The sequence below is a fragment of the Amblyomma mixtum genome, chromosome 1, assembly GCF_055824585.1.
Source record: "Amblyomma mixtum isolate Tamu chromosome 1, ASM5582458v1, whole genome shotgun sequence".
NCBI classification, from domain to species: domain Eukaryota; kingdom Metazoa; phylum Arthropoda; class Arachnida; order Ixodida; family Ixodidae; genus Amblyomma; species Amblyomma mixtum.
The window spans coordinates 47,070,385-47,133,978 of NC_143012.1; the positions used below are offsets into that span (position 1 = coordinate 47,070,385).

Sequence of the window (63,594 nt, forward strand, 5' to 3'; positions counted from 1 at the left end):
ACAATGGCGCATTATTTGGCTACTTGCATTCTAGACATCCGACAATATTTCTTAAAAGCAGGTGACTGCATTGTGCATTGACAGTACTAATCGATTGAGCAGTTTGTTTTTGTGCCAAGCTTGGGCAAACCCGCTAACTTTGAGACTAACTTTTTTCTTTTTCAATGAGGTTCATTTTCCAGACTGCTGTGATGTTTGGCTGGTGGAATACACACACTGCTATGCTCCTTGACCACGTGTCACAGTCACTAGCAACTCTGTGCCTAGTGTACGTGAAGTGTGTTAAGTGTAGTGATTACGTTGTGCAAAAGGAAGTCACACTCTTGCATGGTGGGCTCTTTTATTATGAACAAGTTGTCTGTTACAAACAGGTTGTAAATCTCACGTTGTGCACACCACTTGGCGAGCGTACAAGCACACTGGTTCCTGTAGCTTGAACCTGCAATGTCAAACAGCTGCATACTCCGTTTCATACATAGCAGGCAATGCTGCCAAAGCTAGCATGCCTCTTCACGCAGGCTGCCTGCACCCAAAAAGTAGTTCGCCCTACAACCAAAGTGAACACAAGCATATTTCGTTGCGACAGATCTTAAGCGCCATGAATGGCAATCTTCTGGAATTCGTCTGACCTCTTGCTACATTTTCGTTCTCCAACTCGTCGGCACTTCCGAGAAGTAAGAATGACTTTGGTGGTCTGATATGTGGCTGTAAGGGCGAATCGTCCCAACTCCATCCGCGCGTAAAGAGTAGTTCACACTCGGTGAAAATTATAGCCAGAGGGTCCGAGTACTGAGCGTCTCACAGCTTCGCCCGTAGTTTTCAGTGCTACCGCTTCGCTTTATACCGCTCTTTGTTTGCATCCAAACTCTCATCGAGGCTTCAATATGAACGAATGATACGTGGCGTAGTAATATCGTTTCGCGGATGCACTACTTCCGCGGCCTTCACAGCGTTGCCTGCAATGTACGAAACGGAGTAAAGATAAGTTAATGACTAACCAGATGCACAGAGCACAACCGAAGATGAGAAGCAATGAAAAAGGGAAATTCGCTTAGAGCAGCCCTGAACAAACTAGAAGATCACACTGGAGTCAGTTTCTTGAAAGTTGATGGATTTCATAAACTGCGTTACAGTCTGGTTCACACCTGGGCTTTATCCAAGTGGTCCAAAAAAAAAAAGTTCAGTAGGTTCTTCATGTGTAATCGAAGATTTTTGTAATCTACAGTCAACAATAGCTGGAAAGAGTACATCTTGAAAGAAACAAAAGGGCAGGCAGAGTATCTGGCATGACCTCGTAATGCCTTCACCATTCTGCGATTTTCAGGATGCTAGACGGCACTTTCTGTTGCTATTTGGGAGCTAGAAGTCTTATGATTGTTTCGATTTAAAATTCCCTGCCCAGCTGCAAGCCAGGTTGTGCGCAGCACATTCAGCTCCTGTCTGGCAATTATTTCATACTGTCATGTGTAAAGTGCAAACTGAAGTTGACTTCAGGCAGGGCGTTTTAAGCGGGCGAATAGTAGTTACCAGGTTCTTGCCAGTTATAAGTGGATCGCCAACATTATGGTTACTTTTGGAAACACCTATTTGTGAATGTTGTACCCTCTCTGAACAGCTATTCACTTGTCAGCCAGGTAAGAGGCCCCATAAATGAAGAGATGAAAAAGGACACACAGCACTTTCACTTCCCCAAAGGTTTCACTTCAAAACATGCAAACAATGCAGCACAATCTGCATGAACATATACAATAGTGTAGAAAAGCAGCCTTTTCGGAATAAAAGTTAATGCAATGGCAGAGTTGACAAAATGTGCATCTTGCCCGTGAAGCAACACGAAATGAAGTGTGCACAGCACAGTATGACTCAAGCAACATCGAATGCACTACTTTGCCTGTGCTGTGCAACACCATACCCTGCTTATATAGAAATAAAGTAGTGTGGGCAGATAAAAAGAAAAAGCATTGCCCAGCCCACACTGCTTATATAGACACAGATTATAATGGGAGAAAAAAAAAAAAAAGTGCCCCAGCCCGCACCACTATGCTTGTATAGACAGTATTCATTGATGTCACATTGGCTACCATTTGGGCGTACATGAAGCACGGTGAAATGTTGCCACGTGTGTCGATTTTGTCGCCACCTGCTCCAGCGACGCGCTGTACAACAAAGTCGCATGAATACCTCCTATTTATAATTACAAAGCTGGTCTTAGCACTGCATAACCAAGCTACTTGAAACATCATTTGTGCCTGCATTACACAGTTTTGCTGCCAGACTAAATACCTGTATTTTCACTAATCCCCTTGCACCAAGGTAAAAATCGCATTGTCACAGGCACCCCCAGTACCACTTTCAGCCACTGTATTTAGATCACCATAACATGAATAAGCCACGGAGGAAAACAAAATAATCGGGCTATTACTCGCATCAGGGCTTTAGCTCACCGTTCCTCAAGACGTGAAATGAGCATGAGCAGATAGCACCGTCACTCGCACTACATGCTTGGGCGGAAATAGTATCGTTATCACCAGCATTCTTGCAGAGACTTTCAACTCGCCTTACCAGCTGCTGCGATTTGTCGCCTCAACAGGAAACTGAACAATGTAGAGTGCTATAACCAGTACGGCATTATCTTTCGTGTTCCGAATGAGAGTTACAGCTCACCTGCGATTCGCTCGCGCATGCGCACTCAGCGCTTTGCGGAAGCGAGTGGAAGATAACACAGTTAGCTAATACTCAATCGCGTCAAAGACACAGCTGGGACATGGCTGAATACACTGAGAAGGGGAAAGGAACATCGATGAAAGTTGGAACCGGACGGAGTCACCGCTGCGAGGCAGCCTTGACCTGGGAGCCGGCGACGTCCAACAGGCGGCTGGCGTCAGCCGCGACGTCGCCGACCTGGTCGAAGTCGAGCAGCGCCTTGCTAGCGTGCTTCTCGAGGTACAGTTCTTCCTCGGGAAGCAGGCTGGCCTTGAGCTTCTTGAGGGCGGCCAGGATCTCGAGCTTCTGTGGCGCCAGTTCATCCTCGCTGAGCCGGCCAATCTTGGCGTCACGCTGCAGCTGCGACAGCCGCTCGCGCAGCTGGTCTGGCTGCTTCTTGGCGAACATGCGGATCACCTCGGGCGTGCGGAATGCGTCGCTGATGGCCGCCTGGCCGAAGGGGAGGAGGAGGAGACAAAGAGGTGAGTGTGGAGTAAGGGAAAGAGAGAATCATCATCATCATCATTTATCGTACCCTTAAAGGTCCCGTCTGGGACATTACTTAAGGGGGGAAAAGACGGCGTGAAGCGATCATACAATCGACAAACATTCTCAGAACAGATGCAATCTTTGCACTCCAGTGGACTCTCTGTTAGCCTCTAAGCTAACTTTCACGGCCCCACACTCCAACCATCACTTCTGCTTACTGTCCCTCATCCTACCTACACCTTCCCCTCTGAGCCATGTTCCTTCTTGGAAAACAGGAACAGCGTCTTTCCTCCTACGCTTTACAACCACTTCAATGAGCAGCTAACCATCTTACTGCAGCTGTCCTGTCTTCTAATGTGGACGTCACCCAACCAGACACAGCTAGGTGCTGGCATTGCAGGACTGATGACCAGTAACTGTCTTTGTGCACTGAACTTGATACAATTCAGTATATTCTTCAAACCAGCTGTCCCACTAAACAAAGAACTATGGTAAAGGAAGTGGTGACTGATGTATGAATAATCTTACAGATGATTGTAACAGACATGATTGTAACACTACAAACCTTTAGAACAGGCGGAGAGGGAGAACACCAATAGGCAATCACTTAGTTTCTTGATGCGTGCAGCAGGATCCATATACGTCACTGTGACTATTCATCTTAGCTCCAGGAGGGAAACTACCATATGTGCACGCATGCATGCAAGCACCGCTTTATGACTTTCTGTGTGCACACACTGAAGAAATTGGTGCACATCAACGTCTTCACTAGTGGCGCAGCTCATTTATCAAAACTACGCTTTCTCTGTGTGCTGAGCAAATTTTCTAGGAAGGAACGTTGGAACAAGAGTACTTAATAAGCACGTGTTGTGCCACTGAGATTTCTTGGGTGTTTTTCCTGCGAACAGCCCTTGCCTCCAAGCCGCAGAATATGTGCACATGCTCACTGGTACAAAGCGAGGTTCGAAGAGAAGAATCTGTATCAAGGAATTACAATGCCCAGAACAAAAAGATGTTTGCGAGCTTAATTTGTGATTTCAACAAGTGAGCAACTATTGGGCTCTCTCATGTACTATCTCATGGGCGGTGAGCTTCACATCTGTGTTGTGTTAAATTGGGTTTTATAGCATATAAGTGGCTAAGGCTATCATGTGCAAAACAGTGTGTTAAGATGCCTGTTTGTGATGTTAAAATAATTAAATGTTTTCAGAAAATTACAGTTTGTTTAAAACATTTCCTTCTATTTGTAGCATAAACACACACGACGAACCTACAACTGCCTTTTCTCTTAAGAGCATGAAAGCTAAGGGAGAAAGGAACGTGTTCATTGTAAAATTGAGTGCGATGATTTTTTTTTTTCTTCGCTTCTCAAGTTTCGTGCATAAAAATGGAATGTGGTTTACTGTGGCCAAATTTCGCTTTGAAGAAATGACATTCTATTTTGAAAATGCCAGGACAAAAAAAAGTTACCAAGCATGCTTTGTGACAGTAGCATTTAGATCACAAAATTTAAATCATGTTTGATGAGAGTCCACACGTGTGCTGGCTGGCTCGTTGCCAATTAATGCATCCATGCACATCAGTCCGTCTAATTGCTATGTAATAAATCCGGCGATAGGCAAATCAGCTGACCTCCAACCTCGACAAGCCACGTTTGTCAGTCGCTCAAACATTATGCCAAAAATACTGCCCGCTGAACAGAAGCCTTTGTTAACAAGGTAAACATCTCGCCCTTGATGATCGAAGCAGTACGAAGTTGCCAAAACTGTGTTCTTAGCACATATACGCGCTGATTGCGTTTGTTATGTACCCTTCGCGACCTTGTTAGTGTTTGCTCAGCTATCCATATGCGATAATGACGACAGTCCTCGTAACGACGTAATCCCCACATAGATAACAAATAGCCTTTGCTTGTTCCGTCAGTGGCATGTACAGTCGGGGACAAAAGTCTCCGGACCACGTGTTGCTCAAATGAAGCTTATAGCTCTACAATCAGACAGCGGCTGGAGACCGCACTTGTGGAGATGAAAGAACAAAAATTTAACTTTCATCTCCACAAGTGTGGTCTCCAGCCGCCGACTAATAGCAGAAACGGCTTCGTTAGAGGAACACGTGTCCGGAGACTTTTGTCCCCGACTGTACCACCAGCGGTAAAATGAAACGCGAACACAACCAAAAACAATCGCGGCTGCACAGAAAATACTGGCGCGGCCGATTAAAACTTTTAAACAGCGGTCTTCATGCCTTCGATGCGAAAATCAACAGGTCTAGTATTCTGCCCCGTATTATAATATGTTCTAGTTCTGCAGTTTGCGTTTTAATTCTCTTGTTCACGTTTCATTTGGCGCTGACAGTACGTTTAGTTTCTCAACAGGTTTTTCTTTGTGAAAATAGGTTTCTTGGAAAACATGTTTTCTTGTTTGTGTGTCCGATGCGAATTAAGGAGACATAAAATCAACCGCCTGCGCTCACCTGGATCGCGAGTTGCATGCCGCTCAGCTGATCCACGAGAGTCATGTCTCCGGAAACGATCTTGGCGAGCGACTGCTGGAACTCCCGGAGTTGCTCCAGCGTTTCCGCCTTGGTCTCCTCGTACTCGTCCTGGTCGAGCTCGGCGCGACACTCTTCGAGGTCGCTCAGCTGGGCGACGAGTCGATCGAGCTGCTCTTCAAGCCGCTCCTTGAGCTTACCCGTTTCGGTTTGGCCCCGCGACGCCATCGCCGGGTTTGTTGTTTCTCGGACACCGGTCGTGCCGGAGAGCGTCGATCGAACGGAACCGGGGGCCGTTAACCCTACGGGCTCTCCTTTACCCAGCGCTGGCTCAAAGAGGAAGGATGCGAGCGGAGTGGGATGGAGTGGGCGTGGTAAGGGGGTTAGTCAAATGCTCAAGTTATCGACGCCGACAACGAGGCCGGCGACGATGAGCTGTCGGCGGGGGCAAAGAACTTTGGCTGGATTCGGTTTTGTTTCAGACTGGATAGTTTTTTGGCTGGCTTTGTACCGTTTCAGCCGTTCACAGACAAAACGAAAGTTGCGTACGTTGGTGTAGAAAAAAATAATATGCTTCACAAATATATCAAACAATAATAGTAACATTTTAGTAATACTAAATACAAACAATTCCAAAAAGAGAAGAGGTGCAGAAGCAGAGGCAATCTCTTGCAGCTGCTTACGCAGCTTGCACCATGGCTTGATCGTTTGCATGGTAACTGGTTTAAAATTGCAGCGGGAAGATTAGGAGGCGTCCAGTCAGATCAGAAATTCCCAGACAAAACTTTATTACCGTATAGGACCGCTTAGCCACCCACCCTGCTTGCATTCGAATGTAGCTAGGGAAACCAAAGGAGTGCGTTCCTGTGACACTGATATTCCAAGCGGCTGCTGGTGCTACCGTGTACAGCTTACTGCTTTGGACGTTTGTCGCAGTGAATACGGTCGCTGAGAAAGGATGCAAGCAGCTCGAGAACCGATTTCTTAATCCGACATATTTCGCTCTGGCGGTCGTGATTTCTTTCACTCGATCTTAAGAAGCGTGTTCCTTGACATTTTTTTCGCGCCCACAAAAAATACCACCAACCCCTGACTTATGCTCGATCGGTGCTTCCGCTGTAGACAGACTAACTGGTCTTATCTTGATTACCACGCCTAAACGTGATCTGTAGAGTCGCAGTTGAACAATGGGGAAATCAGCCTTCCTCAATGGTAAAGCTCACCAAGCCCTGGTAGTAAGCTGTATTAAGTATCAGCTACCACTAATTTTTCCATCGGTGTCATAATATAAACATGTAGAAGTTTTATGCAGAAAAAGCCTAATGAGAGCCATCAGTGTCCTGCAAGCCGCTGCTAACGATCGAGTCGTACATGAGTCGCTATCGCCACCTCTACGCCTTGTGGCTTCCCAAAGATTAATCAGAATCAAAGACCTCAAATGACAGTGGCAGTCTTGTGTTTGCTTGCGTACTTGACTAGGTCACAGGACTGTTCCACAATGTCCTGCCTTTAATTGTTTAATGCGGCGTTACGGCGGCGCAATGCCGGCAGATTTAACGCAAGGCTAATCCCGCCCGTAGCGAACAACGGCGTCATCGCAATCTGCCCACCATGGAAGGTGGCAGTTAAATTGATGATTGATCGCTCCGGAAGAGCAGCCTGGGCAGCACAAGGCCCACCGCTGGGAGCACCTGCCATCGCAGGGCAGAGGCGCATCGCTTTTCTGCCGCACCTCTGCGCCAGTAGGGGTACGAGGGCTCACAAGGATCTATCAATCTAAAGTAGAGAATGACCTTCCGCATATACAGGAATTAACCCATTACAATGCCGCGTCATACACTTAAGGCAGAGTCGAAGTGTCCCCTACAATTTTGAAAGAACGCGAGCATGCCAGCAGTATTTCTGTGCCTCGTCGCTATTCTTACAGCTGTCTCTGCAGTCTCTGCACAGTGTAGTGGCGTTTCATTGGCGCTTTAGTAGTGCTCCTGGCGGTTAAAACAACAGTCTAAGCGCCCATAAGCGTCACACCAATAAGTGCACCAAGCGGGCAGGAACTGCATGCTTTACCCGCAAGCAGAGTCACTCTGCCCCCCCCCCCCCCCCTTTTTTTTTGAGAGACTACCTTATGTATGCCAAAAAACGAATTTCCCTACACACTTTACTTATACCGCGCATGTTCGAGAAAAACCAGACTGAATGGTTATGAGAACGCGAATGTCTGGGCGCTTCTGGTGTGCACGATGCACTTTTCTATGCCAGCACAAAGGACTGTATACTCTCCTAAAAAATCTTTCCCAGCCCAAATGGTTTATGGAACAATTTCCAGTTGGTTCCAGCTGGAACCAGCTGGGTTCCTGTTGGTTCCAACTGGAACCGGCTGGAAATTGTTCCATAAACCAGTTGAGCTGGGAAAGATTTTCACCTCAACTAAATCCGAGCAACTAAGTTAATGGTACTTTTCTCTACGCATTATTGCCTGTGCTTCTGTTATGGAAAGCATGGACAGAAAAAAAAAAGTCGGTGACTTTTGCGCGGCACTCTCCGAAGAATGCATAGCGAAAGCTAAGGACAGCCCTGGCCTTAACAAAACAGTGGACTCTGTAAAATGCCTATAGACTTCTTACAGATTATCTGCTCATTATCTAAAACGTTGACGGAGCTCAGTTAAGGCGGCTGCCTGATAGAAGTCAAACTGAACAGTCTAGTCGTATGAACTGGCAGACAGGGCAGCGTCAATCGGCTGAAGAGAAACCGATTGTCATTGGCAAGAATTTCGTGACACAAAACGATGACTCCTCAGAGCAAACTGACAATGCACACAGATCAAAAGTCATCAGTGATTGGTAGCAAACTGCTCGCGCTTAACAGCATTGCGGCGTACACGGTGACTGATACCCATGGAGGAAAAAAAACTGAGGAGGGAGCGGCCGGCGACAACCTTGAAGCCTAGTCTTAACAAGTAAAGATATAGTAAAAAAAAAAAGAGAGTGTGCCCCCCCCCCCCCGGTGATCACACCACGTGATAGCGTGCGGTAAAATCTAGCCCCGCTGCGCGCGCGCATGCGCAGATTAGCGCGGCAGACTGACTGTAGATCAACCTCCTTGCTGTAGACGCCCGCGCCGCGGGTCGCACATACGCGCGCACTAAAACCTACCAGAATCAAAACATAAAGGACAGACTCTGAGAGCGAAAAACTGAGGGAGAAAACGACTTCGGAAACACTCGGCTTGCGAACGCTGGCCGTGTGGCGTCACGCTCCCTCCTTAGTTTTTTGCCTCCATGCTGATACCAACGGCTTCCGTGATAAAGGTTTGAGAGTAAATACCTTTTAAAGAATTCTCGCGGTCTTCCGTACAGATCATGCGGTTGCTCTTCTTCAAAGCAAACCTGCATTTTTGTCTGCTTCATTCGTGCTCAGTTTGTCCTTTATTTTGTGCACGAAGCTTCGTTAGTGTGCGCCGGCTACAAACCGTGACTTCGGTCGATTAGCAATGTTTTTGAGCCTAGCGCATGGACAAGCTTCAAACGCCGGAGCCATATGAGGACCAGAGCAAAAAAAGTGGCAGATGTTTACACCCAAAGGTCGAGCGATAGCATTACAATTCCTCTTCCGATACGTTGCTGGGTTCTGGTTCACTCTGCAAAGTTGACTGCACTCTTTTCAGACTGTCACCGATGGTTATATTGCAAAATAAACGTCTTTCAAATATGATGATTTCTGTCTGTTTCTGCTGCCAGTCGCACTTTCCTTCTGGAGGTTCATGGTATGACGCTAGCTCACATCAAACTCGTTCCACCAACTACAGAGTAGGTACTGTGGTATACATCGCTTCAGCTTTGTGCTGCCGATGAAACTTTGATGGGCCATAAGTGGTCGGCGAAATGAACGAAGTATAGATCTTCGGCCACTTAATTAATAGCAAGCTTAAGATTTCACAAGCAGACTTAAGTTTCAGATGTGGCGAGTTCATCATTGATCAACAGGCATAATTAACATTCGAGCAGTTTTAGCAGTGAAAAAATGAACAATTACTAAAATGACGGCCGTGTTACTGTTGACTGACGCAAAATAAAAATAAAATGAGAATCGTAAAAACTGCCAGAAAGATGAGGAAGCCTCGTCTTATAAATCCCCCCCCCAAAGTGGGTCGGCAAGTATGACACACTGATTAGGACATGGGGATAACAGAGTGGTGTGCACTGTCTTCTATTCTCGGTCACATTAGCGCCTCGAAATCTGCAAAGTGATAAAACTCCTCTATATATTCACACTAAACCCACTCTCAAACTGGAGGAATGGGACACTGTGGAAGATCGTCTAACTTTTGTAAATGTGAAAATACTAACGAGGACCAAACTATACGAAACGATGGCGTTACTATAGGCAGCACGAGTGAGGCGCGAACAATGGCGGAGTCCTAGACGGTGCACAAACTGTTGGGACGCATGTCCGAGCCTCGCGGGCAGTCGAAGGCCTCGGCGAACTCTTCGAGGTTCCTCAGGGGCCCGTTCACGGAGAACGGGGCCGGCGAGCGCATTCCGTGGTGCATCCTCTGGTGCAGGTACCCGTCGTCGTACGCCTCACAGCGGCTTCGCGCGAACTCGTAGAAGAACAGCCTGTCCGTAGCGTCCTTGTCGGAGAGGGCATCTCCGACCAAAGAGGAGCTGCCGGAAAAGATATACAGGGTGTTCCACTTTATTCGATCTAGTTAGAACGGAACAATTATAAATCTACTTAAGTAGAGTATATACACGCTCAGTTAAGTCTTCAGGCTGCCTGGTTAGTTTTGAAGCATATAGTGCGGAGCTATATGGCGACGCTGAAACAGCCATAGATTTTGGCATTTTTCGGAACTGTATGGAATCCAAAGTAGACCTCGCAAGCAAACCATCTAGCTAGAAGACTTTTGACGGGTGCATAAATAACGTCACGTGGTGGTGACAGCGCCGCGAACAGCAGACCCTAGATACTAACTCTTCCTCGGGTTGATTTAAATCGGACAGCTCGACGGTCGTCGTTGGAGAATCCACTGATCTCGGTAGCTCTCAGTTTAATGGTGAATAACTTTTTAGATAGCGCACGACAATCAACCACTGCAATCTCGGACAACGTAGAAGCGCGCGGCTGCAATCATTTCAGATAAATCTGGTTACATCTTGGGTTACAGAGCGATAAAGCCACGTGCTGGCGGATGTGAGCATAAACGAACATTACAACATTACAGGGCCCCGCGCCACTAAGTTCGACAGATGTGTCCGCCTATCTACATGGCCTAACCTCACAAGCGCTGCTCTGCAGCTATTATAAAATTTTTATAACAAATTGGTATTTATTATTATGACGCGACCTGTAGCTTGACCGTGTTATTCGCTGTGCAGAGGCTGTCTTCCTTTTAAACAGATACGATATTGTGTGCCATGGCAGGGGTTTGATGATCCGAAGATGTACAGCCGGCCAAATCTTTAGCTGGCGTGCGCGACGGCCGCTTTTTCTGTGCTCCTGCGCTTTGGGTTGAAGCAAACTTGCGCAAAACTCAATATAAAGCACGGGCTTAGTGAGCCTGTGCTTAACTTTGATATTTTCGCAAGTTTGCTCCATCATAAGCTACAGGACCACGGAAAACGCGGCCGTCGCGCACGCCAGCTAAAGATTTGGCCGGCTGTACCTGGTCTATTAAGGGCACCGTCGCCATAGGGGAGGGATCTGAATTAATTTATGCATGGACACCAATGTTACAAAAAATCATCCATGTAGTGTACAACGGTAGTTGAAGGAAACCAGCCAGATAGCGAGGCAGAGCACTAGCAAACACAGATTCCCGCACAGAACGCCTGAGCATGGGCGTAATTCAACGCTAAGGGCCTGCGCCTTGCCAGTGTTGTTGTTGAACAGAGTATACCGCAGAAGGAACAGGGACAAAGGAGGAATACAGGAACAGAGAACCAGAATCGCCTGTTCTGTATGCCGGTGCCTGTTCGACCAGACCAACCAAACAATTACTGCCTGTAGTGTGGGACACTGCATGAAAACAGGGGAAGGAGTTGGACTAAACGGAGCTAAACTTGAAGTTCACTGGTGAACTTTGAAGCAGGAAAAAGCATCTGAATTCCTTGACCACCATGCGCCTGTTCCTTTTGCGATGGTACACTTTTCTATTATGAGCCAACGAGCGGAACCAAAGCATTCCTCCTCTCAGTCCCAGGAAAAGTACCGCTAGACTAAACCTGACTAAACTATACAGCTTCAGCTACACCCGTTGGAGCATAACAAGGCCTCGCACTTGTGTTGCGCCTGAGTCGGTGCCCTCTTCCGGAAGGCGCGCAGAACCGCGGGCAGGGAGAGCACGTCGATGACGTCATTGTGCACGGCCACCTCGCTGCAAGGACGGCCACGGTAGAACTGTCTCCGGAGGCAGTCCCCCAGAAGCTCCAGCTTCAAATGGACCGTGGGGTACCTGCGGGCGTGATCATACAGCACTCACTTAGTTGGACGAGCAGCATAGACGCACACAGTGTGTCCTTGGAGCAAAACTAGCTAGTTTTCAATGCCGAGAGCTCGCGCGTTAAATGTCTCGCAGCTTGAACGTGATCTAAGCAAGTGCTCGTATGATTTAAGGTGCTCGTAGTGCTCGTGATAGTGCTCGTATTATGTAAACGAAATGATGGAGGAAACAATTACTTCACACGGCCACGACTTTGGGCATCTGGGTGTTGATACGGTTGTTTAATAATATCGTCACAGTAATCGTACAAAAATATTTGAAAATTGAAAATTTGTATGATACTGTTATGGAAATATAGAATGTAATGGTCCATTTTTCTGATATGCAGCAATGTTTCTTTTAAAAGTGTTTGCTTCGATTGCATTGAACAGTTAAGACTCCCATAGAAAAGCAATGGAGAACGCTTTTGAAGAAGGCAATAACGTTAACAGAAAAAAAATACAAGACTGCCGTCGGGGGATCCGCGGATATATTGATTGTTATGGTGAAATCTTACATTATATGAAAAAATGAGTTCATAAACGGTTTCTCGCTCAAAAATGCTTTTGTCCAGAAATGTTGGGTATGAACGGGCGAAACGCCCCTATCCTACTTGGACTTAACTAACGGCAGAAAGTGAACAGGGAAGATGAAAGTCTTGACAGCACAAACTGAACACGGTGTAGGACGGAAGCCTTAGTCCACTAGCCAACATTTCAACCAGAGGACCTGTCTTCGTTAGACAGAGATGAATACAAGTCATCTGGTGAAAATGTTGGCTAGAGGACTAAGGGCCCTTTTTTCATTTTGTGTCGCCTTGGACCAAGTGTACTATCTCCGGGCTCCCTCCTGTCCTCACTTGCGTTTGAGACGGAAAGCCATCTGCAGGAAGTGTCCCACTACGGCCCTGGCCAAGTCGAGCCCGATCCTGGGCAGATGGTGGACGGAGAAGGCACGCTCTGTGAAGATCCTCTTGACCGCCGCGGGTGGCACGGTCAGGTACCCTTCGTCCTCGTCCAGCCACGGCTCGAAACCCAGCGCAGGTCCGTGCCAGAAGGTCTCGAAGCCGCGGTCCACCAGCTTACGGAGCGAGTTTCGCCGTAGCGCGCGCAGGGCGCCGTTCCACGTCACCATGGGGGACGCCTCGGCGTCGCTGAAGACGAACTTGCTGAACTTCATGCGCAGGCTCGGCGTCCTCATCCACTCGGGAACCATTAACTGAAAACGGGTAAATGGTGGGACAATTAAGGTATCATCAAGGCGACAGCTAAGCTGTACAGCTCAACGAACACACCAGCGCGTATTTGCATTCTCATATTCACGGTACAACTGAGCCTGACGTGTGCCCACAGCTTGACCAATGGCTTGACTCCTGTAAACACCCTGACACCATCTTTAGGTTTTACCAATTTTTTCTCTATCAGTACTGAGGTTATTTTTTTTTTTAATGAAACCATGCGGTCTACCCTCCTGGGACAGCGCCTAATGCATACTCAACTCTTGAATGCCCTGTATACTTCAAGTGTTGGCATTAAACTTTTAAATGAATTCATCATTACGGATCTTAAAGACCTGTGGTGATTAACAATCTTGTTCATGCTTTCTTTGGCTACAATTACCCTTGCGGAAAAAAAGAACCGTCAGTATCAAAACCATCGAAGCAAAAAATAATTGACACGCACAAGCACACACACACACACACACGTACACACACACGCACGCACGCACACGCACACACGCACACGCACACGCACACACGCACACGCACACGCACACACGCACACACACACACACGCACACACGCACACACACACACACGCACACACGCACAGAGCACAGAGCACACCGCATGTGCCGTCTTTGCACATGCCATCTTTATGCCCGTGCACTTTTTCGCTAAGTGGTTTTACCGTTGAAGTCCGCCTGTCCAAATTGCTCAAACGTTCATGCTTGTGTGCTGCACAGAGGAAACAATTACAGGGTTGTGCGGGGTTCTTTGGGATACGTGCACAAAAGAAAGCCAACAGTAACTGAAACCAAGGAATGCAATGAAAAGTCGCAATTGTTTCAGTCTTGGCGCTATAGGAAGCATCACAGGGCTTCCACTCGGCTGCATTTTTCCCGGTGGACAGCAACGTAAGACGAATCTTGCCAAGCTACTATGTTTCGTCGTCATCTTGATTTTTTACTTTTCGCGTGAATATCACACCCGACGAAGCAGTTGCTCTTCAGGAGCGTAACTGACGGTGTAGTTATTTTCGCATACTTCAAATTGCGATATTGCGCAAGAACAGATATGAAGACAAGAACAGATAGGGCAGCGAAATTGTTGCTTTTGGCGTCTGTTTTGTCTTCGTACTTGTCTTGGTGCGCTTCGTCAAACCACTGACTTCGCCAACTACCACCACTTACCTGGTTCTTAAGGCCGAAAACGACGTCCCTGAGGAGGCCTGTCAGTCGAGGTGTCATATTCAGTGCCCTCACGCGGCTAACTGCCTCGTCGACCACGTGTTCGGTCATGGCACCAAGCGCTTCCTCAAGGTGGTGCAGATTCCTGCAGCGTGATGATAGGCGTAGCCACAGCGTTCTTACGCTCAGTGAAGGTACTTTCTGAAGAATCTTTGGCTACAGGTAGAAAATTTCAAATTCACGCTTTAAAACAAAACTCGCAAATCAGCCTAGCCACGTGGGGTGCAATGACAGTCATAGGGCTCCACGGACCAGTAGCACAAAAAGGGACAGGTCAGCACAGATCTGTTGCCAGCTGTGATAACCAGTTTTCGCTGCATCGAACGTAGCAAATGTCGAATGGCGCTCAAAGCCAGCGATAGGTTCAAGGTAGGATACTCATACGCCTTTAACTTCCATGCAAATAATCTCCTACCGCTGAATTACAAGCAATAATTAGTTAACAAGCAGATGACGTGAAACCACGGACAGCGATAAGGAAATTCAGCTAGGAGGAAGAAGACACCATGACATTAATGGCGTGGTGCTTTCGCAACAAACTCTGGAAACTTTGTGGCCAGTGGGTCGCGTGTTTGAGGCCCGTACTTAGGGCAGTGACTCTGTGTGCCCATTAGCCATTTAGGCATGTTTATGACAAGTTCCTGTCGTTAATGTGTGGAACGAAAATTACCTGAGTATTCAAGAGGCAAAAAAATTACTAACGCTCGAATGCATGATATGGTTTTGCCCGCACAATAAGCACATCCCTCCTTCGCCACATAGGACGAGTGCCTTGCCGGCGCATCACGGGTACTCCTGCGGTCTCTGGTCTGGCAGATGCTCCAGATAGTCGCCACCTTTGAATACTGAACTGAGGAATTCGCCGAGTAGCGCCTAACTCTATTCGATCAATAGATTTTCTTGCTTTTCGTAGTCATGAGACCGTCAAGCATACTTGCATGATGTTTCATTCATGATGTTCAAAGAAACGCGCGTTCTCTGGAAACATAAAGGTAAGACCTCCCGGGAGATTATAGAGGCCTTTCGTATAAGGAAGTCGGCTGATGAATGCGTGACTTCGCCATCATTGCTGCTACTTGACGCTAAGGTTGATTATCTTGACAGAACATTAAACGTATGATAACAGGTAGATTCGTGGTGCTGCAACACGTGTAATTGCCTGGCGCTTTTGTATCCTTGTTCTAGACTGCGCATGTAACCGTTGGTTTTTTCCACACATGTTCTGTGCTTTTAATAAATTCTGTCAGTTGTTAGTGAACACTTGTGTTGTCGTCTCTCCGTATACGTCCTTGTCCTTGAGGTGCCACAGCACTATGAACGTAATGTAAAATGTCTTGGGCATGCAAGAAACAAAACGACAATGACTTTACCTTCACTTGCCCAAGTTTTAGATTAGGTGGGTGGTCTCACGTGGACCTGCTGTTCAACCATGGGCGTCTGTGAGGGACTGTCGCTCACCTGAGGTGTGCGTTCCAGTGGGCGTATACGAACGGCTCGGGCATCAGGCGCGATAGGAACCGCAGGCAGCGAAGCTCGGCCGCATATTCCGGCGGCTCGCGGTCCTCCCAACCTGGGAACCGAGCTGCGGCCAAGTCCACCACTTCCCGGTAGTGCTTCCAGTCCAGGAAGAGAGCATAGCGGACGTACATGCTGTGATAAGAACACAAAATGAGGATTCTAGCGCTCCACATGCCAACGGGGCATATTCTGTCACATGACTATACTCTATGTACTCTGTAGATGTCCCACACAAAGAATTTTCAAATGTGAGATTCCGTTTCTGTGGTATGGAATAGTATGGTACGGTATGGTCATCGTCATCATCAGCCAGATACGCCAACTGCAGGGCAAAGGCCTCTTTCATGTCTCTCCAATTAACCCTGTCCTTTGCCAGTCGCGGCCACCCCATCTCCGCAAACTTCTTAATCTCATCCGCCTGCCAAACTCTGTGCCGCCCCCTGCTACACTTGCCTTCTCTTGGAATCCACTCCGTTACCCTTAAGGACCAGCGGTTATCTTGCCTTCGCATTACATGCCCAGTCCAAGCCCATTTCTTTCTATTGATTTGGACTAGGATTTGTCATTAACCTGCGTTCTTCCCTCACCCGCTCTGCCCGCTTCCGATCTCATAACTTTACACCTATCATTTTCCTTTCCATAGCTCGCCGCGAGGTCCTTAACTTAAGCTGCACCCTCTTTGTTAGCCTCTACGTTTCTGACCCATAGGTGAGTACCGGTAAGATACAGCTGTTGTATACTTTTCTCTTGAGGGACATTGGCAAACTGCCATTCATGACCCCAGAGAACCTGCCATACGCGCTCCACCCCATTCTTATTCTTCTAGTTATTTCCCTCTCATGATCCGGATCAGCGGACACTACCCACCCTAAGTAGACATATTCTCTTACTACTTCCAGCACCTCGCTACCAATAGCGAACTGCTGTTCCCTTGCTAAACTTTTGAAGATTACTTTGGTTTTCTTCTTGTTAATGTAAGATCAACAGAGCCGAAGGTGCTCCTGGCCTAGGATACGGTGTAGTGGAGGCCTAGGAACTGATTTTCAACTACCTGAGGTTCTTTAGCCTGCAGAGACATGGCATAGCAAGCAGTAGGAGTGGAATTTTCCCTGCATCAAATTGCGGCTGGCGCGACTGCAGCCGGATACAACTTGAGAACGACGCGGCAAGTGCCCCTCAAAGGAAACCTTCCAGACAATGGCGTCGGCCGATTTTCATTACACCCCGCTTAATCCGACTAAGCCGTGGTTAGTCCCCTTTCATCTGCCACCCTCTGAGCTGCCACCTTAGCAGGTCCCAAGGGATTAAATTCAATGTCAAGAGAATCGGTCGATGCCATTTGCTGGAGGGTTTCCTTTGAAGAGCATTTGCTGCTTCGTATTTGAGTTATGCGCGACTACAGTGCTCGATCCTGAGACCTTAATACCCGAACACCGCACCCACTGAGCCATTGCTGCGTATAATTTAAGCGGTTTTGAATTGGTTAGCAGGAGGGAGGGAGAGAGTTTGATGAATACAGAAGAGGTCTGCTTTGTTGATAGCCTAGCATGCTACTCCAATTGAATTGGTTAGACCTAATGGTTTACCGAAGCCACATAGCGCGTGACAAAAGCTGGATTGGGAAAGAGATTTTTAGACCCTTTCAGGCAAAGAAATGGCGCCCAGTGTAATGGGCATCTCTTTGTAGAGCAGAAATGTACGCAAAGTGATGACAGTAGGGAACAGAGCAAAGGGTCTTACTTAAAAATACACAGGTTAGCAACCTTTGGAACTAAGAGCCGTTTACTTTACATGCGTTTGGGTACTTCAGTGCCACATTTCAACTGAGGCGTACCATGAACTAGAGTGGCAAAAACCTCTCTTGCCAGCGCATTTTGGTAAGGGCAGAGTCCTTCGTGTGCTTTTGATGTGAGGGGTACTCTAACGCATTTGTGGTCATATATATAAAACACCCTCAAAATTTCAAGTACTGCCAGTGGCCAGCACCCTTTGATCGTGGGACCATCTTTCGTACACATTTTACCGAGCTACAACTCCTCAGTAGTCCGCAGTTACGCTAGGCTCATTCCCCACAGCATGTCGTGATTTTTTACAACTACGATTCGGCAATGTGAGAAATGAGTGAGATTGAGAAGTCAAAATATTGATGCTATAAAAATGTGCCTACACATGGCTAAGCTTATTTTTACCCATTCCAAGCTTTTCTAAGCTGTTGTTCTGGTCTATATTTGCGCATCCTTATTATGCAACCAGCGACGCTCCTGATCTCTGGACAGTTGGGTGCGGTAGCGAACCTAGCGTGTCCCTATTCGGTTTCTGAAAAGTACTAATCCCACACCCTGGATTCCAATTCATGATGAAGTTAGCGCCAAAAACGAGGACCAAAGTGGGAGAAAGAAACAAAACGAGCTCTTTTTTGCAACTCAAACTTTAATGGAAAAACATTTTACTCAACACACTTCAGATGTATCGCCCCCTAGGATTTTCTTGACGTTATCATGTACGTTTCTTTTAATTTACTTTCAAGAGGTGGGTATATATAATATGTTTTTCAATTAAAGTTTTAGTTGCGAAAAAGCGCTCGTGTTGTGTCTATCTCTCACCTCGGTCCTCTTTTTTGGCGCTAACTTCATCATGAATAAGATTCAACTCGCCCAACTTTCCACCTTACTACTGAATTCCAATCTAGTTGTTGGATGAGCACGCCTTTCCTCTGCTCTAATTCTCACGAAAGTTTTCATTGAAGCCGATGTTATTTTGCTGTAAACAGAAGTAATAGCTTTACACATAAGATCATAGGCACATGGCGCAGACAAGCGCCACTATCTGTTTACAATTCTGCAAAACCTCGTCCAAAAACAAGCCATTTTAATGCATTGAGGTTAACTCTTTGCCCCTCGTCTCCTGCCAAGCTCCGCTGGACAACATATAAGCTATCCTTCCACCTACGTGACCATGCATAGAGTGTATACCTCTGCATGTTCGTAATAAGGGATTAATTTCTCATTGACATCCTGCGCTTGAGTGGATGTCATTGATTTGCTCTTGCCCTACCATTAGCGAGCCGTCTCGGTTCGCTCAATTTGTAGAGCGACTGCTCCGGTGAAGCGGTGGTCCCGGGTTCGAACCCCGGGCCAGGACGAATTTTTATTTAACTACGAAGTCCCTGTGGTAGCTGTATAGCTTACTTTTGCAACCGTATGGCGCGCTTGGGTGGACGTCATTGAGTAATTAATTCCTTATTACAGATCTACTCCACCTTGGGGGATTCCCCCTAAACATTTGACCATCTAGGTGTTCATGTATACATACGCGGCTTTGCAGAAATGGATAGTCTTTATTGTTACGTAGGTGAGCATGGGTAACCTGGACTTGTTATCCGTTGCTTCGCAGCGGTACTGCAAATACGCTGTCGCGAAAACCTGTTGTGGAAGCACCGGAATACATTTCTGGAGTCAAAAACTGAACCATTCAACGCTTCAGGATTCATTCACCGCACCGGAGTGCGAGGTAGTTGTGCAGGCTGGGCGAGCCGAACTTCTCGACCATCTCGGTGAAGCGCTGCTGGAACGGCCGCCCCTTGACCAGCACCGGAGTGCGGGCTCCGATACCAGTCACGTCTCGCAGCGCGATGCGCAGGAACGTGGTCCAGTTCCAGTGAGGCGAGTTCCGCAGCTGCCTCACCGTCGTCGGTACGTAGTTATCCACGCTGGCACGCTCACCCGCCAGGTCGACGAGCGCCTGTTCGATCTGCAATGAGGTTCCTCATCGTCATGACCAGCCCGGTTAGGCCTACTAGGGAACAAATCTCTCTCCGATTCATTTACAATTCATCCTCTCCTGCGCCAGCAACACCCGCCCTTATCACCGCAGATTTTGTAACCTCATCTGCCCAGCTGACTTTCTGCAAAACTGTTTATGGGGTTTAACGTCCCAAAACGACTCAGGAGGCTATGGGGGATGCCATAGTGAAGGGCTCCGGAAATTTCAACCACCTGGGGTTCTTTATCGTGCACTGACGTCACACAGTACCAGGGCCTCTAGAATTTGGCCTCCATCGAAATTCGACCAGCGTGGCCGGGATCGAACCCGCGTCTTTCGGGTCAGCAGCCGAGCGCCATAACCAGTGAGCCACCGCGGTGACTGCCACACAAGTGTTTCGTTTACAGATCACATGCCCTGCCCGTGTACATTTCCTTCTCCTGGCTTTCAGCCATGGAATGGAAGGTGTCTCCTTGCGGCTGTCGCGGCGCAAAATGAAAGCCGTTGGAGTGGCACCCATCATCGCACTGATGTCGCTTTTCTTGAATAAGGTTCCAAAAAAAGGTGGATGTCACTCGGGGCCCATTTACATGCAAGGCGCTCGCAACGAACACTACATTGCACTAAGACTAGCAGATGCTGTATCAGCACGTCGTATCAGAACTCTCCTTAAAGGGGCTCCGAAACACCATCTCAGGAGAGCACACCAATTCTCTCAATCACTGCATTGTGCTGTCATGAACACCCGAGCCAAATAATACGCTTCTACTGGCAGCAGAGAACCCACAATCAGGAGAGAAAGTTGGCGAGCCCTTTCCGGCGACTTTTTCATAGTCGCACCCTCCTCCGTCGCTCGGACCGGCGTATAAAAGTTGGGAGATGGTTATTGGTTAAATTCTTTCAGACGTCAGGCAGCTGCCATGGTCGCAGTGAGTCAGGAAGCTCCGCTCCCGGAGGCAGGGCCGGCGGAGGAGTGACGAGAGGAGAGAAAAAGGCGCGCAGACGCTGAAATTCAAATTTTGACTACAGGTAACTCAGCTCCTGCAAAGCGCATTAGAAAAATTCTTCCCGGACAACATTCGTGAAGCGGTGTCCTTTAACATCCCACTCATACCGCAACTTTATTAGAGCCCCTTTCAGAGCCGCTTTGAAACAAAATAATCTTTAGACGCGCTCAACTCAACGCAATTCTCGCCCCTCACCAGTGGTACCCTAAGAAACAGCATAATTCTCCGGAATATCCGAAACAGTCGCCAGAGCTTATGATAACACACTGTCCAGAGGCACTTTCTTTTCATTTATGCCCAGTTCTATCCCGTTTAATGAGAGCTACAGTTGATCAGCTGTGACCTCAGCATCCTGATACTATCCGCCCAACCCGCCTCCAATCTTTTAGGCGAACCTTATAAAGCCTTGCCACCCAAATAAACTTTTGTGCGCCTTTTTTTTTCGAGAAACAAATAGGACACATAAGAATGGACAGATTGGCTAGACACTGACTGGCATCGTGATTTCTTTCCCAAAAAACACAAACATTACACTAACATGTTGACTAATCGGCAGCATAGCCACCTTATGCAGAACAGCGTTTTCGTAACCTTGGGGAAAAAAAAAAAAAAGACGACGATATACCAGTGAACATCCGCTATTGCTGCAAAAAATGCACTGGGAATAATAATTTTTTTTTTATTTCACTGAACTAAATGTTGCATGCTCTATTACTACGCCGCTTATGCTGTCACCGACGAAGCAAAGACGGAGAGACGTCACAGCAGTATCCCACCCGTGCTAAAGCCAGTGTTACCTTCAGTTTTCTGTTCCCTCTCTTTGCTCTAGTTGTGTCAGATTTGCTGTAGGCATTAAATTGCAAAAGAAATATCACATCACAGTGGACCATTTCAGGTTTCCAAACGCATGTGTGTAGCAATAAACCAGCGCCGTAAAGTTCGGCCTCTTCGATTTATGCTGTTGGAAATGAACGAAACATCCGGTGCAGAGTCGTGCAGGCACTATCCTGACCGGACGTTTTAATACTTGCATCACTGGCCGCGGTGAGCGTGTGTGTGGTCCTTATGTGCTCACACAAAGTAAAAAAAATCCTGAAAAAGATGTTCCACGGGTCGGATTAGAACCCGGGAATTTCTCGTGGGAAGCCGCGACGAGTGCTTTTTTTTTTTCATTGCCTGTTTCAACAGTTTACAATCGCGTTACTTGATGGAAAGAGCTGAACATGGTGTGTGCGTCAAGGAAGCAGCAGTGGTGGCAGATTTTTCCATGAGGTCATCCTATAGGCTTCATGAGCGAATAGAAAGTCGATTGCGTATGTGAACTCCACCTTCGTTGACGTCATGGAAAGCTACCGCGCGCTCGCCTATAAAATCTCCTAAAGATATACCCAGTCGCATCGGTCTCGCGCAAACATGGACCAGTCCGAATGGGCAATGAGTTGGTGTGCCTTAAACAGTGGCTTAAACACTACACTGTTACGAATAAAAGCAACAAAAGAAGTATGATGCGGTGTGAACAAGAAGGTGGGGGCAGTTCAGGAGAAGTTAAGATGGTTTGGTTTGGTTTGGTTTATGGGGTTTAACGTCCCAAAGCGACTGAGGCCATGAGAGACGCCGTAGTAGAGGGCTCCGGAAATTTCGACCACCTGGGGTTCGAAATTTCCGGAGCCCTCCACTACGGCGTCCATAAAAGAAGGCTTATTGCAACGGCTGTCGAAAGGTTTTCGCATTAGTATGAAGAGTAGGCAAGCAGTCGTTAATGTGGTCAGCTGCTTGCTAGCTCATTGAAACCCTGCTCCTGCAGAGCATGACCTCTCTTTTTTTTTTGTTCCATTCCCTTGACGTTATATATCTTTTTTTGGAAGTATACAACTGTGTCATTCGTGTTCTGGTTAATCGCGACGGTGGCCGTAAACAACTCACGGGCTCTGGCCTCTCCAGGCCATGCCCCGGGCGGGGGTTCGTCACCTTAATCAGTTCGGGCATGTCGCGGGAGCCGGAGATCTTCTCGACGGCCGCCATGAACCACTCGTCGTGTACATCTCGCATCTTCACGAAGCCCCGGAAGAGCGGCTCTGGAGGCCCCACGCGTATCACCCAACGGCCCGGAGCAGGAGCAGGACGCGTCGCAGATGCCGCCCTGGATCTTGCTTTGCGCGCGCCGAGAACAGGTGTCGGGACGAGGTCGGCAGGTCTCTTCACGATCTTGATGTCGACGAGCGCCGGTAGGGCCGAGTATGCAAGGACCCTATTGAATACGGTTAAAAAAGAACGATCTAGGCATCAAAACCAGTGTTCATCAGTGATTCCCGTCATGACACCAAATTAAACCATGAGCATATCCTGCGGACACTTTCTGGGGAATGGCAGATGGGGACGCCGCCTATGGGCCATGAATACAACTATCGGTGGTGCCAAACAATATTTCTTAGCCTTTGAGGACGCTTCAGAAATTCCTTTTATTCCGAAAATGTGGCAGGCGCCAGCTTAAATCCGGGGTTTTTACCATGAATAAGTCGATCCATTTTTGACAAAAAAAAAAAAAAAAACTTCTCGCGGGGAGTGTTGCTATTAGTAAAATAGAAGCCCTGCAATCCCTTTGGAAATGTACAACATACAAGAAAAACCGTACAAAACGCAGGATGGTAGACGGGGACGACAGTATGATACTAACCATTCAGTTATTACTGTTGCAATGTTTCATGTTTCCGATGTCTTTTGCTCCCTTTTGTCGTTTCTCGTCTCTGCTGTGTAAATCTGCCTCCTCCGTTTTTCAGACAGCTGGAATTCTTAGGCGTGCCAGAGCACATACAGCGAGTGCGGTTGCTTTTCTTGAGTTCGTGCTTGTCTTTGCTATTTAATCTTTACATTTTGTTGCTTGTGCACAAAATTACAAAGGCTTACACCTACAAGTGTAAGCGATCGCGTGATGCAATTTTACATCGGCGTCTACTCCCGCCCAGACGGCGGCAGTCGTCTCATCGCAGGGCGACCACGTGACGTCTGGCCCGGTGCGTTGACCCCACAGCATCGCCTTCCTTTCCTCCTTCCCTCCTTCCCCTCTTCCCGACGCCGTCTGGATGCTGTTTTTGTTTGTGATGTTTTTGCAAGTGAGGCGCATGGTCTCAGCAGCGCGGACGGCGGGAAACACAGTGCTTAATGCGCGGGACAGTGCGAACCTTTAGGATTGAAGTGCACGAAGAAGAACTGAGTTACATGTTTATTATATCCCTCGTCTATTTTCAATACCTTGTGTGTGCGTCGAGTGTCTTACAAGCTGCCCCCTTCTCCCGTTTTTCATCTCTTAACACAATAAACATTCATTTGGAAGTCAGCACTGTTACTGTGGTATTTGTTCTGCGGCCTTTTTTTGTGTTTTCGGAGCGCTTGTAACACTAGCGGAGCTGGCGACTGTGTAGCCAAGCTACCGATGAATTCAGACCACTAATTTTTGCGCGGCTACTGTCTCCCACGCCATGCTCCAAACTTTGCACTCCTCGTGAACGCCGCCTCATCATCGGGAATCGAAGTCCATTTCTTCGGGGCGTACTTGGCTGCTGTGGCGGCCAGGTCCTTGGCGTGGTGGGAGGCTCCGAAAGGGAAGCCCGCCAGCCCGTGCGAGGCGAGGATGGTGCGAAACACGTCGTGGGAGTGCGGCTCTCCTGACATGGCGGTGCAGGATCGCCACAGACGCAGTGGCCACCGCATCGAACCGTCGTCCGAGCCTGCGCGAAGCTCTACCAGCAGCTCGCGCTCAAGTCGGCGCTGGCGGAGCGTCTGCTCTGACACCATAGCCTCACCTGCGGAGATGTAGGCAGTGAATCATTGTTGCGAGTGGCTGCAGACAAAAAAAAAATGCACTTACTAAACCAGGCTACGGCTTAGTTAAAATAGTCGGTGAGAACCACCATTAGTTGTAATTGACAACTTACGAAGTTCCCTAAAGTCAGCTCAACCATGAAGATTTCTGCAACAAAAGAGTCGTTCACAGACTCGTTCGCACTATCTGCTCTGCCAACAAAAAGGGTTAGCACGAGGACAGATGCGCCAGTGCCCGCCACTGCATTGTTTTCGAAGAGGAGTGGCCTCTTCAAAAATTTTCTTTGACAAGACATGTTCAGATTGTAAAAAGCAAGTAAGGTCATGGGATGGGGGGGTAGTCATGGAGGGCGGGGATAGGGAGGGGCAGAGACGAGGGGTTGGCGGTAGTGATTTGGGGGGGGGGGGGGGGATAGGCGGACAACGATGAAAACGTTGTGATTTTGCCCCAGTCGTGGAAGAAAAATTCATTGGAACAACTTTTTCTATAGAAACGATGTTTTAAATTAAGGAACCACACAATCCAATTGGTAGCGTCTATGCATGGCCGAAGTCTTTCTTTGAGTGAATGACTACACAGCGTTCCTTCGACGAACTTTATTTTCTAGTTATCCCTTTCATTCCTAGTGTCTTAAAAGCTGCATCACTGAAAAAAAAAACATTCATGGAAACCTTCATAAGTTGCGTCACAGCTTCTCACCCAGTTCTGGCACGTGGGTCCTTATCCACTTGCCACAGACGTGCTGGTAGAAGTCGCTGCAGGGGCTCACGCTGTGGTCCAGGGATGACTGCAACTCGTCGGCCATCGCCCGGCACCCCGGATCATCGCAGATGGTGAACGCAGTGGTCTGCCGTGTCGTCTGGGTAGCCTGAGGCGCCATGACCGTCATGGGCACATCGTTGAACTCGGCCGTGATTATATGGTCGGCGGCTGCAAGTGTCATTACTTTTTCTCACCAAAGTCGACTGCTGGGTTAGTTCAAAGGAAAACAAAAGACAGGACTTAACAGTACCAAAGATACGTAGAGGAGACAGGGGCGACATGAAAGTACAGGACAAGTATAGGACTGTACAGGGCAAACGGTTGTCCTGTCCAGTACTGTCGTTCCTTGTCTTCTACGGCTCCACCAAGGCTACCTTCCCCGAGCTGACCTTTAACAGTCACGTTCCCTTGGTTCTAATGTGCATTTCAGAAATATCAAAGACCTTCATCTGATCGTTAGTCGCTCGCAGTTGAAAGACAACTATATGCACTTAGAAACTAGGTGCTATACACAGAGGTACTTTGTGCGCATTTTTGAACTAAATAATAGAAAATGTTATTCTAAGAACACGAAAAATATTTCGGAGAATAGAGAAATTCAGAAAAGTAGAATTTACAAAAACATAATTATGCGCACTACTCGACGTTTCGCACTTCAGGAAACTTATACTTCATGAAGTTTATAAATCTGCAAGTCCATTCCCAAAACCAGTTTTTACTTGCGACGTTATACTGCCAAGTGCAGTTCCTCTTGACTCGTGTAGATAGTATTCAAAAACAGCACATTAATAGTTTCAGTGCAGAAATTAAATGTAGAATACGCTCAATATCACTTGCAATTTCAGCCAACAGAGGTTTTTGCTTTGCAGTAAACCAATGCGCCGTCACGCAGAGCACAAAGCTCGCACAACCATTCAGTATATTTTGTTCTTTGCATCGACGCCTAAGTGCATAAATTTTCAGTACCACTGGGTTCGCACCCTTAGTCATCTCAGCTTCTGCCCAACCTCATGCATAGCAGCTTATACCGAGCGCGACTACATTATAGGAAAGAGTCTCACATAAAACGGCTGCCACTTGCCTTCCTTCTCGCTGCCCAATGTTGCCAGTGCGCTTTTCCGATGTCACTAAAACTTGATTTTTACGGCTGCCCGTGACATTTCTGAACTGAATTAAGGATACGCAACAGTTATCACGTGACCCAGGGTGATTGCGCTATAAACTTGTGCGGACCGGCTTCTTGACGAAGCGGGCTCCAAACACTGTAGGTTCAAAAGACATATAGCTAAGCGTTACGAATCTGCTGGCCATTCTCTCAGTCTGTAAAGCCGAAAGGACAGGTGTAGTCGAAGGTTTGATGGCATACCATCTGGTCAGGTATCATGGTGATGAGGAGTGCTGGTCACTGGCCAAGGTCAATAAAGATGAAAACTGACGTTTCGGGAGCACTGCGGCTCCCTTGTTCACTGTATAGATAACCTCTTGTTCACTATATAGATAGCGAACAAGGGAGCCGTAGTGCTCCCGAAACGTCAAAGTTTTCATCTTTATTGACCATGGACAGTGACCAGTGCAGAAAGGAAAGGCTGCATGCCCGAAGTGCAAAAGGCAGAGCACCCATAATCGTGAAGTAATTGGCGTGATAAACGTTATATGATAATGCAATTTCACTTGCCAAAGCTGCGCTGTGGACTACGGCTCGTAGTGGTCCGATCAACAAGCGACTCTCTACTACGACGCGGCATTCCCTCTGCGACCTTTCGGTTCCACTTTAATATTTACATTACCGGATAGCGCCGCTTACTGCGCATTCACTGTCCTCATAAATAGTTTCAATTTTTTGAAGTAGCCACATCTGAAGAAGAAATTAAATTATAAATTATTTAATGGTCGTAGACGACAAACATGAGGAGATCCATGAATAATGATCTCTTACGCATCACTACAAAGAAAAGAGCCCGTAGCCAAAAATTCGGCTTTCATTCCCCTTCAAGGCTGAGTCTTGCTATAGAATAGTGCCTTGATAATTCCATTCGAAGGACACCGAAAATCTCCCAGAACGTGAGTGGCTGGTACCACTATACCAGAAGCAAAACGTATACAACAGCTGTACCTTACCGGTACTCACCTATCGAACAGAAACGTGGAGGATAACAAAGAGGGTTCAGCTTAAGTTAAGAACAACGCAGCGAGCTATGGAAAGAAGAATGCTAGGTTTAACGTTAAGAGACTTGAAGCGAGCAGAGTGGGTGAAGGAACAGACACAAGTTAATGACATCCTAGCCGAAATCAAGAAGAAGAAATGTGCTTGGGCAGGGAATGTAAAGCGAAGGAAAAATGACCACTGGTCCTTAAGTGTAACGGAGTGGATGCCAAGAGAACGCACGCGTTGCAGGGCGCGGCAGAAAGTTAGGTGGGCGGATGAGATTAAGAAGTTTGCAGGGATACGGTGGCCGCAGCTGGCAAAGGACAGGGTTAGTTGGAGAGACATGGGAGAGACCTTTGCCCTGCAGTGGGTGTAGTCAGGCTGATGAAGATGATAATGGACTTCCAATTGAAGGGTGTCTTTAATACCTCGACAGGCTCAAAGCCTCAGTTTTAATAAATTGGAGGTTCGAACTAGGAGAGTGGAGTTGAAATCAAGAGGAAGAAGTGGGCTTGAGCAGGGCATGTAATGCGAAGGCAAGGTAACCGCTGTTCCTTAAGGGTAACGGAGTGGATTCTAAGAGAAGGCAAGCGTAGCAGGGGGCGGCAGAAAATTAGATGGGCGGATGAGATTAAGAAATTTGCGTGGATATGGTGGCCGCGGCTGTCGAAGGACAGGGTTAATTGGAGATATATGGGAGAGGCCTTTGCCCTGCAGTGGGCGTGGTCAGGCTGATGATGATGATGAACTAGGAGAGTTAGAATTATCGAGAGGTATGGGCACCTGCGACAGAGACTCACCGGCTGGTTCTTCGTGCGGGAGGACATCGACGGGAGCCGCGAGGTCCCTCTGGGCCTCACGGTGCATGCGGGCGTTCTGCGCTGTTTCCATGGGGGTGATGGAGGAAGAGGGCGCTGCCGGCGGCGGCGAGGGGCGCAGCCTGTGGCCGAAGTCGTACTGGAAGAAGAGCACGAACACCACGATCACGGCTGCCAGGAAGGCGAGCAGGATGACGAAGTCGTAGTCGCCCGAGCGGTACATGTTGCGCGAGGCGCAGGCCGGACGCCGGTCCACCAGCCGGTTGAACATCTCGTCTTGCTCGTCGAACATACCCATGGCGACGTCGCCGCCCCAGACACCGTCCTCAGTGCGCTACTTCTTCTTCTTCTTCTTCTTCTTCTTCTTCACCTCATTATAATGGCACACTCCGCTTCTTCTTCTTCTTCTTCTTCTTCTTCTTCTTCTTCTTCTTCTTCTTCTTCTTCTTCTTCTTCTTCTTCTTCTTCTTCTTCTTCTTCTTCTTCTTCTTCTTCTTCTTCTACATTCTCTTTATAATGGCACATACCCACGCGAGGGGATTGGCCAAGGTACGGTGGTGAATGCCAAGGAGCTTTATGTGGGGGAAAAAAAAACTAAGTAGAATAGTAGAATGATTGAAATTAGAAAATATAAATGAATTGTTAAAATATTACAATAAATAAAAAAATTAGATACACCAGGAATAAAATAAAATACGCTTTTTGTACATGCGGCGGAATCTTATATGGAGTTAACAGGGTAAGCGACAGTTGCAAGGATGTAATCACGAAGGTAGCCGCAAATAGTGCTTAACGAGAATCCCGCGGCGCTCGCACCAAACGAGAGCAGAACTGGAAGAGTCAAAGGGAGTCCTAACCTCGAAAGAGGGACCTCCAAATACAGTTTTCTCTGAAATGCGAAACGCCGGCAAGAGCGGAGAAAATGGTCAATTGTTTCAACTTCTCCGCATGTGTTACAAAGGTTTGTCGTAGCGAACCCGCATCTGCATTAGTACAAGTTGAGGTGGGGGATTCTGCATCGCAAAAGCGGCTGATGATGATGATGATGATGATGTCCTCGGGCTGAATGGCACATACCCACGGCGGGGGATTGGCCAGGGTGCATAGCGGATACAAACGCACTCAAGTACAGGGAATGGAGTATAATTAAATATAAAATTTGGGACACAGAGCTAGAATTTGTACAATACAAAAAATACGGAGAAAGAAAAGTTGTGAATTCACATTCTAGCAGAGGAATCTACCAGATGAAATTATATAATTGTGAATAGAATCGAACACTGGTTTCAGGGCATATCCCTTGGCGCTTGCCCCGAAGGATAAGAGAATTGGAATAGATAGAGGAAGCCCAAGCCGAGCGAGGGGGATCTCCAAGCAAATTCTACGGAGAGCAGCGAGCCGCCTGCAGGAGAGGAAAAAATGTTCTATAGACTCAATTTCGCCACAAGACTCACAAAGGTTGGATATCGAAAGCCCCGATCGGCATAAATAAAGATTTAGCCGCGGTATCCTGCAGCGCAAAAGGGTCATGGACACCTCACATTGCCTCGAACTGCACATCCGCACACTCCAAGGAAATGCCAGGTGTTGAAAATCCGCTGCAGCGAGGAGAGGCTCATGGCTCAAGGTGTGGAAACGCTGGAATCGCTGAAAGCGTGCTAAAGTCAAGTAAATAGTATTTGGGACGAAAGGGACAATAGGACCATCAAGGGCAGACTTCGCTAAAAAATCAGCCCTCTCATTAGAAACAATGCCACAGTGCCCAGGGACCCAGTGAAAGCGAACTTCTGAAACATGTGGAGGAATAAAAAATTGAAGGGAACGGCTCATAGGAGTATCACTCGAGGTTTCGAGCGCTGCCAAAACAGAAAGGTTGTCTGAGAGTATAATAACCCGAGTGACACTGCAGGGAATCCTTATTAAGACCAACTCAATGGCCAGGAACTCAGCTACAAAAATAGGGGTATAGTCAGGGGCCCGAAATGAGTAACTCCAATCAAGAGCCCTTGAGTAAATACCAATAGCGGCCTTTTCATTTTGCTGGGAGGCATCTGTATAGACGGCAATATGGTTAGGAAAATTGTCTAGGTACTCCTCTATGAGCCCATTTAACATATTGGCGGGCAGGTTCTTAGCATTCCTTGGGAGGGTGTTGTCAAAGAAGACCGCCGTGTCAGCCCGCCTGTGGTTGACCAGTACTAAAGATCTCACTGATACAGAAATATTTGACAACAGGGAGTTAGTGAACACCACCTGAGGGAGCTTATACCGAGGCCAGGGAGTACCAAAGAAGAGAGTTGGGTTCGTTGTAAATATAGGGTTAGCCAATCCAGGAACAGGCTCCAAAGACCTTAAAAATGTCCGCACAGTGATAAGCTCAAACCGGGAATTGAGATCAGGTATCCGCGCCTCCATGTACAGCACAGCATTAGCTACTGATTTAGGCAGACCTAAGCAAAGGCGCAGAGCGCGTCGCTCCATAACAAACAGGGGTTCACGCTTGTACTTTGGGCACCCAGAAAAGAGAACGGAGCCGAATTCAAGGATTGGCCGTACATAGGTCTTATAAAGAAGTAGTAGAGTGTCTCGTCGCATACCGAATTTTTTGTTGCTGATCCTCACCAACCGGCCGAGGGCACGCTCACCCTTAAGCGCAATGCTTCTAATGTGTGGCCGCCAGTCTAAATGCGGGTCATATATTATACCCAAGTATTTTGTTGAATCAACTTGAGGGATGAGGATAGAGTGATACGACAGAGAGATGTAAAGAGGGGTTGCTTGTGGGAAAACAAGGACGGCACACTTGTTCACATTTAAAGTTAACTTTATGCTGTCTAGCCAAACTTCCGGAGCATTTAAATACTCTTGCAGTAATTGGTACAGGATATGAATGTCTTTGGCAGAAGCGAAAAAGCAATATCATCCGCATACACATAAACTTTGACGGCAGGGTGAATAGGGATATCACGCATTAGTATGTTAAACAATAACGGTGAAAGAACGGAGCCTTGTGGGACACCTCTAGACTCGGCGTATGTTGTAGAAGTTAAGGTACCCTTAGAACAAAAGAACGCTCTATTCTTCAAGAACTCTCCTATCCACGCAAATAGGTACAAAGGAGGTTGTACATTAGCCAGTTTATGAAGCAAAATGCTGTGTTCAACGCTGTCGTAAGCCTTTGCAATATCTAAAGTAACCAGAGCTGATACCTCATTTTGCCTCATAGCAACCTTAATACGGCTCTCCAAGTCTATGTGCGCGGTCCAAATCGAACACCCCCGGCGAAAGCCAATCTGAGCCTCGCTAAAACCTTGAATACTCAGAATATGACTCGTGAGGCGGCTGAAGACTACCGCTCTACAAGCTTAACCAAATTTGATGTGAGAGCAATCGGCCGAATATTGTCGAGATCAAAACCCTTCCCCTGCTCTTTCAGCAGTAAAATAATTTTCGCTGTTTTCCAATTTTGTGGAATCCAGGCTTTTTCCAAAGACCAGTTCACAATCTGCAAGAGGTACGGGGCAAAATCTTGCATTAGGATTTTAAGCATGCCAACTGTTACTCCGTCAATCCCAGGGGCAGCAGATTGCAGGCAATTAACTACGGACGCTAAATCAGAGGCAGATACCTTAGTGAAGTCTCCACCCAAATGAAACGGGGTTGATGGAAAGGTAGTGCGAGCTTGAAAACGCACAGCAAGACCTTGAGCTATGGACTCTAGTATATCTTTTTCGTCCCGAGGTGGCAATACTGTGGACTGAGAGATGTGAGAAGAGGGCAGCACATGAGTATGTTCCATGAATCTATAAAGAGACTTCCGGTTGACAGGATTATACAGATAGGTGTTCAGGCTGGCATTGTAATCATCCTTAGCCTTAGATATTGTTCTTTTAAAAGAGGCTGCAAAGAATTTGTAATTTATCCAGTTCTTTGGGCACTGGTTGTGCGTTAAACTCTTCCATGCAGCTTTCCTTCGACGATAGGCTTTTTCGCAGTCGTCATTCCACCAACTGGAAGGAGTCTTATTTACAACGCCTGACCGGACTGTAAAGACTGCTCGCCGAGAGGCGTCTAACACTGAATTTAATACCAGAGGGCCCCCGTCAGATTTATCGGAGGGGGAAACAGACGAGAGGGCCTCACCTAGGAGGTTCTTGAACAGTGTAGTATTTATAAATTTTTGTGGCGAACCAGTCGCCCTGACTGGACTGCACGCAATAGTGAAAGTGATTGGGGAGTGGTCACTGGACGTACCGCAGTCAACTGTACACCACGAAGATACCGCTGTACCATTAACTGCTAGCGTTAAATCAATTGCTGATCGAGAATTAGCCCTCATGTAAGTTATGGCGCGACTATTGTAACAGCACACGCCGTTTGCTGACATCCAAGACCAAAGTAATTTCCCGCTAAAGTCTGATCTGAAACCCCAAATTACATGATGAGAATTGAAGTCCCCAGCTAGAACTACTCGTCTGCTGATGCGCAGTAACGCATCGAGCTCATCCGTCCTACGGACTCCTGCGGGGAAGTAGATATTTGCCACCGTAACAGGGGCGCACTGCGGAATAATGATTTCAACGGCAAGTATCTCACAATCAGGTCTCATAATTTTGTGAGACACTTTAGCACGATGATACAGTTTCGTTGAAATCAATGTTAGTAAGCCCCCACCCCTGCCGTTTGGGCGATCATTTCTAAAAACGGAGAAATTTTTAATTGCAAATGGGCGATTAGGATTGAGCCACGACTCCTGTATTAAAATAATGTCTGGACTATGTTTTAGTATAAGCTGCTGTAAATCGGGGAAAGAAGATGATATAGAGCGACAATTCCACTGTAGAACAGATATTCCCGCCATGATTATTGCTTTAAAAACGTAGCCGCAACAGCCTCTTTCAACACATCTGTTTTCTTTGAAATTCCAGGCGAACTTTTCTTAGTCTTACCATGATGATGGTCAGATTTCGATGGAGAAGAGGAAGCACGACGCTTCTGAGATGGAGTAGTCATTTCAACATCTGACTCACAAGCGTTAGAGAGGGGGACTTGGTCAGAGTCATTTACATCCACGGACGTGGAGGTAGAAGGGGTGGTGGGCTGAATAGCAGCAGTGGCAGAGGAGGAAGGACAGGTAGACGAGTTGAGGTTACTTAAAGCCGATGAAGCAGCCTGCGCGGAAATGACCTGGGACAAGGCGTCGCTGAACGTACTGATCATGCGGTCAAGTACGCCAGCAACAGCCTTCTCCACCGCAGCAACAACGGACTTAGTTAAGGCTGCCTCCACATCAGCAGTGGACGTGCGGGCAATACTTGCGTATGAGCACTGCCGTCTGTCAAGGCGGGCGTATGAATCAGCGCGCGAGCACCTGTCACGCTGAATAATGTCCAAGACGTTCTGCTCATCGGCACGCTTGGGGCAGGTGGGGTCGTCAGCTGTGTGATCAGAGTGGCAAAGACAGCAGCTAAGCGACTCAGAAGTGCAAATGTCGTGTGCATGATCACCGCCACAAACGCGACAGCGCGTTGCGGACTTGCAAGATTTGGCACTGTGACCGAACCGCCAGCAATTCTTACATTGTAAAGGACGGGGCTGCAGTGGGTCTACACGGTACACAATAGGCCAAACTTTGATCTCGGACGGACAAGAGTACCCTGCGAATGTTGCAATAACCGACTCCGTTGGTGTTCGAGAGCCTCCAGCCTCTCTGCTGCAGCGGTAAACTGAAAGGATGCCAACACCGGCGTCATGAAAGTCTGCAAGAATTTCCCCTGCCCTGACCGTTGGGCTTACTGTTATTGTTGGCTCCATATAAATGGCGCATACCCACAAGGGGAATTGGCCATGACGGGGCGGTGACTATACCAGTTTTGTAGACTGCATGGGGCAGGAATGAGATGATATACAAAATTTGAGCAACTTAGTTTTCATGACAGGGATGGTTGAAGGTAGTAGAGGTGCCTAATAATCTTAAATTTGTAATAACTAAATAGCAAAAGTGTTGTATCGTGGTTTCAGTTTCGAGACCAAAGATTACTCGCCTCAGGGGGCGCTGTATTAACGGCGCTGAGTCTAATTGCATTGCGCTCTGAATAAAACGGGCTCTCTCGACGTCGGTCAGCGTCCGCGTCCGTGGCTCTCTTTAGGCAGCCGTCCCGGAGTGCCCCAACGTGCTCTGGCGTGGCGTTCGTGGCGGCCACGCCGACACAACAAAAAGAAAAGAAAACAGAAGTAGGAATAGCAGAAAAGAGAAGGCCGTAATAAATGGATAAAAGGGGTATAACGAAAGATCATGATGGAATGCGTTTTGTTCCCAGAAGACTGGCAAAAACGGTATTGCATTGTCGCTGTTGTTGTTCTCTTGAAATGAAAAATAGCGCTAACCCACGGGGGGGATTGGCCAGGTCTCTGGCGGCGACGTCCCGATGCTCAAAAACATTTTACAATAATGCAATGAAAGCAGAATTATTATTCAAGAACATAATGATGAGGATGATGAAAAAAATGGCAATGGCTTAGCTCATCTAGGCCAGGATATAGGTGGCGAGAGTACGGTTAAACTTGATTACTCCTTGTCGTTTAGCTTGGTTTCTCTTCGGCTACGCCCAATGTTTAGCTTTTGTTGTTATCCCCCGTTGCGTCTAATTGCGGCTACATTAAAGACGGGACATTTGTTATGCAGCAAAGTGCGACGCATTTATTTTATTTCCGGTTCTTCGTCTTGTAGTTGAAGCCTGGCTTCTCTCAGTCTCTGCGACTCACAGTATCCATATCTACCGACGGCTCCACCGAGCCGCCTTCTGTGTATATATACAGCTGCACCAACTCCTCTCTTCCTACGGCGCATGCGCACAGCTGTTGCAACTTAGTTTCGCCGGCACGCCGCGGCACCAACTCCTCCTGTGACGTCACGCCAGATGGCGCGGCAAGCGGCGTCCGTCACCTGAGGCGGTTGCTAGGCAACGGCTCAAGGTCAAGGTGCGGCAATGGCGAAACTCGTGCCACGGCGAAACGGCGAGACTTGCTCGTAATGTAGCTCTCGCAACGTTCTTGTTGTTGCCCTGCTGGGCATTGGCCATGGCACAGGCGGCGACTGACAGATGTACAAAAAGTTTTTTGAAATAAGGAAATATATAAATTAAGGAATGCATATTCGACACAGATAAAGGCATGATTTCGCCTGAAAATGGCCCCTCAGTTTGTTTTTTGAGATTTTCAATGCTCAAATAAAAGTATAAATCTGCGTTTCATCTACACTGCAGTGGTCAGTTCTTACAATATCAGAGGCGGTGTTATCACTTCTGCCATGATACGTATGACACATTTTGGTCAGTGGCTGGTCCTGTTATAAATAAGTAAACAGTCCTAATCGTACGAAAAGGTCAAAAGAGAGACCAGCGAGGTCGCCTTTTTCCGAGTGGTCTTCACGGATTAACCGCGCAAGTGGACTCAAGATAATCGCTTTATCGCGAACTTTTGCCGCTTTTTAAGCGAGGCTTGTTTACAGTCCTTTTTATAGCTTTCTTTCCCTTTTTCATTATGCCTAATGGCAAACAGCACGAATAAAAAAAACCGCGTTTTGTTTGTTCGTGTATATTGAATGGGAGGCCTTTAATAAATGTTTATGGTTTATGGGGGTTTACCCTCCCAAAGCGACCCAGGCTATGAGGGACGCTGTAGTGAAGGGCTCGGGAAATTTCAACCGCCTGGGGTTCGTGAACGTGCACTCACATCGCACTGTACGGCCGCCGCGGTGGCTCAGTGGTTATGACGCTCGGCTGCTGACCCGAAAGACGCGGGTTCGATCCCGGCCGCGGCGGTCGAATTTCTTTGGAGGAGAAATTCTGGAGGCCCGTGTACTGTGCGATGTCAGTGCACATTAAATAACTCCAGGTGGTCGAAATTTCCGGAGCCCTCCACTACGGCGTCTCTCATAGCCTTAGTCGCTTTGGGATGTTAAACCACATAAACCAACCAACCAAACCAACCAACTTCGCACTGTACACACGGGCCTCTAGCATCTCGCCTCCTTCGAAACTCGACAGCCGCGGCCGTGATCGAACATAGGCGGTATGATACCGTTACAAATGCGACAGCATTCGCAGCGCCATCGCGGAAAATACCAGGCATTTTCTGTATATCCTGTGGGGTACTGGAGCAGTGTAGAAAACATTAAACACGTTCTATCAGACTAAAATTATGCATCCAGATATCAAACAGGACTTAGTGATTCTCCCCACCTTTGGCAGCTAGTGACAGTGAAAGCAGAATAAACGCATCAGCTGTAGAGGCAAGCCGAAGAAGACTGGAGTATTGGTGGCGTGAAAACAAAGTGGAAAAATTGCATGAGACGCCACAGGAATCGAATTAATATAGCTTAGAAAAATAAAAATAGCCTTGTTTGGGGAAAATGTTATAAGCCGAATAGTATTTAAAGTTTTAAAAACGGGGGTGTACACGTTAGATAAAACAATGACCACTTTAATTTACTAGGCACTGTACCACTCACCAACATCTAGGTACAACGGGGATGCCGATAGTTATCTCGCCAGCTTTCTGGTTCACACTGCAGCAGCTACGGCTGTCCACGCTGTATGCCCTTATACACAGAATGGAACGCATGAAATCATGCTTGCAATATGGGGCCATGTTGCATTTTATTCTTGCTCTGCTGGCGGTTGCTTTATGTTAAGCTGAACAAGAATTTCCCAAAGATAGCGTAAGCAAGAACAACAAGTTATTCAGGACCATAGGGACCACGCGAACGTTTCTTTCCAAACTTCATTTATTCCACGAGCCTCTTTTCAAATATTTTATTCTTTCCTAGATGTCCCGAGGCAATACTTAATTCATTAAAAACAAAGAAAAAGAGAGTATTAGGGGCACAGCGCGACACAGATATAGTTCCCCAAAATAACTCGGCGAACTCGGTCTGCCGGTCACGCAAGGGAGCCTCAGGTGACTGTCCAGCAGTCGTTCGGGTAGTGCTGGTTCTCCTTCTTCTTGACGTAGTCGACGACCTTGCGTATCAGGTCCACCCGGCGCAGGTTCTTCTCTTCCCCGCACGGGTTCTTCGCCAGGGCGTCGTAGTCTACGTCGAAAACGGCGATGCCGTACGCGACGCCGTTCAGGATCTTGCGGAGGTTGCAGTACTGCGCGCGCGGTCAAGAAGAGACGTCCGCTTTCATCATCATCATCATCAGCCTGACTACGTCCACTGCAGGGCAAAGGCCTCTCCCATGTCTCCCCAATCAACCCTGTCCGCTTTGATGCCTCACAACTGCACTCTGCCACCATGGCAATGCACGCACAGGGTCAATCACACTTATAGGGAACACGGCTCCGCGTGGCCACGTACTTGCGGAGTGCCATTGCATCTAACCAGTTCATGAGTCAATGCAGATTTCACGTCCGCTTTAATGCATTACAGCTGCACTCTGCCACCATGTCAATGCATGTACAGGGTCAATCACACTTAGAGGGAACACGGCTCCGCGTGGCCACGTACTTGCGGAGTGCCATTGCATCTAACCAGTTCATGAGTCAATGCAGATTTCACGTCCGCTTTAATGCATTACAGCTGCACTCTGCCACCATGGCAATGCATGTACAGGGTCAATCACACTTAGAGGGAACACGGCTCCGCGTGGCCACGTACTTGCGGAGTGCCATTGCATCTAACCAGTTCATGAGTCAATGCAGATTTCACGTCTGCTTTAATGCATTACAGCTGCACTCTGCCACCATGGCAATGCATGTACAGGGTCAATCACACTTAGAGGGAACACGGCTCCGCGTGGCCACGTACTTGCGGAGTGCCATTGCATCTAACCAGTTCATGAGTCAATGCAGATTTCACGTCCGCTTTAATGCATTACAGCTGCACTCTGCCACCATGGCAATGCACGTACAGGGTCAATCATAATTAGAGGAAACACGGCTCCGCGTGGCCACGTACCTGCGGAGTGCCATTGCATCTAACCCGTTCATGAGTCAGTGCAGTGTGGAGCTTGAGAAGAGGGACCTTGACGTGGTACTTCGTGCCATCTGCCCCTTTGCACGGGTTGGCCACCGGCTTGGTCGCAATAGTGCTCCACGTGTGCGCAGCCACGCGAAACCATGTTCCCTCTAAGCGTGATTGACCCTGTACGTATCCGCTCTGACCGTGCACCACTCAGTAGCCGGACTGCCTTCCGTGGAATCTGCTCTCTCACTACATACCCTACTCCTCCCTCCTCACCTACTTCAAAAGTCAAGCTTGTCGGTACGTTCGACAAGAAGGCCGGATAACCTAACTTTCTGCCGCGCCCTGCTACGCTTGCCTTCTCTTGGAATCCGGTCCGTTACCCTCAAGGACCAGCGGTTATTTCGCCTTCACATTACGTACCCTGCGCTGTGAAACACTGCGCGTGAATAAACACTTGGCTCGATCACGTTTTTTCTCTCTCGAAGAACGCCATTACAAATGCTTCGTATATGTTTTAAAGATTATCAAAGCCTGACACACACACACACACACACACACACACACACACACACACACACACACACACACACACACACACACACACACACACACACACACACACACACACACACACACACACACACACACACACACACACACACACACACACACGCGCGCACGCACGCACACACACACACACACACACACACACACACACACACACACACACACACACACACACACACACACACACACACACCTTAATCACAGCATGTGTTGGCAACACGATGGCACTTTGAACCGGAAACCATTCTGGTTAACATCCCTGCCTTTCCATCCTCTCTGTATCTATCTATAGTACTTTTAAACATTTGACAGTGTTCCCACTTCGAGTTATTGATCAATTCGCGCTCGCCCTTCCATAAGCTTTCCGTTCCGGTTAGCCCAGTTGGTAGAGCGAGTGCTGCGGTGAAGCGGTGCCCCCGGGTTCGAACCCTGGACCAGGAGGAATTTTTCGTTAACCACGCAGTTTCTGAGAAAGCTCTATAGCCTTCCTTTGTGGCCGTTTGGCTGCTCTTGGGTGGATGACAATGAGCGATTACTGCCTTGCTTTGGATTCAATAAATTATTTCGCATTAGACGTAACGAGCGGAGCAGACTCGGGCGCTTGCAAGAGGAGCACCTTATGACGCGATGCTCGCTTCGATACCGATGGCGTCGCTAGCTGAGCAGCTCACCTTGGTTCGGATGGTGGCCTCGTTGTCGAACAGCAGCGACAGGCCTTCTCGCTCGTTGAACGTGAACATGATTTGTTGTCCGTCCACGAGCTGCTCCAGTCGCTTCTTGTACAGTTTTTGCCCCGAGCAAAGCTGCGCAGTTTCGATTACCACTGCACTCTCACTTCTACTAAAACTTTTGTCCGCTGAATTCAGGTAAGTGGCTTCGATCCTGGCCACCAACGCATCTTGAAGGAACCGAAATTCGGAAACAGCCGTGCACTGACACTTCGAATGCCCCGCTTTCTCGTACATTCAGCAGCTAACGCCATCTTTTGGCAGCCAGGAGCGAATACCAGGTAACCTAGTGGGAATATTTTAAACTTATAAATTTCAGAAAACAAGATGCTTTTACGAGACAGTGAGTTTACACGGTTATTACTATAACCTAGTATTTCACATCGCTGCGGAATCTGACCCGTAAAATCCTTTCTGCACGCACGCCAACTATTTCTGACTGCCTTAGAAAATCGGTGGGATTTACCGACGATTGGAAATTCTCGCTCTCACTTTAAGTGTTCTGCGCCACGCGACACGAAGTGGCAACCGTGCGAACTAAAAGCATGGGTCCGAATTTCTGAGCTGAGGCGCAGGGTAAATGCATCAAAGAGGTCAAAATTATTCGGAGCGGTCGCACACAGTACCTTTGTTTTGAGTCTCTGTAAATATTCATTATTCGTTGTTTGCAGCATTTGAAAACAATAGAGCATTTTGCCTTCAGCGGGCGTCAATAATTTTTGAGCGAAAAATCTGGTCTCAATATGCATTCATGATTTCATGCTTGACCATCCATCGTTCACAATGACAGGCTTAAGCTACATGGAGAACAGTTGTGAACTTTGTTGATATAGTGGCGTTTTCTAAAACTCTAGAGCGACAGCTCACGTAGAAGGGGCTGGTGAACGGCTCCTGGTCACCGAGGCTCGTGCAAGGTTCGCCCGGCTTAAAGCCCGGGTACGGGTAGACGTATCCGGCCGGCCATAACTGTAAGTAAGAGTGGGGGCTGGTGTCAGCAGGCCGGTACCAGCGAGCCTGCATGGTGAACGACACTGCGACCGCTGGCCGGCCGAATGAATGTCGTTTTTCGTGCAGGAATTGGACCACGTCCACCTGCGCCAGACAGATCGCAAGAATCACTCTGAGAATCAAGAAATGAGAACGATCCGATGCGTTAGCATTATAACCCTCACATTGGAAAAAGTTGTCCGTCCACTCGTTTGAATCCTTGGTTAGCAGGTGGCAAAGTGGAAAGAGGTAACGACTCTCGCCACTTTCAGAGAGGAGGCGGAGGGAAGACGAAGAGAGGGTGCGAAGTAACGGGTGTCGGGTGTGAAAGAGTGTAGAGGGGGTAGGGTGCATCACAAGGTGATTGACGAACTTGGTCACGTCACCCGCTGGCGCGGTCTGAACCAGTCAGCGCAAGCGGCTAATGCTAATGCATACTCAGCGTCATTAATCGCATTGGTCGTCGATAATTTTTTTTAGAGCGGCGACACTAGACGCCATAAAAAATAACGGCAGGGAGTGATCGTCCAATGGCAAACGTTTCTCGTCACAGACTGGGCATGACTTCGCACATGTTTTGTCATGCATTTATGCCGTCTTGTCGATGAACTGAGGCTACCCTTCCGGACATTCTTCACAGAGTGTTTTCAAAGAAGCCCATGTACCTTGTCTTCTCCTAGCGTGGAAGACTATAGCTTTTTAACCCCAGGTAACACTTAAAGTGGAAATAGGATGAATGCGGTAGTTATTGGTGACGACATTACGGAACACCGTTTGGAAGGAAATTGTTTCTTAAAGGACACGGACCATAACCCCATTCAATTTTTATTCTCAGTAAAAGTAGATTCTATGCCTTTTTCTAGCTACGTTGATGCTTGTCCTGAACCAGAAGACGTGTTAATTGTGACAAAATTCAATCTTGAAAGGGAACATGTTCACCCGGCCACTCGGTTCAAATTAATGATGACATGACGAAAAAGGACTCCGTGATCCCCGTCTGGAAATAAACGGCACTCAAGCCCACCCTCAATAATCTGCGAAATAACCGTTCTGGCATCCCCAGTTTCCTTGCGAAAAGGCTATAGGCTGGTGGCACCTGTGTTTAGTTTTTCGCCCTTCCTCACCTTGTGACAAGCCTTACCCCCCGCTAGCTCCACTCTCCCTCACTAGCCACCCGTCGCCTCCCGGCATCTCATCGTCCCCCCACTTTCTTTCTCTCTCTCCACTCGCCACGGAGAGCTTTTCCTCTCTCATATTTTAAGGCGAAAACCTTTAATGCCTCATGGTTGTCGACAGAAGGCTGTCAACAGAAACTTGTCAGCAGAGGTGTCACGCTTTTGTCGGGTGTCCACCGAGATAAGTGAGACAGTTACTGTATTTCCTTTCCTCAAATAAAATTATCATTTTCTTCATTACAGCCCCTCTTTCTCTTTCTTCTTTCACTCCCACTTCCTCCCTTTCTCTACAAACGGATGACGGGTGTCCACAGAAATGTGTGAAACAGTTACTGCGTAATTTCATTTTCTCAAATACAATTATTTTCTTCATTACGGCCCCTCTTTCTCTTTCTTCTTTCACTCCCACTTCCTCCCTTCCTGTATACGGTATGGTTCAGGTGTCCATCGAGATGACAGAGAATTACTGCGCCATGTCCTTTCCGGCAAGGCATCACGCCGAATGGGGGTGGTGGCGTTCCGTGGACTCCCTGGCAGCGCTACAACACGCTGTCGCGTTCCAGTCCTAAAGGCGAAGCTTAAGCGTCATTAATTAGTAGTTAATTAGTATTTAGTCATGAATCGGTAATTCGCCATTAATTTGTAATTACTTAATAATTAGTACTTATGTGCGACGTCGTCCAGTGCTGACGTCACCAGTGCCAGAGAGGCAGACAAAGTTGTGCGGAAAACGCTTTCGCCTCTACGCACTTTAGACAGTCAAAGTGCCCCCTCAATTTTTTGACATTTTTTCCATTTCTTTCCACCGAAAGCTTCAGAAGAATGGACAGGAATATTTTTCCAACATGGAGGATCTAACACCGAAGCATTATAAAAACTCGAATGAAATATCCGCTGTCTCCGCCGCGGTTGCTCAGCTGTTACGGAGCTCGGCTGCTGACCCGAAAGACGCGGGTTTGACCCCGGCCGCGGCGGCCAAATTTCGATGGAGACGGAACTCAAGAGGCCCGTGTACCGTGCGATGTCAATGCACGTTAAAGAACCCCAGGTGGTCGAAATTTCCCGAGCCCTTCACTACGGCGTCCCTCATAGCCTGAGTCGCTTTGGGACGTCGCTTTGGGACCCCAATAAACCTAAACCTAAACCAAATTAGCTGCTGTGCAGGACACTCACCAGGGACAGCTGGTACGGCATGGGCGGGTTCTTGTACAGAGTGGGGCCCGTGATCCGGCAGTCATGGCGAGCGTCATCCCTCTCCGTCAGGTGTGTGCGAGCAATCAGCGCATCCACGGGGAACCTTCTGCAAATTAGAAATGGACCCTTATAAAAGTTGTCTGTAGACAGTCTATAGACTTCTTATAGACTTTATTGCCTTCCTATAGATATTTCTTTTAGAGCGCAGCTCTTTGGCGTTCGTTCCTGGGTTTCGCGTCGTCGTCGGCGTCGGCCTCGTAACCAGCTCCGCCCCCTTTCATCCCCCCAGCGCTATCGGCGTCAGCGGCATCAGTCAGTCGCTGCTATCTCTTCCCTCCTCCCTTTATCGTGTTGTCCGCTTGCTGCGCGCGCTTCTGCCCCCATCGTTTGCCGCTGGGTGTACACGCCGCCCCCCTCCCCCCTCTTCCTGCAAGTCTCCGGTTGTCAAAGCGCCGGCTCGAACTTAATTCCTTTCTTCGCTCCTCCTCCAATGCAACCCCTGTGCGGTGGCAATCAGAGAGCCAGATCGGTGGCGGCGGATCTGTATATGTGCACCGCCCGAGCCGAAATTGCGAATACGTGTAAAAATAAAAAAAAAATTCTGTGATAGCGCATACATGTGTTGCTCGATTTCTTTGCCTCAATCTATCGAAAAGGTGAAACAGCTTATTTGCTGCGCTCAAATTTCGCATTAGGAAGTAACGTAATCGTCGGTAATTTTTTGTCTATTCATAGTCTGCAGACAAAAAGCCTACTGAAAGTATATGGGAATAAATATACAGATTGTCTATAGACTTTCTACAGCATTTGTATTGCCTAAAGTCTGTTCTCTAGAATTTGTCCATATAGAGTTTATAGGCTTTAAGACAGAAGTCTATCGATAATGTGTAGACTGTCTAAAAAAATTTGTAAGGGGAAGGTTAGGTTGGTCGTTGAGAGCTTATGGAGGATGTGCCAGTGCCACGACCAACGTGGACCCTGCAGCCTAGCGGGGCGGCATTGCTTGGTTTTATGATATAGGGGCGATAGGGGTGCAGGGATGCGGCGTACGTGGACGGCAACGACGACGCGATATCACAGAACGGCCCCCTACAGTTATCGCCTTAAGGAATGAAAGAAGTATATTTCGCTTATTTATACAGGATAATATTGAGCCTCGGTTGCTCAGATTATTCGTGTTTAGCTCTGAACCCTTGTTTTTCAACCAGTCTCCAGCGTCAAAGTCTGAAATACCGTTAGACTGTTACATGTTTCAATGCCAACCCTGTGGCGATGATCAATGCAGTTTTACACGTATCTAGGGGACGAAATGAGGGCATCGGGTAGCATGCGATGATGATACAGTTTACGAAAAAGGTTAAGAAAATGTTTTGTTTTTCATTGTCGATTATAAATATATTTCTTGGGAATATTTATTCTTCAACCTGCCCTTTCCAAGGTATCTTTATCAGGTTTCAAGCAAGGAAGTCTGAATTTTGGATTATCATAAAGCGATTTTTTACTCCAATTTTGAATCTTCGACGCCATGCGGCACGTAGTGGCAGCCTCGAGAACTAAAACTGTTTTCCCACGACTTCTGGGCTTTGGTCGCTTTTGAGAGAAGATACTGGCCAATGCGGATGACCGCCGGACATCTCGCTTACGCGAACAGCATCTCCAACGCAGCGTAGGCTGGCCCGTCGCGGGGGTTCCTGAACGTCACTCCCACCACCAGGTACGCTGTAGGCCCGGGAATGATCTTCATTTCGCCCAGGTTCCACTGTTGCTGACTCCTCAGCGCCTGCGTTCGGTTTCAGCCAAATTAATGGGTCAACTGTAGCGTGGTCATTTTCGTCTATCTAAGGCTACAGAAAGGAGGCGGCCTGAGCAGAAAAAAACAATGTGTTTATTATTAGTGCGACAGAATATAAGCCCCAGCGTTAGTCATAACATTCGCCCATTGGATAGGGAAAGCGACGTCACGAGACTGGATAATTCTCATTGGCTGGAGCTAGGCGCCGTCACCACACAGGATAATTACCATGGCTGGAACATTGAAACGCAGCAAACAAGACTGGAAGCGACTGCATTTCAGGCAGATACATTAGCAGCTTGTAATGCTATCCGTGATGCTATCTCATTGTCAATACAGTGTAATTACGTTCCCCTGTAAATTTGTAGTGTCGTGTCGGATTAATCGAACGGTCTTTATAGTAGGTGCTTAAATATAGTGCGGTAAAAGACAGTAAAACATTTTGCAGCAAAAAAAAAAGGGCTTGACAGGTTATGTACGGCAATTTGACTCGTTTCGTTCGTGTTCTGTTCTAAATGCTATCCTAAGCGCACGGTACTAACACGAAGAAAGAGAAAACTAGCAAACCCTTAATGCACTGAACTCTAGGCCGGTGATAGCCGTTACCTAGTGCTACGTAAGCCCCTCCCCTCTTTCCTAAAAATTCCCGGTTGGTCGAAATTAATTTGCAGCTGCTACTTTCGATTACGTAGGGCTTTAACCTTGCCATTTCCTTCTTCTATGTCCCCCTCCTCTACCGCACTTACCTCTGTACGGACGTCAATGCCAACGTCCGGGGTTTTCTTGACATTAACAGCTATCGCTGTATAAATTGAGTTTACACTATCCAAGCACCGCGTACAAATAGTGTAGAAACGCATTCCCAACGACTGCGCTTACGGCCCGTGACGAATTACTGCACTTTCCCTCTGATCCTTACAGGAGTTGTAAAATAAGCCCAGCTATATGCATCTTCTTCCAAGATCGCCTGGATAACAAGCAGAACCCTTCTTATGTATGCTGCCACGTAGGCGCTTCATATACACTATTGGGAACCATACATACTGCGTGTGCTCTTGAAGTACACGGGCTAGACTTGGATCTGAACTTGTTTAGACCCCGACAAACGACGCAAAAGCGTACTAGCAAGAATCCGGCGTAAAAATTGGCAGTGGCTTACTCGGCTATACCAGGATATGCGCTGCGAAAGCGATGCGAGCGGAGGCGAGCGCAACGACGAGGCAGGCGGTGTGACGTCATTACAAACGGCGGCGGCTCCGCGGCGAGGCGCGTGGCGCGACGTCAATCCAGATGGCGCGGCGAGCGCGCGGCGTCCGCCAGCATCGGTGGTTGCTAGGCAACGTCTCAAGGTCGGTCTCTGTGCCTCCTCGGAGCACCGCCATAGCAAAATCGCAAGTTCGTGACCAATGTAGCTTTCGCTACAAAAGTCTTGCAATGCACTTAAAAGGCTCTCCGCATTTGTGAATAACGCAGTACTTGCGGAAACAGCCGTGCCACACTCTTCGAGGTGCGTTGCTCACCCACAAGAGGCTGTGCAGGTCGCGCAAGTTGGAGATCGCAGGCTCGACGTCCAGGATGCCGTAGTGGCGGAGCCCCACATCGTTCCACAGGTTGGACATGTACGTGTCCCCCTCGTCGGAGTTCAGCAGCTGCAGGGCCTCGGACGCACCGCTGGAGAAGTCGCAGGACCGAGACGAGAGTGGCGTGAGACGTGCGTCAGGCCGTCGCGCGCTGATCGGTGTCAGTGCAGGTATTACCTTTTAGGTTTGGTTTATGGTTTGGTTTATGGGGTTTAACGTCCCAAAGCGACTAAGGCTATGAGAGACGCCGTAGTGGAGGGCTCCGGAAATTTCGACCACCTGGGGTTCTTTAACGTGCACTGACATCGTACAGTACACGGGCCTCTAGAATTTCTCCTCCAAAGAAATTCAACCGCCGCGGCCGGGATCGAACCCGCGTCTTTCGGGTCAGCAGGGTATTACCTTTTAGATGAAGAACTGCATATTGGTCTAGCTGGTGTTGATTCATAATGATGGTTCAATAGCGCAAACACACACATACCAAGGAAGAGACAAGACACACAAACCAGCACTGAACTTAAAACTGATTTTTCATTAGGAAGAAGGACGTCATGTATACACCACGAAAAAAAAAAAACAGCGCACATGCGCAATGTCAACGAACCCCTAGGGATGCTAAAAGGTAATACCTAGGAGTTCGTTAAAAAAACAGCGCACATGCGCAATGTCAACGAACTCCTAGGTATTACCTTTTAGCATCCCTAGGAGTTCGTTGACATTGCGCATGTGCGCTGTTTTTTTTCGTGGTGTATACATGACGTCCTTCTTCCTAAGGAAAAATCAGTTTTAAGTTCAGTGCTGGTTTGTGTGTCTTGTCTCTTCCTTGGTATGTGTGTGTTTGCGCTATTGAACCATCATTATGAATCAACACCAGCTAGACCAATATGCAGTTCTTCATCATCATAATCATCATCATCAGCCTGATTACGCCCACTGCAGGGAAAAAGGCCTCTCCTATGTATTTCCAATTAGCCCTATCCTTTGCCAGTTGCGGCCATCGTATCCCCGCAAGCTTCTTAATCTGATCCGCCCACCTAATTTATCTAGTAATTAATTGAGCTATTTTGTCTTAAATAGCGAAAAAAAAAAAGACTTGTCTGGCTTTTTGGCTGCCTTTTCGGTTTTGGCTCGTTGAGTGCGAAATATAGAAGCAGTTGATCCGAGTAAGGGCCCTGTGATCACAGCAGTTATGAAACTTGAAACAGGGCCCAAAGGGTTTTTTGAAGTTCCGAAGAGTGACGGCGCCATGGGCGTCCGGAGGGGGGGGCAAGGGGGGGCGGCTGCACCCCCCTGGAAAATCACTCACTCGAACCGTGAGTGATGGCCGCACGCCAGGGGCGGTGGTGCGCTCAGTCAAAAGGGTAAAAGCAGCCCCGCATGGTCACATCTGCGAAATGCCGCGTCCGGGCGTGCGTCGTTCCGCCGTTTTCAAACCACGCCATCGTTAGCTCTACTGAAGGGCGACCTGTTCCAGACATACAGCGGCACCGGCGAGCATGTGTTTCGAGCCGCCTTGAGATGGGTGTCTGTTTCTTTGATCTCTAGAGAGATAGCGACACGGAGGCAGACAGTGCATGGGGCATCTTGTTTTCGCCTATCGTTACGCCGGTCACCGATGAATTCTTAAGGAGGGAAGGTAAAATCAGCCGTGTCCACCCCCGCTTTGTCGGGCTGCTCAGGGGCAAGCGGACGATGAGTTGGCGCCGCCGCCGCTCGCTGTCTCCTCCGATCCACGGGTAGCGCAGTTCGGTAGAAGCGCCGCTTTCAGAATCTCCGGCAAAGGGGATTAGCTGCTTTTGTTCACGGCGACGCAGTCTCCCGAGGCGCCCCCACACCAGCGTTCTTTGCGTCTTCTGCGAAAACCAGCGCCTTTGGTCAACGCAGCCCGATGGCGCCTGCCTGGCTCGCCTGTCACCTCTGGCTGGGCCTCAAATCACAATAGCGCCCATGTACTGTGCGTGTCAGTGCATGGTAAAGAGACCCAGGTGGTCGACATTACCCGGAACTCTGTACTACTCCATCCCTCATAGCCTGAGTCGTTTTGGGGCTCTGAACCCCATAAAAACACAAAAACAAATTTTCCGACTGGAGTGGCGAGTGTCCCTTCCCCTCGGAAGTTGCGCGGCGTTCCTTTCATCCCCAAAGTGCGCATTCGGGGATACTGCGGCAAGTAAGCCCTTGCACGTGTGCGCGCCTCTGTGTTTGTGCTTGGGTGTTTTTAGTGGCCGGTTGTCAGCGAAGCTGAGAACAACCAAGACAGCGGACGAGAAAACGACGAGCGGAGAGCAGTGTGTGTGCGGTTGCTCGACTGTGCGGATGCGCAAGCAAGATGGAGCGAGGTGTATGAAGCTGCGAGCGTGCATTTATCTTGTAAATAAGTTTTCGTTGTATATATAGTCATCTTTTGTTTTCAACGTACGCGTTCAACAGTTTTTCCAATCAATGTGTATGATGAGTGTGCACCGAGAGCGTGTAATGAAGCACAGAAGTGAATTTATCACACGTGTAATTACGCAATTCGCCCAGAAAAATCCGAGGCGCCTACAGTTGCTGTTCAAGGAAGACTGACTGAGTGACTGTAGTTGCGTGTTTGTGAACATACTGTGCTGTGTGCTGGTCATCAATCCGGGTGAGTCGAGAACCCGTATGCAGCAAGACTGAGCACTCTTCTCCACGAAGTGATATAGCATCTTTTTGCATTTTTATTAATTTTAGTTGTTTCTTCGTTGATAAACTCCAATGTACCTCTCCTAGCCGCGCTTTAATTTGCTGTTTGTAATTTTTCTTTCATGTGTGCATTTTGTTTAATTTTTATTTATATATAAATAAATAAATTTACTCCGCAAATAGCGCCTTTCTGCTACGAACATACCCCCCCCCCCCCCCCCCCCCCCCGGGGCACCAACGGGGCCCCCCCCTGCAAAAAATTCTGCGGACGCCCTTGGACGGCGCCACTGCCTATGGGAGGAGAAAGAGGAGGAGGAGGAGGAGGAGAGAGACTTTAATGAATGCAGGAGAGGTCTGCCTGGTTGTTAGCCTAGCACGCTACTATCTGTGGGAGTTTATAGAAGGATCACTGAGTGCCACTCCATCCAATGTTTGTTCTTAGCAAAAAAATTCTTTGATTGCCTCTGGCTACGGTGACGTTTGTTAACCGTCAAAAATTATTTGTTGTTAAATGTAACATTTTTTTTCCGGCACTGAGCTCAAACTCACGACGTTCAGAACGAAAGGTACTCCGCGACCACCCACTGGAAGTTGATTGGAGTAAGTTTTGCAGTGTATTCCACACTTCTTGATAAATTTATCCTGAGCTAATGCATACCTTTAGGCTGCCCGAAAACTATCGAAGCGTTCATTGAAGATTTGCCTTAAAAAAGTCGTATTGTTAAAATTTAACTCATGTTTTCCAACAAACACCAGCCAAGCTAAATACGAATTCTGCTCGATGCAAACAAACCATTATGTTCGAGTGGCGGAGGGTTTCGAAGGTCATACGGCCCACCGTGGGTTCGAATTGAAAAGCGCTCTATTTTAAAACACAAAGTACGGCTACTTTGTCTATTTGCACACAATTTCAAACACTAAGGAATTCAAATTTCTTTTACGAGGCATTTTTGTCTCTTGTGAGTTGTCGTCTTTAATAACTGCCTATGTGGAAAGGAGACGCGTAGTAACTGCCTCAATTCGTCGCAGTCATCGTAGTCGAGAACTATATTAATTTTGACCAGCTGAAATTTTTTAATGTGCACTGACATCGCCCAGCCCACAGGCTACTCTTGTATTTCGCCTCCATTGAAATGCCGCTTCCGCGTGCAGCATTCAGATTCTCGACCTCATCCTTGGCAGCCGATCGAGTGCCATAGTGAGTGATCCCCCGTGGCTTATATAATGTTTTACTGCGATTGAAAACAATGTAATTCAGCTGCAAGACTTCCAATGTGTGCGGCACAGCTTTTGTCGATTTTTTTTTGGAGCAAGAGCTAGTCATCATGTAACAACTACAGACAACCTTAACTCTTACAACCTGCTAACACGTGCATATTACAGCCCACATTTTACTAGGGAGTTTGTTTCAACTTTCTGGAGACAGCATGACACCCAGCGGGCATTCTCAGGGTCAGAGTGTCCACTCAGTGAAGTGTGCGATAGCAGTTGTAGTCCAACGCAGCTTCTTTGCGACAATACTCATGGCTTTCGTTTAGGATCAAGAACCCAGTTACGTTTTCATCGGCATCACTAATCAAATATTAAAAATTTGAAAAGAAATGATATGATACTCAATCGGTACTTACATAATAATTACATATTTTCGCTTGGTATCGCTGTGAGTAAGCTATGAACAAAGTTGCGTATAGAAATCTTCGGTGTCTGGCTCCAGCACACTCCACAAACGTGCCTTTACAATACCAATTTATATACTGAAAATAATTAATGCCGATGAACATAATTAACACAAAAACTGCACGAAAACGGATGTCATAGAAAGAGAAGGAGCAGATCATTCCGCTACCGACAAATGGCGCATTTTTGTGTTCGTCCTCTTTGAAGCGTTCCTCTTGCGTTCGGTATGCAATACCAACGCGCCCTCTTCGCTATAATGCTGCAGTTTATCAACCTACGTCTTTTTCTTGGCCGGTTTCGGTGCGGTCCTTGCTTCTAATTGAGATACGATAATAGTCCTCTCGCATTAAGTGTGTACAAAGAGACTCTTATTGTCCACTGAATTCCCAACTGCACCGCCCAGCTGCCAGCTACTCCACACCCCTCCAAACCACTTCATTCCACTCCAAACTGCTCCGGACCGTTTCCTTGTGCTCCGCTCCAGTCTCCTCCGCTCCCAACAATCGTTAATAGGAAGTTCTACAACAACGGCACCCTATGGGTTAGAGGGACAGGGCTATAGCGATGCCCCAGTGCGCATGAGCTGGAAAATAATCCGTGCAGCGTTATTGTTATGCGCATGCGCACTTGTGCCCCGCTATTTATCTCCCAAACCGATAAAAGTCTCTAATGACATAGGCCACCGTACTACTGCGAGAATCCGATGCCCATCTGGGTGGTGGTGTAGGTGCCGCTCTTCGACAGCCTGAGGAAAGTGTTGAGGGACGTGCTGTGGACGGCGTGAGGCCCGATCTTGTTCTGGCCGTCCTTGAAGAAGGAGTCGTAGTACAGGAAGTCGCAGGTGCCATCGGCTGGCATCGGGGTCGTCGGCTGAAGCGTGTCGCCGTAGACGCATATCAGCGGGAACAGCGAAATGGGCTGCTCTGCGGCCCCAGAGGAAAGAAGTAAAAAAAAAACAAAGACGAGAAGAGCGTTGTTTTGGGCTGAGGCTACTTTTGCAGCTACAGGAACTGCTAGATCAGTGCAGTAGACATCCTCTTACGATTGATGTTGGGGTCCCCAACTATATTGCGTAATGGTTCTATGGTGAAGGGAGCTCCGGTGGTGACGTCTTCGTTACTCCCTGCGAGCAGGAGAATTTGAGCATTAGGCAGATTTTCTCATCAGCATAATCAGCCAATCGACACCTATACTGCAGGGCAAATGCCTCTCCCATATCTCTCCAACTAACTATATTTTCCATCTACGACCACCTTATCCCCGTAGACTTCTTTATCTCATCCGCAATCCTAACTTTCTGCCGCCCCAGCTACGCTTGCTTTCTCTTGGAATCCATGACGTTACCCTTAGCGAGCATCGGTTCTCAAGCCTTTCTGTTACATGCCCTGCGGCGCATGCATATTTGTTGTTCTTGCTTTCGACTAGGATGTCATTAATTCGCGTTTGTTCCCTCACTCACTCTATCTTTCTCTCGCTTACCTTACACCTATTACTTTCCTTTCCATAGTTGGTCTCGTTGTACATAATTTACGTTCAGCCCTTTTTGTTAGCCTCCACGTTTCTGCCCTATAGATGAGTTTAGTGGTAAGGCACAGCTGCTATGCACTTTTTATTTGAGAGATTTTGGTAAACTGCTATCCATCACAAGAGTGCGTACGAAATGCACTCCACCAAATTCTTGTTCACCGGATTATGGTCTCGTGGTACGGGTCTGTACTTCCGTCGTAACTTTTTCGGCGCCTCGCTGGCCATCAAAAACTGCTGTTCCTTTCCGAGAATTAGTTTAGTTTTCTGCATATGAATTCCTAGACCCACCATTCTCCACTGCCTGCCCATGTCCTCGATCATGCTTAGCCCTATAGTAAGGCGATTTCATCAGCGAACCGTAGGTTACTACTCAAGGTATTCTCTATTAATTAGTATCCCATATTCTTCCCAATCAAGTTCTCTGAACACCTCCTGCAAACACGCGATGAATATTATTGGAGCGAGCGTGTCTCCTATCGTGACACTCTTCCTGATCGATACTTTATCACTTTCCCTGTGAAGGACTATGGTCGATATGCAACTACTATAGATATTTCCCAGAACCCTTACACACGCCTCTTCTATACCTTGGTTGCACAATGCCTGCATGGCTGATGAGGCTTCGACTGTGTCAAATGCTTCCTCGTAATCTATGAATGGTATACCACGCGTTTCAGGGTTGACTAAGTAATTCGTAAAAATAGGTTTTTTGAGCATAGTATTACCAATGTTGGCGGACACCAAAAAACCGATGAATCGTCTGAAGTATTAAGCTGCTTAACTAATTTTTAACTTATGAACGTGGGTGGCGCTGATGAACACTCTCAAGGTTAGGTTACTTGTAAACATAAATACCCCCGAAAGCAGAAGGTTTGAAAGCCGTCGCCGTAGCTCAGAGGTAGAACACCGGACGCGTAATTCGGAGGTCGTGGGTTCGGATCCCACCGGCGGCATGTGGTTGTTTTTTCTTCTGCCTTTCTAATCAATTAGCTTTAAGCGATGACATATTCTAAATTGATCAACACCACAAAATAAATAAATTAATTAAAAAAAAATCCCCTGTGCCCCTTGGTTTCTGTGGCTGTTGTCTTCTGTCATATTTACAACGAGCCTCTCATTCCCCTTCCTTGTTTGCTTAATTGCTTAGCGAGGGCCTCGATTCTGGCAGCCTTGATGCCATAGGAAGCATAAGAGGGTTCTCACACAGCTTCCGCCCTCTCCGTTCGATGACGTTCTACGTCACACCTGCGGTAACTCAGGACGTTCTACGTCCGCCGCTTATGAACGTGGGTGGCGCTGATGAACACTCTCAAGGTTAGGTTACTTGTAAACATAAATACCCCCGAAAGCAGAAGGTTTGACAGCCGTCGCCGTAGCTCAGAGGTAGAGCACCGGACGCGTAATTCGGAGGTCGTGGGTTCGGATCCCACCGGCGGCATGTGGTTGTTTTTTCTTCTGCTTTCCTAATCAATTAGCTTTAAGCGATGACATATTCTAAATTGATCAACATCACAAAATAAATAAATTAATAAAAACAATCCCCTGTGCCCCTTGGTTTCTGTGGCTGTTGTCTTCTGTCGTAATTTTTAACTAAGGGTAATTAACTTTTTAACAGTAGAGTTAGGCACCTAATTGCAATTAGAGACTTGTAGCCGGTTGTTAGTACTAGCCATATAAGTTTTTAGAATTTCGAAAACGTGGTTGCCCTTGGCGCTGCGGCTCAACATATTTTGCCTTTTTTTACTCGTTGCGCGAACTGAAGAGGTTGCTTTGCCTGCATACTTTTCGAAAGCATGCTGTTATGATCAAACACAACAGCTGTTAGAATGAAACACGATACTTACTGTTAGCTTTGTACTGGTCGATTATGAGCAATTTGCAGCCCAGAATTCCAAGGCCAAAAAGAAAGAGGCAACAAAGAAATTCTTTCCGCTGTTCAGTCCTGCAGGAGTTGGAAAAGGACAATATACCACAGCAATAATGCCTTAGCCTTAGACTTTGTCAGTGTTGGTTTCTACTGAAAGTTTTATGACTGTGCATTTACAAATTTATGTGCTAGTATTCTTTTATTGAAACGATGAAAATATAAGTGCCCTAACAAGAATTTAAATGTCCTTTTAGAAATAAACACCCGTGATTCTCGGCATGTATTTGTAGCACAGAAAGAAAAGAACACCGCGAGACGTGTGCGAAGTACTCTGCGCTTAGACGTTTTGCGTTGCATTCCGTCTTCATATTAATCGCAGGAATACTTCTCGGGGATATCCGAAAAGCAGCTACAAATTCGCGGCTTATGTGGCTCTTGGACTAAAGCTTTTCTACACATTCGTAGTTAGAGAAAGAAAAACAATGAGAAACAGCGGAGCTTATTTCTCTTAACGCCTCCAAAAATGTAAATTCAAAGACCAGCCTGTTTACGGTTCCAGGCAAGGCTAAATTTTCGTACAGTGCAAATTTCTACCAGAAATTGTGCACATGACACGTGGCACTCAAAAACATAAAATTCTGTCCGTCAACCAGTAATTTAAAAAAAAAGCAGTGTCAATATGTCCTCCAAAAATGTCAAGAAAGTACTGTTACGATAGCACATTTTCTACTTACACGATCACTGAAACAGAGAAAATTGTGTTCATGTAATTTTGTGAAAATCCACAGCTCATAACGTTCCGGTTCAACAACTAAACAAGTAAAAAACGAATGTTTAAAAACGATCATACGCCTTACACTGCGATCTTGAATGATATATAATATTGCATTGATAGCGAGACATGCGTTCGTAATGTCTTTTCGTGCTGAACCTATCCCTCTCAAGAAGTTTCAGAATGAACATAAAAGAAAAAAGGCGAATACAATGATCTTGAAGGACCATTTGATATACATTTTTGCTGATAATGTTATTCATCTGAGGCCTTCTTCACCCTGAGTAAGAGCGTCGTTACGTTTAATAGCCTGTGGTTTTATGTGACTGCTGGACTAACGACACTCTCATTGAGGCCGCAGAAATGTCAGATTTCTCATTAAATGATGCGCAATATTATTATTGCTCTTTTTTCCTAAATGATTCAAGTTTATTAAATTAAGTTTCTTAAGTGATTCAAGTTGGATTCAGTCAAATGAATTTTCATACTTGAAAATCTAATACACTGTAGCGCAGCAAAAGACGAGGACACAAGAGACGAGAAACGAACAGCACGAGCGCTATAGTCTCTTGTGTCCTCGTCTTTTGGGGCGCTACAGTGTATTGGAACTATGTACCAACAAGCCCAAAAAGCCACGCTATTGAAAATCTAAACAACTTACGGACACATCCAAAATAAAGCGAATGTGGTGCATGCGACTGCAGTGTTCATAAGGCGAAGGAAAATTGAGAGTATTCGATAAAGATGACAAAGAAAACTCGTACTCAGGCTGTTGTCGCGAAAACAAGGCAGACTGCTTCGTTTTAAAAAGTTTGAAATCACTGTGGCGAAAGCAAAGCGTGCAATGCGAAAGCAAAACGTACACATACTATATCGACGTCCGTGGCTATTTGGACGTCAATGTGTAATTTTCGCGTGCAATGTATTAACTAATTACAACTCATGAGTCATATTTTTCGCACAGCAAGATCTCATCACGCACTATGTAACACAAACTTTTGAGCATTTATCTTCACTGGACGACACAATCGTGCGGACAAGTTTTGATGGCGCTACATAGCAATCAAATGATTTCGCATTAATAATAAAATCATAACACGTACGTTCAGTGGTCAGGTCTTGCCCGCCTAGAGCCGCTGTTGTAAAAAATATGCAAAGCAAGACGCACTCAGTGTTTTCACATTATTGGCGACGGAGAAAAAAAAAAACGCTGTGGATAAAACAGCGTTTTAAGCAGCATCGTAACGATGTCTAGAATCTCGCTGATGCTTTAAGACACTAGCGAAACAATGTTGCCGCTCCCGTAGCCATTCCTTGGAAATCGCAGCGCGGCTTACCGTGGCGTCGGGAACCACGCCACCAATCGACAGGTGCAGGTAAACCACAAGGTAGCCTCAGGAGTTTCATAACTGTAATCAGTGGCAACACTAATACCCCTACACTGCAAAAGCACATAAACCCAGTTAAAATAACTGTGAACAGAGTATGTCTGACAATACAGATAATTTTCACTTTGTCGAAATGGCAGCACATACGAGGTCTGTTAGAAAAGTATCCGACTTTATTTTTTTTTGCGAACACATGATGGATTTGAAACAAGCACGCTTGCACCAGCCTACCTTGAATCTTCGTGCGCATGCACAAATTTTTTCCCGCCTGCCGATAGCGCCCGTCACTGGCACGCAGTGTTTGAGTGAGGCAGTGTGCAGTGCTCTCGTCGGTTTTTTATTGCAAGGAAAATGGCGGAGCCACAGGAGCAGCGCTACTGCATCAAATTTTGCCAGAAACTGGGCGACAGCCAAGTGGAAACCATTCGGAATATTCAGACGGCTTTCGGTGACAATGATATGAGCAGCACACAGATTAAGCAGTGGTACAATTGGTTTAAAGATGGCCGCACATCGGTGGAGAGAGAGCCACGCTCCGGTCGGCCATCAACATGCCGAAATGACCAGGTCATTGCCGAAGTGAACGCTGTGGTGATGCGGGACCGTCGTGTGACTATCCGAGAAATTGCGGAAGATGTGGACATCACCAATTTTTCTGCATATTCCATTATCACCGAAGATTTGGCGATGGAGAGAGATGCGGCGAAATTCGTGCCGAAGCTGCTCACGGTGGAGCAAAAGCAGCTTCATGTTGAAGTCTCACAGGATATGCTGGATTCCACAAACAGTGGCCCCGGCTTCATAAACACAATAATCGCTGGTGAAGAGTCTTGGGTGTACAGGTACGACCCGGAAACCAAATCCCAGTCGTCACAATGGAAGCACTCCACGTAACCAAGACCAAAGAAGGCCCGCCAAGTGCGCAGCAGTGTGAAAGTGATGCTGGCTGCTTTCTTTGACTCCCTCTGTGTGGTACACCACGCGTACGCACCCCACAGGGTCAAACAATGACCAAAGAGTACTACAGGGATGTCCTCCGTCGCCTGCGTGGTGCTGTGCAGCGCAAGAGACCGGAGCTGAGGTCAACAGGAAAGTGGCGCATCAATCACGACAATGCTCCTGCACATTCCTCGCACTAAATTCACACTTTTTCCGCGAAAAACCAGACTGCTGTAGTTCAGCAGACTCCTTACTCTCCTGATATGGCCTCCTGTGACTTCTGGATGTTTCCCAAAATCAAGAGGCCATTGAAAGGAGCGCGATTTCAGACAAGAGAGGACATTATGGCTGCAACGACAGCTGAGCTAAACTCCATTCCGAAAGGGGCCTTTTCGGAATACTTCCAACAATGGAAGCACCGCTGGGAGAAGTATGTGGAGTCCCAAGAAGACTACTTTGAAGGTGATGAGGTTTCCAACGCTCTAGTTATGGCAGTTTTTTTTCTTCGGCAAAAGGTCGGATACTTTTCTAACAGACCTCGTAGTACTGCTTGACGCCTGTTGTAGCAACGGGATCTATTCTGTTCTGACCTCAGGTGAATGTGCAATACTACAAAGAGTTTCGCTACGACCAGAGCATCTGTCGTTTAACAAGTACCAAAATGCATAACCAATATCTGTTTGAACATAACGAGATGTCTTTCTCAAATGAGATAAACCCACGGACTTTATTTGCCGACGATTTCTTTCCCAGACCGTCGTTTTCATCAACCACCGGTAGAGGCAATGCGCGACAACCATGATGCCGCACGAAAGGACCTGAGCTGCGATTTCCATCTAATTAGTGGAATTTACTATCAGCGCAATCTTACATTCTTACATTGCATTCTTACATGTCATAATGACGCTTTAGTGCTGTTGCGGCCTTATAATCACCATTTCTCTATTGTTTTAATCACTTTTCAGTTCCGCAGCTCCGTGTGTGACTTCAACCCTCCCGACCATTTTCTTGACTCGCCAACTACAGCCGGGTTTTACGCTGATCAGGGCCCTTACCGCGTTTGCTTTTATTAAAAAAAAAAAATAATCTCTTTCCAGAGACTTTAACGTTTGTTTAAGAGCATCGTTTATTTTGTGTTTCATTTTGCGGATGTCTTCTTGGCAGTACTCTACTGGCACCGCCAAAGGTTGGTATAGGTGCGGACAAAAGTGAATGTAGCCCGCTAGTGCTTTTTAACACTTTCGTGCCTTGCCCAGTTGAAATTGCCAGCTGAAGCATGCACACGCTGGCATGGGCGTCCGGAGGGGGGGGGCAAGGGTGGGCGGCTGCACCCCCCTGGAAAATCACCCACTCGAACCGTGAGTGATGGCCGCACGTCAGGGGCGGCGGTGCGCTCAGCCAAAAGAGTAAAAAGCGGCCCTGCTTCCACGCTTTGGGTCACATCTGCAAAGTGCCGCGTCCGGGGACCCGTCGTTGCAGACACAGCGGCACCGGCGAGCATGTGTTTCGAGCCGTCTTGAGATGTGTGCCTGTTTCTTTGATCTCTAGAGAGATAGCGACACGGAGGCAGACAGTGCACACCCCGGCCACCGATGAATTCTTCAGGAGGGAGGGACAAATCAGCCGTGTCCATCCCCGCTTTGTCGGACTGCTCAGGGGCAAGCGGGCGATGAGTTGGCGCCGCCGCCGCTCGCTGTCTCCTCCGATCCACGGGAGAGCGCAGTTCGGTACAAGCGCCGCTTTCAGAATTTTCGGCAAAGGGGATTAGCTGCTTTTGTTCACGGCGACGCAGTCTCCATAGGCGCCCCCACACCAGCGTTCCTTGCGTCTTCTCCGGAAACCAGCGCCTTTGGTCAAGGCAGCCCGATGGCGCCTGCCTGGCTCGCCTGTCACCTCTGGCTAGGCCTCAAATCCCAAGAGCGCCCATGTACTGTGCGATGTCAGTGCATGGTAAAGAGACTGTCCGTCCCTCATAGCCTGAGTCGTTTTGGGGCTCTGAACCTCATAAAAACACACAAAACAAATTTTCCGACCGGAGTGGCGAGTGTCCCTTGCCCTCGGAAGTCGCGCGGCGTTCCTTGCGTGTGCGCGCCGCTTTGTTTGTGCTTCGGTGTTTTTAGTGGCCGGTTGTCAACGAAGCTGAGAACAACCAAGACAGCGGACGAGAAAACGACGAGTGGCGAGTAGTGTGTGTGCAAATACTCGACTGTGCGGTTGCGCGAGCAAGATGGAGCGAGGTGTATGAAGCTGCGAGCGTGCATTTATCTTGTAAATAAGTTTTCGCTGCATACATAGTCATTTTTTGTTTTCAACGTACGCATTCAACCGTTTTTCCAATCAATGTGTATATATTTTTAACACTACCAACCCCGAGGAACTCCATAGCCAGCTTTGTCTCGCGCGGTCCCGAATGATGGATATTCGACGCTTCTTCAAGCGTCAGCGGTTGTCTGACGAAGCATTATCCAAATGCGCCCCTGCAGATTCTGGTGTGACATGTGACAACGGTGTAGCATTTGAACAGAGTGATGCAAGCTTTTATCACCGGACAGTAGCTGATGTCGTCGACTCCATGGAAGGGACTCTGTCAACAGTGAGTTCAGGTGATGCAGCAGGCCGAGATGATTCCATTTCTCCTTTCTTGGGATTCAAGTCCGGATTTGACCAGAGCGATGCAACCTTTCATCACCGGACAGTAGCCGGCGTCGTCGTCTCCATGGAAGGAACTCCACCAGCGAGCTCCGGTCACGCAGTAAGCCGAAACGATTCCCTTTCTCCTTGCTTGGGATCGAAGTCCGGAGACAACATCAAGAAAACAAATAACTTGCCTCAAGAATATGACTTAGGAGAGTTTCTAGGCAAAGCTAAACTCACTGGCATACCGGACTTTTTGAAGTTACGTCTTCTTACGAAGCCATGGTCGCCAAATGTCACATATGATTTTAAGAAGGATGTAACACCTGGAAAGAGGCCTTTTCGATATCAGTGGCTGGGAGATTACGCCCCCTGGCTTGCGTACTCAGCGACAGCGAAAGGCGCCTTTTGTCGTTTTTGCGTCATTTTTCCTCCGCGTGTTCACCGGGGTACTCAAGGTAGTTTTATCGTGCGCGCTTTCAGTAACTACAGAAAAATGCACGAGGCGTGCAGGGATCACGTAAAATCCCAATGGCACCAGGAGGCAATGACGGCCTCACAGAACTTTATGGATGTGATGAAAGGCAAGCAGCTACCCGTTGTACAGCAGCTGAACAGAGCACTGCACGCGCAAGTTGAAAGGAACCGTGAGAAACTATTTCCAATAGTTTCCACCATTGTCTTTTGCGCGACGCATGACTTGCCGATTCGCGGCAAGCAGTCCGATAGTGGAGTCTTCAATGATCTGCTTGACTTTCGTGTAGAAGCTGGAGATACTCTACTTCAGGAGCACTTCGCTTCTTCTGCTGGCAATGCCAAGTACACTTCTGTCCGCGTCCAGAACGAGATCATCACAATCTGTGGCGACATCCTGAGAGAGCAGATAGTTACCGAAACTAACAAAGCGTTTGCTTTTTCCGTTCTTGCTGACGAAACTGCAGATATTTCAGGAAAAGAGCAGATGTCTATAGGCGTTCGCTTTATTGACAAGGCGAAAGTCGAAGTGTGCGTTCGAGAGCAGTTTTTAGGATTTGTAGAGCTGGAGCAATTAAACTCCGCTTGCATCGCCGCGGCAATCTTGAAGCTTTTGACGAATGTCGGACTGATTCTTTCGAACCTCGATGGACAGGGGTACGATGGATGCTCTACAATGGCTGGAAAAGAAGCTGGAGTGAACAAAATTATACAAAAACAGTTCCCGAAGGCACTATTTTTCCACTGTGCAAGTCACAAACTAAATCTCGTCATCAACGATTTGAACGACGTCTCTGAAATTCGAAACACAATTGGGATAATCAAACAAACCATAAACTTCTTCCGCGAGAGCGTGCTCCGGAGAAAATTGGTGTCCAACATTCCGATGCTGTGTGAGACAAGATGGTCTGCAAAGTACAAGTCTATTAGGATCTTCTCTCAGCATTACGTGGCCATAGTCGAAGCACTCGAGCAGCTCGCGTCCACGGAATCATGCTCGAACGCTGCAACTAGACAACGAGCTCACATCCTCTACTGCGCAACAACAAGCTCATCTTTCATCGTCTGCTTGCATATTGTAGCGAAGTACAGCGCTCGGCTCGAACCAGCTACGAACATTCTGCAAGGTGTATCCATGGGCTTCCATTCTGTGCATGGCCACATCACTGAGCTACAACGTATTTTTCGCGGCCACCGGACAAACGCTGTAGAGGAGTTCTCTAACATCATGAATGCAGCAAGGGAGGCAGCCAATCACTTAAATGTGGTGATATCTGTACCAAGACAAGTCTCTCGTCAGGCCCACCGAGACAACTACGGGATTCAGTCGCCAGAGGAATACTACCGTGTGGCAATATATGTGCCGTACTTGGACTCCCTCACTGCTTCTTTAGCTCGGCGCTTTTCTGAAAGCAATGAGAGGAGCTTCAAACTTCTCCAGCTGCATCCATCAAAAATGAAGCACTTGAGCCGTGTTGAGTTCGCTGTTCTCGCCGAAGAACTCCAGTGCTTTTACGGCATCGACAACTTCAAGGAAGAGGCCATCTCTTGGTACGAGATGTGGTGCAACCAAACTGGGGACCCATCAGAAATAACTTACTGCGAGCTTCTACATCAGGCCAAGACATTCTTCCCTGGTGTTGCAAAAGCCATTGAGGTGGCTCTGGCTTTGCCAGTTACTACCTGTACGGTCGAACGCTCCTTCAGTACAATGAGGAGAGTGAAAACGTGGCTACGCTCAACGATGACAAACGACAGACTGGACGGCCTTTGTATGATGAGTGTGCACCGAGAGCGTGTAATGAAGCACAGAAATGAATTTATCACCAGTGTCATCACGCAATTCGCCCAGAAAAATCCGAGGCGTCTACAGTTTCTGTTCAAGGAAGACTGACTGAGTGACTGTCGTTGCGTGTTTGTGAACATATTGTGCTGTGTGCTGCTCATCAATCCGGGTGTGTCGAGAACCCGTATGCAGCAAGACTGAGCACTCTTCTCCACGAAGTGATAGTATCTTTTTGCATTTTTATTAATTTTAATTGTTTCTTCGTTGATAAACTCCAATGTATCTCTCCTAGCCTCGCTTTAATTTGCTGTTTGTAATTTTTCTTTCATATGTGTATTTTACTTATTTATTTTATTTGTATATAAATAAATAAATTTACTCCGCAAATAGTGCCTTTTTGCTACGAACATACCCCCCCCCTCCGGCGCCAACAACCAATGGGCCCCCCCCCCTGCAAAACATTCTGCGGACGCCCTTGCACGCTGGTAGTGGATGATAGTGCGCATTCTCATACACAAACAATATTTGTTCATTTCCTGTACGGAAGGCATCATTCCACTTAAAACCAAAAAAATTAGCGATCACAGCGGCGACCCGCATTGGGAGAATGCGAAAGCATTGACGCCTCCTCGCCACTCGTCGCCTCTATTTATCATTTTTTGTTCGTTAATTAATTTAACTCCTGAATTAGCGTAATTATGTTACGCTTTAGTTAAAGATCGATTTATTTACTCTGATTATACCTACTCTTATCTCAATCAACCAGTTCGGTTTTTCAAATTTCGTGCCGTGGTTACTTTCCCGTCCGCTTACTGTATCCCCGTCCAGCCTATTCAACCGTCCAGTGTTTTTTCTAATTAATTAATAATTTTTAATGAAATAATCTAGGCCTATGAAACAACTTTGTTCGATTAATTATACTCATCAAATACATTTCAATTTATTTCAAACTTTGTTTTCACTCATTTGCCTACTTTTGCACTATTTTGCCGTCCACACCTGTTTTCCCGTCCACTCACTATAGCGAAACCCACGCTATTTAGACGTTTTTTTCACATTTTTGGATCTCATTAATTAACTAATCGTCCTATCGACATAATTTTTTTTTGCGCAGCATGCTCACATCATCCTCTTTCCATTACAACCACTCGTTTGATGCTACCTCTTCTGAAAACGTCACAACTGCTGCGGACAAGTTTTGCGGACTCGTTTTGCAGACACGTTTTGCGGGCATGTTTTGCCGACATCTTTTGCGGACATGTTTTGCGAACACGTTTTGCGGACACGTTTTGCGGACACGTTTTGGTGACACAACCCCGCCGACACAGCATAGAAATGCTTTCGCATTAATACCATGCTCCGTTAATTTATGCCTGTACTTGCACAACCTCCTCTCCAGATCA

General features: G+C 47.4%; 3 protein-coding genes across 3 annotated transcripts; all 3 read right to left on the minus strand.

Annotated features, from left to right (window-relative positions):
• Positions 1-323: 323 nt before the first annotated feature.
• Positions 324-6,140, minus strand: LOC149366233 (protein LZIC-like). The gene is made up of 2 exons (XM_089549692.1): positions 5,665-6,140; positions 324-3,153 (listed from the first exon to the last, which is right to left on the minus strand). Exons 1-2 carry the CDS (start codon positions 5,908-5,910, stop codon positions 2,824-2,826), a joined length of 576 nt encoding a protein of 191 aa, XP_089405818.1. The 5' UTR covers positions 5,911-6,140; the 3' UTR covers positions 324-2,823.
• A 3,961-nt stretch (positions 6,141-10,101) lies between these two features.
• On the minus strand, positions 10,102-28,765 carry LOC149366234 (neprilysin-2-like). The gene is made up of 10 exons (XM_089569926.1): positions 28,450-28,765; positions 25,441-25,671; positions 24,472-24,721; positions 22,845-23,169; positions 19,652-19,902; positions 16,093-16,284; positions 14,578-14,719; positions 13,025-13,383; positions 11,965-12,138; positions 10,102-10,348 (listed from the first exon to the last, which is right to left on the minus strand). The coding sequence occupies exons 1-10, from the start codon at positions 28,763-28,765 to the stop codon at positions 10,102-10,104; spliced, it is 2,487 nt and encodes an 828-aa protein (XP_089426052.1).
• Positions 28,766-37,424: 8,659 nt separating this feature from the next.
• LOC149366235 (uncharacterized) lies at positions 37,425-51,615 on the minus strand. The gene is made up of 6 exons (XM_089554875.1): positions 51,493-51,615; positions 46,401-46,551; positions 44,732-44,868; positions 43,068-43,194; positions 40,600-40,824; positions 37,425-37,622 (listed from the first exon to the last, which is right to left on the minus strand). The coding sequence occupies exons 1-6, from the start codon at positions 51,513-51,515 to the stop codon at positions 37,425-37,427; spliced, it is 861 nt and encodes a 286-aa protein (XP_089411001.1). The 5' UTR covers positions 51,516-51,615.
• Between the last annotated feature and the right edge of the window lie 11,979 nt (positions 51,616-63,594).

Coding starts and splice junctions, on each gene's coding strand:
- LOC149366233 (XM_089549692.1), bottom strand. CDS start 5,910: ATGGCGTCGCGGGGCCAAACCGAAACGGGTAAGCTCAAGGAGCGGCTT. Junction 3,154..5,664: donor GCATGCAACTCGCGATCCAG/GTGAGCGCAGGC, acceptor CCCTTCGGCCAG/GCGGCCATCAGCGACGCATT.
- LOC149366234 (XM_089569926.1), bottom strand. CDS start 28,765: ATGGGTATGTTCGACGAGCAAGACGAGATGTTCAACCGGCTGGTGGAC. Junction 24,722..25,440: donor GACCCACGTGCCAGAACTGG/GTGAGAAGCTGT, acceptor ACATCTCCGCAG/GTGAGGCTATGGTGTCAGAG. Junction 13,384..14,577: donor TTTTCGGCCTTAAGAACCAG/GTAAGTGGTGGT, acceptor ACCCGTTTTCAG/TTAATGGTTCCCGAGTGGAT.
- LOC149366235 (XM_089554875.1), bottom strand. CDS start 51,515: ATGGGCATCGGATTCTCGCAGTA. Junction 46,552..51,492: donor GGCATCGGATTCTCGCAGTA/GTACGGTGGCCT, acceptor CGACTTCTCCAG/CGGTGCGTCCGAGGCCCTGC. Junction 43,195..44,731: donor GCGTTGGAGATGCTGTTCGC/GTAAGCGAGATG, acceptor TCTAATTTGCAG/AAGGTTCCCCGTGGATGCGC.